At 40.5% G+C, this 72,089-nt stretch overlaps 1 protein-coding gene across 1 annotated transcript; it reads right to left on the minus strand.

The window, feature by feature from the left end:
* Positions 1-27,423: 27,423 nt before the first annotated feature.
* ngfra (nerve growth factor receptor a (TNFR superfamily, member 16)) lies at positions 27,424-55,304 on the minus strand. The gene is made up of 6 exons (XM_044181926.1): positions 54,881-55,304; positions 51,649-51,808; positions 44,411-44,773; positions 35,967-36,207; positions 35,072-35,298; positions 27,424-28,739 (listed from the first exon to the last, which is right to left on the minus strand). The coding sequence occupies exons 1-6, from the start codon at positions 54,914-54,916 to the stop codon at positions 28,687-28,689; spliced, it is 1,080 nt and encodes a 359-aa protein (XP_044037861.1). The 5' UTR covers positions 54,917-55,304; the 3' UTR covers positions 27,424-28,686.
* Positions 55,305-72,089: the final 16,785 nt, after the last annotated feature.

The raw sequence follows: 72,089 nt of genomic DNA on the forward strand, positions 1-72,089 counted from the left end.
CAGTGCAGCATCTAATGAGACGTCAGTCTGACTCATGGAGGTCACCAGCTCGCTATGATGTGATCCAGGAATTAAATGTCAATGAGTATTTAATCTATCGGATTCTGCACTGAGGTGTTGCTGGATAAGGTCACACGGAGTATAATGAAGTGTTGTTGTGTTCAGTGTAATGTGTTTTTTAGTAGGCTGTTCTTGCACAGGCAACTTGGCAGTAATGTTTAAACTAAATTTATTATTCAACGTGCACTGGAAAAATTATTTTTAACTTTATTAAGAACTTGTGCAATAACGTATTCAAAGTAATTTGTTAGCTGTCGTTCTTGGCAGCATGCAAGAGATTGAGATATAATCACTTCACTTTGTCCATCAGCCAGACTAAACACTCCACTATTTTTTATGAGGTTAATCAAGAAAATGTGGTATGGGGACACTCGAATCCACTGTCAAATAAATACTTTATATTGATGAGATAACTTCATATCTAAGTGGGGGATTTTTATAGGAATTTATACACTTCAACTAGAGATCCTTCACCTGAAGCTTTCATTTGTAGACTTTGTTTTAATGAGAAAGGTGAGGTTGGTGGTCCATTTGAAAATCGTAAAAGAAACGCCTGACAGCTGCCTCTATTCTCCACACACACACACACACACACACACACACACACACGCGCACACACACACACACACACACAGAGTCCACTCACTGACCCTGTTCACCAACATCTCCATTAACCAGAGCACAGTATGATTTCATTACATCAGGCTTAATTGTGTTCGCTGCATCTCAGCGTGCTCTGGTAGAAACAGTGGCGTGAGGGCGGCTGAAGGAAACAGAAGATGGGAACGGCGGCGGGGGCGCAGGGCAGAGGGGTTGTCGAAGCTTTTATTCACTGGCTTTTAAAAAGAGCTCTATTCCACACCACTGCATTCCCCCCTCTGCAGGGCTGAGAGCATGTCTGCACTGAGAAAATAACCTCCAGCCTCTGCGCCGCCTCGCAAAAAAACCACAACGTCATCATGTGTACTGGTCTCTGCACTACAGGCCCAATGAGATACAATATATTTTCCAATTTAGTGAGGCAGGAGAGGGAGGTGATGGTTGTGGATGTTCATCAACTCCTACTGGTATGTGCTTTTTATTCTAGTGAAGTGAAATAAAAGACAACAATGCTCTAAAAAATGGGTGAAAGCTTACCAGGAATAGAGGGAAATGGGTTGAGAAAACAAAATAAGTGAAAAGCAGGGACTGAAAAAGATAAGAAGAGCAAAGGTTCTCCAAACTCTTCACATTTAAAAACGGATTCACTACCAAACCAAACCAAACTGATTTAAACTACCTTTAAAAAGCCTTATTTCTCCTGACAGCTGGTGCCTATTTACAACTATTGTGTAATCAATTTGGACAGCCGCAAAAAAATAGCAGTGGGAGCAGGACCCAGTAGAAACCTCACAGGTTGGTATAAGAGGAATTGGCCCCATCGGGAATAAAAGTCGAAGTAATTCTAGGCCTGTCTGCCCGACACCGGACATGGTTTGGTTTCTTTCTGCTCTGACTGGAGCTGAAACACCTGCTGAGACTTGTGGAGTTTCATTCACATGTCAGTCCATCCAGACACCCACTGCTGTTTCAACTGTCACAACACAGCGAGACTGAGGTCCTGTCTGCTAATTTGATGTCAAATAAGTTTCACAAGGGCATGACCTTTTGTCTGTGTGTGTTCAGACACATCTGTATGCTGATATGTTTACCTAATGTGGTAGTTTGGTGCATGTGTGCACCGGTGTAACTTTAGAGTGAAAAGAGATTGGACTCTTGGACTCTTGGAGATTGGAAGTGAAAACCATCCATTTTGGTAGTGTTGACAAAAAGTGGCAACATTTTTATAAGACAGTGTAGTCCCTCATTCGTCCAGGAGTGTTCTATTGTAGAAAAGGTTTCAGTCGTAGTCATCTGGACACTGTTTTCAGAATCAAGACGTTTCGGCTCCCATCCGGAAGTCATTCTCAACTGTGAAAAAATGGAACGGGAACTCAGAAATTTAAGCTACTCTGTGTTACATAAGCCCTGCCCTCAGGAAGGAGTCTACCTGAATATCTGTTGATTAGCTAGTTTCACCTGAAACTGACCTAATTGTTTCATTTTTATAGTAAAGTGTCTCAACAAATATTGGATGGATTGTCATGAAATTTGGTACACGCATTAATGTCCCCCTCAGGATGAAGCTGTACGTTGTGTTTAGCGCTAATTAGCAACAGTTAGCATGCTGACACGCTAAACTAAGATGGTGAACCTGGTAAACATTATACATGCTAAACAGCCGCATGCTGACATTACCATTTAGCTCAAAGCACCACTGTGCCCAAGTACAGCCTCACACAGCACATGGCAGGGCGAAGTCTAGTTTAAATTCTGGTCTCAATATTTAAGACCTCCAAACTTTGTCAAGACATTCAAAATAGTAGAACTGGTCCAGATACTTTTTAAACCCCTTTTTTTTGCTGAGCTAAGTGGCACCTGGAGGCCACTTTGAGATAATATGGAACCTCCTCACAAGTTGGAATTGCCTCACTCCCGCAGCAGAGAGAAAATACGGAGAGGCAATAAAGGAGGAGGAACAGGTGTGGCTGAGACAAAGGCAAGAGAACAAAGAAAGAAAAGAGTGGCGTGGAGTAAGGAAGAGAGAAAGACAAATAAACTGAGACTTCCTCACAAAAATTTAAGGATTCACCATGTAGATCTGACAAAATAAAGATAATATCTACAGATTCTGTCAGCAACTTCAACATCTCTATTCTTTCAATTAGGCCCTTACAGTAAATACTTCTCTCCGCAGCTGTTTGTGGGATCACAAACTGTTCCCTGATCTGCAGTAAAAGAAGACTCTACCTCCAAACCAGTTGAAAGGCCTGTGGTTAGCTGATAGCTTTGATTGCACCTAATGCTAATATAACGCTGCAAATGTTTTCAACCAGATTTCAAGTTTACGATTCGGAAACTATTTCATTGAAATTGCATCCAGGCAGCTTGAGAGTGCTCTACCTTTGAAGAGAAAAGTCAGGAGATTTTATTGTGCTTAATATGGTGTTAAACTAAGCCAATAATGAAACCACTATTGATGACAAAAAGCCTATTTTCACATTTCGTTTTAAACACATCATTGCTTGTAACCATGGTTGGATTAAATATCTCTATAGGTGTGTATCAGAAAAGGTCTTGACCTTTAACAACACAATTCATTGCAGGTTATGTATGTTTTGTGTTTCTCTATTACATTAAACTAGTTTTTTTTCCAGCACAACCTATAAAACCTCCATGTACGTTTCACTGACATAAACAGCAACATACTGACCATGATCCTGTGAAATATAACCTTTTTAGACAATTGCTCTTTGTATGGATTCAAGAGACACAATAAACCAATAAAAGCTCTATTTCTTCTTAAAAGTTGGCTAGTGAAAATGTACATAAAGTGGCTATTTATGTGGCCAGATTGCCATTTGTGCCTGACCAGGATGTGCCTGTTCCCACTGTCATCCTTGGCTCATCAATGCACACCCAGGATACAACAATGACTGATCCAGTACAACTCATGTACAACTATGAGAGTTTCAAGAAATAACTGTTAAAGTTAAGTGGTTTGAATGATCCAAAACCAAGAAATCACCTAATGCTCATCTGATGCTGCAAATGTTTGGAACCCAGATTTTTATTTACAAATCTGATATGATTTCTTTAGAATTGCATCCAGCAGTTTCTTTCTTACAGCCTGCTTAACTTTTCTAAGAACACTCTTGGAGAATGAAGTTTTCTCTGGATGGAAATTACCTTTGGATTTCTAGGCCCAGTTAGTTTACACATGCAAGACATTTGACTTGGAAGATCGCTCTCATAAACTCTTGAAATGGTGTAAAAGCGTAATTGTAGATTTAAGAGAGTGGAGAAAGTTTCCCCCTAGTTTTATACCCTACACCTGAATTTCCACTGAACTGGATCCAACATATCTCAGTTAGGAGGACTGGGTTACACCTCTTTTACAGTCCTATTCCTGGTTGAGCCTAACAATAAATTTTATTTTTGCTTATTTTTGCCTAATGCAGCTTTAAGTATTCATGCATTTGTACAGTGATCTATCACATTATGACCACTCTTATTCTAACCAGGCTGTTCTACATTTGAAACAATGCAGTTCCAGACCTGGATAATGTTTGGTTCACAGGTTGACGCGAGTCAATGGACAGTGTCAGTGGATGGAGGTGAAGGTGAAGATGAGCTTGCCCCATACCAAATGCACCATGCAGAGGGGAGCATCTGCTGTCTGTAAGCTGCAGAATACATCAGCCATGATGACAGCAGTGGATGCATAAACTATTGAACCACAGAATATGGTGTACACCTGCAACACATGCTACATGTTGGAGGCTGGGCAGAGTCTGTGACAATAGAGACCCAGAATACATTTTGGAGGAAGACTTTGTGCATGTACATCAGCGTTCTGTCTTTGTCTTTAAACAGTTCAAGTTTATTCCTCTAAATCCTCCATGACCTTTTCCTTTTTCAAATCAAATGTCTGCACCATCCTAATTACAGACCCATAGTAATACAAACAGCTGAGTGACGCCAAACAGAAAGTGTAGTTTACATAACTAACATTCTTAACTTTGCCATCTTTGAGTTCATTATTGACAGAAATAGAAAGCTCTACACTGTACAGATGCTTTCATCCAAACCCATTAATGCATTTTCATCCAAGCTCACTATAGAGATGGTGACCTATCTAAAGTCATGATGTGTTCGAGTGATATCTTGAGGGTGGCATTTATGAAGAACATGTCCACTCTCCTGGACGGCCCTGCAGGCAAGAACTCAGGTCTTTGTTTTTGATCTTCCCCCGGCTGTCTGATGCATTAACTCACTTCTTTCAGTAGATGCACTCATAAATGAGTCACTTCATTTTTCATGGTGAGGAGCAGCTCTATGAGGCACATTGTCAAATCTGGCCTTACAGCCCTCTCGGCACAATGTGACTCTTAAGTACATTAAACCACCCATCTCCAAGCAGACACATTTAAAGCCAGACAGTAACATTTTACTGTTATCATGATGTTGTGCATTAGTGGTGCATTATGTTGCTCTTAGCACGTAATGTTATTGTAGTTTGCACTGAATACAAATTAAGTTTAAATGGTTTGCTGTATGCGGTGGACAGCTTTTTTTTTTAGGCTGTTGTAAAAAAATCACTTCCTCCTTCATGTTTAAAGGTCCCAACACACTAACAGCTCCCATACAGGTTCATTGCATGTCACACTGTGTGCGAAAAGTCAAATAAAATGCTTGTTTGCATTCTATGTCAGACTGTTATCAGTTTTGAGGTATGTCAGATTGTGATGAGTTTGCAGCATTCTCATGTTGTGAAAATGCAGCAAAACAAAAAACTAAAAAACTTTTTTTATTATCAAAATGGCGCTTACAATGTTGTGCTGGCAAGTACATTCAGTGTCGTTTAAGGCTGTATTCTGATGGTTTGGTTTGTAGTCACTGGTCATAGCAACAGTCACATTGTGATAATTTGGTCCTAAATTTCTGATGCTTCAAAATTTTCATGCAGGCTGTCTTTGGGCTCCAAAGCTCTAAATCAGACCAGTCTCAGTGCAATCTAGGGCCAATATTTTGGATCAGTGACCAAAGATTTTACCACATTTCTCTCACGATTGTCGACTTTAATGTGGGCCCTAAATCTCTGATGCTAACCCTGATAAAGGCCCCAAGCCCAAAAAAGCTGGTCACACAATAAAATTGTTTTTTTTATACTACAAGTGTTGCTTGAGTTTTGTCCCTTGAACACCTTGGAAGTAGGCCCAGATGGGCCAGAAATCCCTACTCTTGTACTTGTGCAGCCCAAAATCACAGAGTGTAGAGGGGCTTTGAGTCAAATGAAGCACTGGAGTTGATGTTGATGGTTTGGGGGGTTTTGTCCTGTTATTTTCTGGGTTTTTTTGTAATATTCTCCCTCCCTCTTGTGTCTGGTAGTTTTGCTTCCTGTCTTTGATTGCTTTCATTGTTTTCACCTGTGTCAATTGGTTTCACAAGTCTGTGTGTTTCATTTGTTGGGATTTACAATGGTTAAAGGGGGGCACCCACTTGTGTATGTGTGATCAATTAATTATAGCTATCAGAATTGTCAAACATAATCATAAATAACTTTAATGAATAAAGTTCTTGTGGGCACCACTCTTCGTAAAAAAGAGAAATGATAGCCAATTAATTGATTTAGTCTCATAGAATACACTAAATTATCAATTTGGAACTCAGATTAATAATTAAATTAATAACTAACCAAAATCACCATTGATAGCTAGTAGGTTGAAGGATTTGGAGTTCAACATAGAAGAGTGCTTGTGAAAGATTAAAGAAGCCAGCATAATTATACACAAGCATTTATTTAAAAGATAAACAAAGCAAAAACACAACGTGAAGACTAACTCTAAATACACTAAACTACAGAACAGAGGGTGTGTGTGTTTGTGTGTGTGTGTGTGTGTGTGTGTGCGTGCACAGGTCTGTGTGCGCGCCAAAAGGAATGTTTGTGTGTTTCTTTGTTCTGCCTCTGTATGTCTCGCCTGCACGAGCATGAACCCACGTGGTCAGAAACAAAGGAACATGTGAAGCGGGAGCTTTAAAGTTACTTTCAGCCGTGTGTGTGGTTGTGTTCAAGTCAAATTAGAGGTGTATGTGTGTGTGATCTGTTTAGGATAACGGTGCCAAGTTAAAAGGAGTTAGTTAGCATGAAAAGACTGTCTGTGTGGAGCATAACATAACTAACATCAACTTAGTGTGTGGCTACCAAATTAACCTAACAGATAAACAACAAAACCTCAGAAAAACACATCAGTACATGTACATCATTAACTATACAGTCCTGTGCTTAGCCAAGTACACTGTTACTCTATGCTATACCCAGTTGTTACGTTACCCGTCCATGGGAGGGAAAGAGAGGTGGCTTTGGTGCTGCTGTTAGCTGGCGGTCAGTCTGTTGTAGACAAGGCAAGTTGGGAGGAATTGTGGTTCCGCTGTGGAAGCGTCTTTTGCTGTGCAGTGTCCGTTTGTAGAGATTGGAGGAAGCCGGTCGCTCCGCCTGGAGTTGTCCTTACAGAGTTAACAGCTTGATGTTAACTTGCTTTGTGCTCCTGTTAGCATGTGAAGTTAGCTGACAGGCTTTATTTGTGGCAGGCGTTTGCCCTAAACTTTGTTGCAGTGATCTAGCAGGCTCTCGTAGCGCTGCGGTAGATCAGGAGACTTCGGTTCTGCTGCATGTTTCTGCTCCGAGCAGATTACACGGCGAAGCCAGAAGGTAAGAGTTTAGGTGGGTGTCTGCTGGTGAGCAAGCCACACTGAGAGGGAGACAGCCACGGCTGTCCGCCACAGTGAAGGATTCCAGGAGAAAGAGACAGAAAAAAAGATTGCTTACCTTTTTATTTAACATCGTGACAGCCGAAGAACAGGTCAGACTGGCCAATGCTGCCTTCAATGGCTCTCAGGATTGTGGGAGAATGCAGTCTCCTAACAAAAGTTCAGTTAACTTGTTTGCCTCTTTTGGACTGCTTCCCTGGTTGTGACCACTGCCTGCCTGTAACCCGAATAAGCCTTGTATATTCATTCAAAACTGTTGAACTTAACCTGCTCTGCCTGCTGTCTGCGTTTGGGTCCTCTCCCTGTTTCCCGGCTTGACACTTAAACGTGACAGTTGAAGGGGGAAAAATTCCTACACATCTTAATGTCTTTACTTGACTTTGTCCAAGACACTTGTACTGTCATTATTTCAAACTTATTCTTACCTCCAGAGCTTTAAAATTCTTAACTCATTAATCCAAATTTGAATACTGTAATTCCTTTGGTGAAGTTGATTTTGCATGATTTCACTCAGAGTTGGTTCAACATGACCTCGATGACCTTGTCTGAAATAAATTTCTGTGGCCCATGAAGCCTATGTTGTTTTTGGTTTCAGACTCTATGCCAATACCACCAGTGCCATAAAGCTAACAAGTGCTCATTTAGTTACTCTCCTCACAGCACTTAGTGCAATAATGCAGTTTTAATGACTCTCTGTAAGCGCAGCTTAACTGTATATATCAGAATCAGAATCAGAAATACTTTATTGATCCCCGAGGGGAAACTCTTTTGTTACAGCAGCTCACCTTTACGTCAGTGCACACAGGAATAGAAGTACTAGCAAAAAATATAATACACTATAATACAGGCAGAAAATAAATTAAGTACCAAGTGGGTATAAGTATAAAATAAAATAAGTGTGAAGTACAAAGTGGGTTTACTGGTTGATGATAATAATACTGTATAAGGTAATAGTGCATGAACTGTCAAGTTAAGTGTAGCTTATTAAGATTATAATGAGACGGAGGATATTGCATATATATGTTGTGCTGTGAATGGGACCTCTGAGTATTTTAGCATATTTACTGTTACAAAGGAGAACTTCCATATACAACTCCTCACACCCATTAATTAGATACAGACACAAGGTTTGTCCAGTATCCCTGCTCCCGTGCTATCATCAAAGACATGAAGTTTCTAAGAGTGTGTCCTGAAATGCTAGCCAAACAAACAGCTTCTCTGCTCTGGCTGTTCAGTATCAGCCGAGTGCTGCTTGCAGAGACGGAGTGTGAGACCAGAGAAGAAGGGAGGTAGGAACACTGGAGTCTAATATAATACAATTTTTAGTATGAGCACTTCCATAAAGATGGTGAGTGGATCCACGTGGGCTGACTAACAACAAGCACAGCTGCATCTGCAAATTTGCCCAATCCCTCAGCTCAGTAGAAAATGATTGTCTGGCCGTCAATTACTGCTCCTTAGGTTCGGATTTGCTGGATGTACCACATTCTGTCGTGAGATATTTTTGTGATACCAGATTACAGCATTATGAATGTGTTATGAAATAAAACTTCATTGATAAGTTCACCAATGCTTAACAGTTTACCACTGCAGTTATAAATAAATGTGATGATGTCATGCCACTTGGAAACCATTAGCTTTCCATCTGTAAAGGAGAGTTTATGTTTAAGAGAGCCCACAATGAGTGGCAAACTTTAACAAGGAATTGTGACTTAACAGATGTGTCCATTTATAGATCAACCTGTCCATGCAAAGCCAGTATGCTACATTGAAATCCATTGCACCGTGTCTTCTTCATTAGTTCCCATGCTGTAACAACACACGATTTTTTTTTTTTATCAGACCGGGGGGTTCAGGGAGTCTCTGCAGGTTAATGTGAAGCGGTGGTCAATTGGGGGTCTTTAGTTTCACACCCTGGTTTTTTTTTACTGCGGTAGGCCAGAAGGGAAACAGAACTAGCAGACCTGCTCAGGGATCCAGTGACGCTTTAGGAAAACATGGTGTAAAAATGGATGGGAACACTAACTTCTCCAGACAGATGTGTTGATAAGCTCTCAAAAGCAAAGGCTTCAGTGATGCTGTGAGAGGCAAGAGGCAGCAGTGGAGGAAAGAGAAAATGGGACAGATGGGGCTAAAAAAAAAGAACAAATACAAGAAAAGGAAGATTTAAAAAATAGTCTCTTTTGCCTTCTGCTCAGTTTTACTTACTCAATTATATTGTCTTTCAGACTATCCCTTCATCCCTCTACCTAAATTAGCAGCTGTCAAACCCCTTCACACTGTGGCGCTGATTGATGACCTCATCTGGGAGTTAACATGACACACTTTGTCTCAACTTTTCAGACTGCTCCACTCACGCTCTATATTGTCCTCTTTACTCAATACCTTGAACCATTCATTACCTTGTCGTCTAACACTGCTTAGTGTTACGTGATCTTTCAAAACCTCGACCCTCTGCCACGCAACGCAGCATGTGGTGAACAGACAAAGGCACTTGATTCTTTTGGCCAGGTAACAGGTTATAAATACTGTCAAATGCAAGAAGTTCTATGTTTGACTCAATAGGTTTCGGTGAGGGAGAGGCTGGTGTTGTACAGTCCCGTGGCTTCTCAACACACCCACATCCTCACTGTGTTGATGAAGTTACAGAGCTCTGATTGATGACTTTACGCTTGCTTTGGGGTTCATCTACAGAATGTGGGTGTCCTCTGAGTGAAACCTCATTTCCTGCAAAGCCACAAGGGTGACGAGTATGGAGGAGTTTTCTTTTTAGTAAAAAATGTCCACTAAGTCTTGAAACAGTTTTTATTTCATCTTGTCTACTTTCTCCCAGTAATGAATCCTGCAGCCTCTCTTTGTTTTAATCACCACTTTCCCTTATTTAGAAGAGTCAGCAATAAAGGATTGGTCAATAGAGGATTCTAGTGGGAAAATAAAGCTTTTTTTATAGCAATATGTTGATGTGCCAAGTGTGTTGTGAAATCCAGCATTGTTTCTGCGTGGCTTTTCGGAACAATAAAAGGAACTGCGGTTGGTGTGTGGTTTTCCACAGGAGAAGTAATTATCCATTAGATCTGTCAGATAAATTAGACATTCTCTAAATGGTCAGCTAAAATGCATGTCTGGGATTTTTGTTTTTCCTGAAAGTCAGCACGTAATGATAGTTAATGAGCTCTAATACATGACCTAAGTGATGGTAAGAAGTAACAACGTCTCCAAATCAATTAACCCAGCTTTCTAAGTGGTTTCATATTAATCAATATACTGTACATGCAATAGAATGTGTGACCAAAACTATTGTATTCTATGTTTTACAAGCTATTGTGATTTGTGTTTTAGAGCAGTAAACTTTGCTCTTACTCTGATATATTGGTTCTGCAATTGTTTAATTCTTGTTTTTTCCTGTATTACATCTTTTGTCATGCGTTCTTGGTTAAATGAATGGCAGCAGGAGGGGCTAGTCTTTACCAGCTAATCAACAAAGCCGCAAATATTGGTAACATGCACAATTCAGTTCTGGATTTTATATTCGCAGATCAACAATCCACATGTGAACTGTCCACATGTCATTCATAGGCTACAGAAATGTGCAAATTTTACAGAAACAAAATGAATGCATTACAGAAATCCATGAGACCAAAGAAACATACTTCCAAAGTCAAATTCTTCAAACTACTTGTAATTCAAAAGTTTTATGGCAGATGCTTAAAACTGTTACTGAAAAGCGTGGGAAGGAAAAGAACAGCAGTGATCAATTACTTTAAAGGGCACTCTTGTTATGACAGCTGAGAAAACTGCAAGCATTTGTATTGACTTTCATTTCTTCTAAAAAACTGTCTGTTAAGTGGACAGTATACAGACAGTGCCGCTGCTAGCCATTTTGGTGCCCTAAGCATAATTCCTTTATGATGCCCCCTCTCGCAGTTTCTTCTTCTTTCGTTTCTCAGCACCCGACTCCTGCTGTCTTTTCGGAGCCATGCTCAAATCTGTCAAACTGCGTCAGGCAGGCGCCCGCGCGAACGACCAGAACGGACCATCCGGCACGGGGGGGGGAGGGGGGGGACTAGACTAGAGCAATTATTAAATATCTTTCTTGTTCCCCCTTTTTTGTTACATATACATGGCTAAAATGTTCCTAATATTTCTATAAGCTAATAATAATTCCATTAGGCTATTTTTGGTGCCCCCTCAGCACTTGGTGCCCTACGCACAGTGCGTGATGCGCGTGGTGGGAGCGGCGCCGCTGTATACAGATGTTAGATTTCTAAGAGCTAACTGTTACGGACTGGATAACTAACATTGCATATAGTCTGTTCTCAAGTAATTTATCATTATTTTCTAGTATATAATCTGTGACACCGAGTTATTCAGATACTACTTGTATTGATTAACAGTTAGTTCCGGATTTGTGAGAAATCATTTCCTCAGTGAGTTTCAGTATGGTTTCCACTCAAATCAGTCAACATATACTTCCCATAAAGTCTTGTTACTAAAGCCATATGTATTTTATTTAAATTCTTTTCACAATGACAGATTGTCATTTAACAATGTCAGATTCTCACAATTGAGAATGACTTCCGGATGGGAGCCGAAACGTCTTGATTCTGAAAACAGTGTCCAGATGACTACGACTGAAACCTTTTCTACGTTAGAACACTCCTGGACGAATGAGGGACTACACCGTCCAATCAGATTCTTGTTAAACTCTGTGCATAACTCCTTTCTTATTCTTGTCTAAAAATTTGATTAAAGCTGAGATAAAGAGATAAAATACTATAAAATGTCTGACTTCCTCAAATGTGATCTAAAATAATAAAATAACACAATCTGAAATGTCCATAAAATGAACCTGAACAGTCTAGGAATGGGGAGTGGGGAGAGAAGAGTCACTTCTGGGGCTCCACCCTGGGTGCACCATTACTTTGGCTTGACGTATTCTCCACTGTCCCTCTGAATGGTCTATTCAGGGCGCTGTGGAGGAAGCACAAAAAAGCACAATAAGTTCCCAGAGTAGTCCCTGTGCTGTGGCGCAATGCACATACACATATACAGGTCTACAGCCAGCCAACTGTCCTTTATTTATCTCATTCAGGCGTTGGACTCAGGTCATGGCTGTTTGGCGTCTTAAGTGCATGCTGAGCGTGTTCTGCGCCTTGTTCTGTCCGTCTGTTCCTCCCTGTTTCGGAGTTCACTCCTTCATCACGTGCGTGGTGCCATTCTTCCTCTGTGCATCCCATTCTACCGCTTACTATGTTTTAAACACAGGTAACTCAGGTACCAACCTATCCTGTTGGTGGGGGTGGAATAAGCAGAGCTGCAAAACCACATCACTGATCCTCACATGCACAGGCGAAAAAGGGAAAATACGCCACAACTCAAACCAGAAAAACCAATAAATACACACATGCAATAACATCAATAAAAAAGCAAACATCAGTAGATGAATAATCACACCTTAAATATAATCCATCAAACTGACTCAAAAGTACATGAAAAATATCATCAACAACAAGTTAAAATGTGCTTTGTGGTAAGTCTCTTGTGCCTCTATGTATTTATCTGAGTGGCAACAATGCTTTGGCAGTAAGAGTAAGGTTTTAAATAAAAGTTTAAAACATTCATATCAAACCATTATCTTGACACGCATTACAGGCTAACGCCATTGCAAATCATTTGGCCTTCAAGATCAGATTAAAGCTTTGTGATCTATTACCAAGACACAACCCACCAGAATGAGACTGTTACCAGACCTCTCACAAGCCCTAAACCTCAATACCAGTGGGTATGTGCAGTGATCCCCCATAATTTGAGAGGTCTAATGTTTCACCACATCTTCACTCTAGTGTTTGTTTTGTATTGTGTTCCTTACCTCAGTATTCATTAGCTCTGGTGCTGTTAAGTAAATTCTTTGTATGAGTTGTTTATGAATTGTCTTGATGTGTTTTTACCTTAACTGTAGCTTTCGCAGATTAAATATTGGAGACAGAAGCAGTTTTATACCCTGCCATAGACAGAAAAGAGAAAACATGACCAGAAAATGGAGTGAGAGATATAATTTAATAAGATGTGGTACTATTTCATTTAAGCTGTCAGCTGTTCAGTCACTCTTACCTGTTACATTGACTGTTTTGGTGTTCTTTCCACCACAGTGTTTATTCATCAATAGGTACATGTGATATGTCTCTATAGACTGCTTTCTCAACTCTCCTCCATGTCAGTGATATATGCCTGCTGGGTCCTGTTCTGTTACTGCCAGTCCACACAGCAGAACAGGTTTCAGTCAGATAGCTGTGTTAATAGGTGAAGTAACAGATAGAAAATGGGATTTCTGTTAACACTGTAAAGGTCAGTGAGCTTCCTACTGTTTTGTTATGTTCTCTCTATGTCTGCATGGGTTTCTTTGTTTCTTCCCACAGGCCAAAGACCTGCAGGTTGAATGAACTGGGAACTCTAAATTGCCTGTGGGTCAATGCATGCTGGGACAGGCTCTATAGTCCCCCACGTCTCTGAACAGGAGGTAACAAGAAGTAATAAGACAAAGAGTCTATAGCCATGCTAGCGGCTCTGTGAGGCTGTACAGTGGTGTTTTGAGCTAAATTTCACTGAATTCTTACATTCTTTGTTTGGCGTGCTAATATATGCTAATTAGAATTATTGGGATTCAGGTAGGGCAGGTTTGGTTATTAGCAAAAAATATATAAGATATTCATGAATATTAATAAAATTATTAATGCCAACAACCACTATCATCTAATCTAAACACAATAAGCGTGTTAATTTTGGCACAATAAGCCAAAATGGAGGACACGCTCTATTTGTCTTCAGGATAGCGTGTAGCTTAGCTGATTATGCTACCACGCTATCTGGGTTGTTTGAGCTGTGTGTGTGTAAGTGGATATGTACGTGTAAAGGTATGTGGGTTAGTGGAGAGGAAGGAGAAAGAAAGCACACAGAGTAAGGCACAAGAAATCTCAAATGCCATGGTAAAGCAAACTTTCATTCAACAGCCATGTTACTGGACTTTGGTCTGATAAAGCACAGTTATTAGCTTCCACAGTGGCCAAAATAACACAGTTAAATGGTCCAACAGCGTGGTACTGATACACAGTGGAGCAAAGCAGCAAAGCAGGATACAGCAGTCCGTTAATTCCCACAATAAGCAAAGCACAATTTACAACAATGAAGCTTAGATGAAATAACACACAGTTATAAAATCTATCTCTGCCCAGACACAAGCCTCTTACTTGAGATCGCTCATGGCTAGCAATTTAATGCGTTGGTCTGTTTGGTTGCCTGGTGAAATCCTCTCAGGCTTGGATACTGATGGAGCCGGCTCTGCGCTGTTGGCGGATTCAGCAGCAAAACTGTTCCTTCGAGTGGCAGTGAGGGAGCAGCAGTTGACTTTCAGTGGGGAGAGAGAGAGGCTCAGCGGCGGTCTTTCTCTCTGCGAAGAAGCAATAAAACCTGAATCTTCCTTCTGCAGGTACAGGATCGTTTATGGGGAATAACGATCAGGATCCAAAAGTGTGTTCAGCAAACACAAAGCAGTCTGTTGCTCGTCCAGCGAGTTGATTCCCTCGGGAGTCAAAGTTCACATGAGCGTCTCCTGAAGTAACCAAGGCTACAATGGAAAGACGTCGTGCAGAGTTGTGTGCTCTGCTTAATGGAGGTGACGACGTCATAGCTGTCCGCTGGGATTTCATGCGCTGTATTGCACGTCTCGTCCAATAGGAATCCAGGCAGCGTTTCATTAGTGGTTCTACTTCCCCTCATTCACTTCCCCTCAGCCCTTGGTATTACGTAACAGCATACAGCACACGGTGGCCACTTGTAGAGAAGAGGGAAATTGAGCGTGGGATTTAAATGGAACGCACCTGCCCTTGTACACTTGAGCCAAAACTATCATGGATCTACTGCCAGTTGTAGGCCTAGGGTTGTACTGCTTTTTACAAATCATCACAATTACCTCAAAGACACAAAGACATCTTATGTGGATAATTGCGATATGTAGACACTTTGTAATTAGCTGCTTCAGTTTCTGATTTAGAAATTTCTGTCTGTGATCTGATTATTACTGATCATGATTATGACAATTTTCAGTAAAATAATAAGCTATCAGTGAGATTTTCTTAACAAAACTATTTGCTAACTAGGCAACAGGAGTTTTATATAGGCCCTACATTACTGCTACCTAAGCATGGATGTATTTTCTTGCACCAAATGGATAACTGCAGTGTATTGTGGGTGATATACACCTCTAGTGACCATTGTTGTTGACTCGCTCCCTCAGCCCTCCGGGATCTTGCATCAATCTTACACCTAAGGGTGAATTAACGGCTGGTGGAGACCTGGCGCCGTTTTACGACTTGGCCCTTGCTCTCCATTCAAGCCTTTTAGTGAAGGCTTTACCTTCCCCAAGTAGGCCTGTGTCTTCCCACACGTGGTGAGACGAGGCCCAACAGCACTAAACAAAAGTACAGCTGAGGCTGGTGGGAATGTCATTAGTATTTAATTAGAAATTAAAGTATTGAAAAAATTCAAATTTTGACCTCATGGTGGCGCTAGACGAAAAGTTAAGAGCTCACCAAAGTTTCATCCTGAGGAGAACATGAATGTGTGTACCAAATGTCATGGGAATACATCCAATAGTTGGTCACACATTTTACTCAAAACCACATGCCAATCTAATGGTGGCACTGAGGGAAAGTCAGGGGTCAAGGGTTTATCCTTTGGAACCATCGATATCTGTATCAAATTTCATGGCAGTCCATCTCATATTTGTCAAGACATTTCAATAAATCCAAAAAATGTTAACCTGTTGGTGACTAGAGGAAAAGTCAGATGATATCCAAAGTCAATAGGATCCATCATCTGGAGACCATGAATGTCTGTACGCAATTCCATGGCAATCCATTCAGTAGTTGTTGTTTCAGAATTTCCAAAATTTCTGTTTGGACCAAAGTGGTGGACCAACTGACAGACAAACCTAGAGCCATGTCGCTAGCATGGCTAAAAACTAGCTACATGACAGAAAATAAACTATTTCACTAACATAGACGACACCACTTCTGAATATATTTAGCAATTCAGAGAAACAAAGTGTTGGATAATTGGGTGAATGAGGGTTGAGGATGGAGGGATGAGAAAAGGTACAAGGGATAAATCTGGAATCAAATGCATTAAGATTAGACAAAAGCCGGAGGTTCATGTCTCGTTGATGAAGCATCTCAAGGTTTCATCTTCCCCTCTGTGGTTCTTTTACTGAGAAGCAGAAGAAAGCCAAAGGAAACAGGAAAGGGTTAGCCTTGGAGGGATGTTAGAACTGAAACAAATAGAATAGGCATGCTCTTTTTTTCCTGATCCACAATTACATTAGGCTTATTAATTCCTTTTATTATCCAACAATGCTGTTTTTTATAGAGAGTTGGCCTTTTAAAATCATGGATTTTTCATTGTTTGTTTTTGTAATTTAAAAAAGCAAAGCCACTGTATTTTCCTTATGTTTGGCTTTTTAGGTATTAAAAATTGGATGAGGGACGTGAGTCACTGTAAGCCATGTAGGCCATGTAGGCATGCCTTTTATAAATGATGACTTCCCCCAAATAGAGTTTATTCAGAGAAGAGCAGAGAGAAATGGAAATAATTCCTTCCACTGTGAGAAAGCCTTACTTTATTGTCTTAGTGTAATAGTCTCAACCCTAACATATGCAGGAGATAATGCTTTATCATAAAACGGATTTCCAGGTCCATTTGCTGGACTGAGGTGTGCTTTGGAGCAGATCGAGCTGTCTGCTTACTGTCACTCTCACAGTGCAGATGCAGCAAGACGTGCTGTGGGTACCCAGCATCTCCAGCCCCGAAGAGGAGGCTCCATAGCAACCCAACTCCTCGCTCCATCTATCTTTTCTATCTCCTAAAATATCCCTTCCTCCCTCTCTTTCTTATCATGCACTGCTGCATATTTACAACTCCTAATTCATCAGAAACACTTCAGGTGCTGACTTGCCCACACATCTTCTTTACACACCCACTGAGTAAACACACAGGGGATCCAACCTATCTTTTTTTATGCATGCATTGGATATTCAGTATTCATGTGGCATACAACTAAAAGCATCTGGGAACTAGTAGAGGGTCAATGCAGGAAAAACACAACATCTCTGAATGTATTGTTGTTGACAGAAAGAGTCCATTACAAGGTGAGAATAGCAAAGTAATTAGGAAAACCTGATTGTTAAATTTGCTTCGCTTGAAAGTCAGATTCTATCCATCACCCAGTCAGTGCTTGTTTAAGAGGAGTTTTGAAAGCAGGAGTTAGACTGCTTTCACTGTTTCAGTTCATGTAATTGATATCAACAATGTTCTATAAAGCTCAGATCAATGTAACGATGTAAGATTACTTTACCATGCCCTGTTTTTCTATATATCATCAAGAATGTCAAAAAACTGGTGTGATGCCTCTGATCGGCCTCAGTACGCCAAGGTAGTTTACTCATCATCGTTCATCAGCCACGCTGCCAAGTGTCTGCAGGGGAAAGGCTTAATTTGTCTGTGCAAATGCTTAAATATATGTTTGTATGTGCATGTGTGTGAGCTGTTTATCTGTTTGTCATATACAAAGTCCCACCAGGATGAAAAGCCAAGATGATTAGAGAGGAGAAATCATGCCGTGTCTTGTAATCAAACAGAGGAGAAGGTGTGTCTCCCAACAATAAACAGTCTGTATGTTCTGTCTGGTCCTTTCCGTCTTTTTATCAAAAATAAGTTCTGAGCACATAAAACTAGGTGCTTCAACGTGGCACAAACTAGTATCAGAGAAGCTAGAGGGAAAAAACAAACAAATTATGCACACATTTTATTGTTGGATCTTTATAGTCGTAGTAATTTCATGTTCCATTTTGCCTCCTGTGGGTGTCATAGATAAACATATGGTGTAGTGCTGTTATTGTGGTTTGGTTGAATGCTACTCCATAATAAAAGAGTTATAGTGTAGTTGCATCATCTGTCGGGTATATAGGCTACAGTGAGTCAACTCAAGTGTATTGCTCAATATTATATACAATGCCTCAGTGAGCTTTGTAGGCTCACAACAGCAATGGTTCCCAACTCAGCACAAACTGTCTGAAAGGAAAAAGAAAACAATGAAAACAATGTTAATATAATTACAAAATGCAAAAATGTAATTGCAATCCAACAATATAATTAATATCATAAGCCCATTACTAATATAGTAAAACCATTATTAAGAAATCCAGTAAAACAAGTCAAAGGAACGGGTCCACTGAAATTAGTCAAATAAAAAAAGTTGAAGTTGCTCGCGCAGAGTTCTGCCTGTCCGTGCCATTTTGTCACATATATCTTGAGGCACAGGTTGGGTACGGGTTTGGTTAATATTTCTGTAATTTAATAAGAAGTTTCCCTCTTTTGCTCTTTGACTGTTTCAGCTGTCAGTGTCCATGTGTATCATGTGTTGCAAGTAGATACACACTGTGGGAAGAGAGAAAGAGACAGAATGTAGCCATTGTTTTGCAATAGCCTGCAAGCTAAGAGTCAGTAATGGGTCTGGTTCACATCTCAAATTTGTCAGTATGAGTTGGGTTTGGGGCGGCGTTTTAGGTCCTTACAGAAGTATTTGCTGGTTTTGTATATTCATGTGCATAAAGGTAAATGGACTGCACCTACCTTAGTGAAGAAAGGCTTTAATTTTTCACAATTCATAAATGTACACACGCCATGCAAGGTGTCAGGAGAAATTTGTGGTTCAGTGTCTCGCTCAAGGACTTTGAGACGTGAATAAGAGGAGCCGGGGATTGAACCACCAACCCTGTGTTTAATGGACACCCTGGTCTACCTCCTGAGCCACAGCCACACTGTCCACTTTATGTCCATTGCAATTTTTTTTTTTATTATAGTAGAATAGATTGTTACACAGAAAGCAAAGCAGAAAGTAACACAGAAAGTGTGTTATAGCACTATTCTCCTGTTGTTAACATTCTTGGCACTCATTGTGGAAATGGGCAAAAACACCATTATATTATTAAAGACTGTTATAATGAAAAGTATTCTTTGAAATGTACATTTGTAAAAATGTGCCATCATTCAAAAAAGCGGCTGTCTATAATAGTAAGCTTTGCTGCAAAGTATGCTTTCTGTTATTTCTTGTTTGTTTTTTTCTTCATTCAGTTATTTCTGTTTATTTTCCCATTGAAATGACACACTTTCCGTGTCCCTTTCTGCCTTGTTTACTGTGTAACAATGTATTCTGCCGCATTAAATAAAATTAATTCTACTGAGCGTAGAGGAGGATGCATATATTAGAGTGATGGTCCCACTCTCATTTTGAGCTGAGAAAAGAAAAATGAAATCTTGATACGAGGTGGCAGTCAGGTTATGGATGTGGTCAAACGTTTCATTAGTCAACTATGTTGTCCACACTAATTTATAACAGAGCAGGAAATAAGCAAACCAGATCCATGCATGAAAATCCATCAAGTTGCTGCATCAGTGCTGAACAGAGGCATGATTGAGGTTTTTTAGTGAATCTAAAAATAGAGGGTTAAACAAATAGGAATCATTTAACTATGGCAAAAAATGTTCATTTAAGAAGTAATTTGTCTGGTTTATTACCTTTCATTAAAAGAGCAACAGTGAAGCTGACTATACGTCTACCTTTTCTATTGCAAAGGTGTAAATAGTAGTAGGGGTACATATGGATTTGATTTATGGATTTGTACAGAGCATAAGATATATGTGGTACTGTGAGATATCCAGAGGGTCATACTTCTACAAAACACTCTTCTGTCTTCTTTTTAACTTTGTTTCCAGCTGACGTGCCTTAGAAGTCCCACAGCAGCAAGTGCAAAATGATAAATTAAAATAAGTCTGACTGATGAGGGTTTGTGGTGGGGTGTGTTTGACTTGGCGGGCCAGATATCCACCAGAGTGAGGTGTTACAGGATGGGGTTCTCACAGCTGGCCACCATCACGCTCAGGTCTATTGCTTCACATTTTCCATTTTTTTGACTCTTATATACATAAAACTAAGTGAGTTGGGACAGGGTGGTCCCCTTCTTGCTACGTGGGATGCAGGCAGATGGGAGAGGCCAGGGTGGATTGGTTGATTTGCTTATGTGTTAACTGCTGCTGTGCCGGATGGTTTCCTCATGTGCCCCACACATGATCCGGAGCTGGTATCCAGGCCTGCAGTCAGCTCTCCCACACGGATTTCTTACCCTGCAGAGACACTGATAAAACAGAAGTACAAATACTAAAGCATGATAGAGATCTTGGCAGAAATGGCCCCATGTTTCCAGTTTGTTCTGCAGCTGTTTGTGTGTGCATGCAATGTTTCGTTCCTCTGTGTCTTGTATATTTATTTGTCAGGTGTTTCAACATCACATCGAGGAGTTCAACCATTTGGAGCACATTGAAAAACTTTCACAGATTCACTCCTTCCTCAAAGGTGTGGAAAAATGCCATTTTCCAAAAATATCATGTTGTCAGGACATCAGCTCATAATGTGCGCAGATGATGTAGCCGCAGCCCAAGATGTGTCAGTACAGATGTGTGTCAGTGTTTCAGCATTTTGATTTCACTCCAACCTGCTCTGGTTGTACTGGGGAACTCTGGGTTAGAGGTGCGACATGCAGTGTTTTATGTTTTAAAAATGAGAGCCACATTTCCCATAAATCCTGGTGCTTCCTGTCTCAGGGGACGTAGCTATGTCTCCCTCCTCCCTGTTGTCACTTCAGTTATTTTAAAGAGAAAAAGGAAGGACGAGAATTAATAACAGCCCATATGCATTCAGATACTATAGGGCTAGATATCATGAAGTTGATAATATACAGCTGTAATAGAACTGGAATAAGGTTGGGTGTTGAAGGAATACTTCACTAAAACTACGTCTTTTGAGTAGCAGATATGGCATGTGGGCAAATGAAAAACTTGTAGCTTGCTCCAGAGAATGGCAGCTCTAGTGGTCTAATGGATTCCTATGTCAGCCAAAAGTAAAAAAGAAAAAGGTATCAATCTATGAAAATGTCCATACATACTTCTCAAACCACTCTCGCAGCATAATCCACAACATAGCTTGCTAAAAAAACTACTTCCATGTCTCACTACCGAGTCAATGCCCCACCAGCATTGGAGTTATTTATTTTTATGCACATTTTTGATAAATTTGGGGAAATGTGGCTTTCATTGTTTTTTGCAACTAAATATGACCATTACAAAAATTGGCATGACTGCCACCACTGTGGTTAATGTTTGGTTAGGTTTAGGCACACAAAATACTTGGTTAAGGTTAGGAAAAGACCATAGTCATAGTTAAAACAAACCAACACTGATTTTTGTGAAATTTAATAGATTATATTTGTTCTCAAAGAACAGCATGTTTTTAAAGACAATTAGAAATTTAGTTGAGGAATGGCTGTGTTAAGGTCAACCACACATTGTCTTTGAAATGAATTAGGGTTATTCATGAGATGGAAAAGATCTGAATGTACAGTGTTCTGAAAAATAAGTGTCAAAATGAGATTGAAAGAATACAGAATCTGTTGTTTTGACCTTTTTTGGTAGTTAAGATGAAAGATTGTATTTGCCAGAGAATATTTTGACAAGATGGTTTTAATATAATATGTTTTGTATTTATGGTCATTTATTTCTATTGTACATTTTTGTATCCACTAAGGGTAAAAGTATGGTATTTTGTAAATTGTATTTCTTCTAAAGGTCACATGACTGATCAACAGACTATATATAAGGAAACCATGTGCAAGTTTTTTTATTTGAGGAGCTGGGATGTGAACAGCACCCTCCCATGTCAAAGTCAAACACTTTGTTACTCCGTCCATCCACCCCTAAGAGGTTTTGTCATAACAATATCTTGCTGCTTCCATCTTTGCACAACCAGAAAATTAGCTTTTAACTAGCTTTGTTAGGTGAACGTAGACATATGGATTTCAGGCTTTTGAACAATGACCAATGATGTTGTTTTTCTGGAGAGGAAAGTCTCTTTGCTCTGATGTGAGCTGAATAAAGCTGCCGTTCTCTATGAAGCCAAAAACTTTTCAGAGCAACCATTTATACCTACTTGGAGTGAGTAAGCTGTTTGACACTCAAAAGATACATTTTCGGGGGAGTATTCCTTTAAAAATGGCTTCCTGTTTTTTTGTCTTAGGGCTATAAAAACAATCAGGCACGATGTTGCACTGTGTAAATTTCAGTGCAGCAGGTGCTGATGGAGGCTGTCAACCCTCTTGGCAATATTTTAGTTAGTTCATGTAACTCTGCTAATGTCTTGAATGACTGAATTCAGCAGTTATTTATTGATTTGAAATCACTATATATAATAAAAGCATCTATTAACAACAGCAGCGCAGACATTCATCTTATAGCTGAAGGTGATGTTTCTTTGTGAGTTGAGTCAGTGATGTAGTGTTTAAGTTTTATCGCCCCAAGCATATTTTAATATGCCTTTGCTTTTCCTACAATGAGCATGTCTCTTTCCTTTTATCTATGTAAAACATCTTTTTTCTGCAATTTCAGCTGACTCGCAGTCTTGATTAATCTTGACAGAGGGAAAAAAGTAGTTTGATTAGTGTCTCCATATAAGTGCTCCCTGCTGATCAAATTAAAATTCTGCAGTCTATCTATCACCCCCATCTCAGTCTGGTTTGCTGCATTCAGGCTCTCATATAAAAACCAGTCAAGGAGGGAAAAAGCTGTAATGAAACATTTCACACTGCTTATTTTGTGTTGCTTTTCCAGATGCACTTGTCAACAAAATCGGTCAAGTAAATATGTAAGTACAGTTGTTAAAACTGTAGTGTTTTTCAGAAACTACAGACATTTGTACTGTATTTGGTGGCTTTCCTCCTCTTATGTCCTTTCTGTCTCTGTGGAGGATTTATCACTGAGGATTCATCTCTGCCACGCAGCAGGAAGAAAACCCTGTTGGACCCCAGAATGTTTAAGTGGTGATAAGACTGCAGGGAACCACACTCCGGCTCCATTGGACACATACATATGGTCCTGCTTTTGACTGTGGTTTGGCTGCTGGTCTGCCACTCCATACTTTCTGGTTTTAGCATTTTATTTTCATTTGCTTGAGGTCATTTTCACAAATGCTGTTGGGTGTTTTGTAAAGGGGGAAAAAATACTGAAAGCGCATTTCTTAAGCCTAACATCAAATCTGTGTAACTTAGTGTGGACATTTCCTTGGGAGATTTTGAGGTCTGTACAGTCAACTTTGGGAATAATTTGAATAATTTAAAATGTTTCTCTATCAGAGTACAAGCTCACTGAGGTTTATCTAACCCTCTTATGATGTCTGCTTGTGTCAATCCTAAACCCAGTATTGGATTATAGGAATAGTCTGACATTTTGGCAAATATAATTATTCGTTTTCTTGCAGAGAGTTAAATGAGAAGATTGACACCACTCTGTTTGTATAATAAATATGAAGCTACCTCCAGCAGCCATTTAGCTTAGCGTAGCATAAAGACTGGAAACAGGACAAAAAGGCTAGCTTGGCTCTGTCCAAAGGTAACAAAATCAGCCTCAAAAATCGTTGTTCATCGTTTGTTTAATCCGTATAAAACCCTAAGTGTGAAAAAAACACGTGGTTTTACGGAGGGTTATGTGCTGGGTTATTTCTTGTCTTGTCGTCACTTTTATGTTGCAATAAGCGGAGACTCCAGGAAGTCACCTGCCCTGGCCAAGAAATAGTCTGGCATAACACCCGTAAAATGGCAAATAGTTGTTTTTGCTCTTCGGTTTTTGTAGGGATTAAACAAATGAGATATAATGTGTTAATTAGTGAACGTTATAGGTGCTGGTAGGCCCAGCCCGTTCTCATTCCCAGGGCGTTTTGTCACGCCCCTCTGCGTTGTAGACAGACGTACAAGGTACTCTTTAGTGTTTGTATGGGACGCACATGGCTGCCAGAAAGCCTTAAGGAAGTCAGGTGACTTAGTATAACGAGCGACATAAAGAGCGAAAAAGTCCGCCTGTGGAGTTAGGGGGGTGGGTGGATGGATTGTTTGAAGAAACACAAGACTTTCACCCAGGAGACTGGGGTTTGTGTACCGTGTGAAACCAAAAGTTAACGTTAAGTTATTTAAAGTTTTAAGTTATGTAATGTCACTTCTATGTCACATGTCTTACGTCACTTATGTCACATGACTTCCTACTACCTAACCAAGTAGTTTCTGAAGGCGTCTCCTATAAAAGCAAAAAGGTACTATGTGCGTCTATATACAACACGTATAGATCTTCTCATCTAACTCTCAGCAAGAAAGCGAATAAGCATATTTCCAAAAATGTGAAACTATTCCTTTAATACGTTTAGCATCAGATTTCTCTGTAAACATATAAACATAGCCAATCTTAGTTACAAAGACAAACTGGACACAATGCAATGACATCTCTGTTTATTGTATTATAGATGTTCATTACATTTGCACACATTTTTGTTTTTTTTACATTTTATAGTGGATTTTTGTATCTTGTGTCAACTCTAAGAAATTCACATTTACACAATGCATTTTACATTAGTTGGTAAGTACAGGTGACATTCAGCTTTTTCGGGAGCAGGTCCTGATCTATCTGTATCAAGTTTGGAATATTATCACAGAGAATCATATTACATGTCTTGTTGCCTCTGAAATGGAGGTACATGATGAAACTTACTGAACATGCAAAACCTCTGCACTAATAGCAGAGGTGAGTTTTAGACTAGTCTTAGGTGACATGTATATGTTTTTCTAATGCTACATGACCCTATTAGTTGCCAGTATTTATAGCATGTTAACATACAGTATGTGTTCATTGGCAACCTATTTGTACTGTATGACTCTCTATATTGGTGCCAGGTTTATACAGTTTGCTTGAGTCTCCAAGGTTCATCTATAGCTCTGACTTTTGTTTACTAAAAACCTTCATTAGTTCTCAAAATATCAAACAAATGCACATAAAATCAAAAAATAAGTGGAAAAACTGCTAAAAAATATAGTCAAACTTCTGAACTTAAAGACACCTGACACTGTACACAGGCACTTGAACTGTGGTACACTCTTTGAGTGCATTCATATTACATCTAATAAGTGCTAAAAAATAACATATCAGTTAGAAAAAATACTGATTCCAAAAGTGTAATACTATTCATAATATAAACCAACAGGAAAATATAAAGACAAAAACAATTTACGACAAAAGAATGAGGGGAAACTTAAAAACTTATCCTTGAATGTGTCTTGCATATTTCTGTTTATATTCGGATTGTACATTCTTACATTGTGTGTCTCACTTCACAAGCTGCTAGAGAAAGAGAATAAGTCGTTTCAGGGTAGATGAGTGAGCTGCTAGAGAACTGATTAGGCCTTTTGGGGGCAGAGTCGAGGAGTACGTTTTTTTTTTCTTTAAATCAACACTCTGGTCACTCATACTGTAGCAGTGTCTGCTTTAATGTCACTGCCACAGCTAGGATCAGGATGAATCATGCAGGCGCTCTCAATAGAGGGGTGAATCATACGCTGTGTGTGTGTGTGTGTGTGTGTGTGTGCGTGTGCGTGGTCACATGTTCACACCCCATGCCCACGTCAACTGAGGATCTGTGGGCAAAAATACAGCAGCATTTTATTTGTTTTTATTCATAATGCTGCGGTGAGACAGGATGAATCACAAATGAAGAGACCAGAAAGTTGAATTGTCTTGAGATGTTGGTGGCCATGTGACCGATCCATGCAGCATCACACAGGATATACTGACTCACTTTCTCTGTCTGCCTGACATTTCTTATCTATCTATTGGTCACTAAACTCTACAAGCTCTGCTGACAAGTAAACAAATCTCTTTTTTTCCTTTAAAGTATTAAGTCGTACACTTATTCGCTCCCTATGCAAAAGTTACATAAGAAGATTGATACCATTGTCGTAAGTTTTTGCATTAAACAAATGAGATGTAATATGTTAATAAGTTGATAACAGACAAGAGATGTTATATGTTAATAATTTGTATTAGTGAGCTTTCAAGGTGCAAGGTAGGCAAATTTTGTTACGTTTAGACAGAGCCAGGCTAGCTGTTTCCCCCTGTTTCCAGTCTTTATGCTAAGCTAAGCTAAGCTAACCAGCTGCTGGCAGTAGCTTTATATTTACTGTACAGACATGAGAGTGGCATCGATCTTCTCATCCAAGTCTCGGCAAGAAAGTGAATAAGCCAAACTGTTTCTTTAAATTCATCAGTGTCTGAATCATGTTGGAATTAGCTAATATGCATATCAACCTGTATCTTTTTACATTTTTCTTTTTTCAACATAACAGCTGCTTTATATCTGTACCTGTCTACCTACCTACTCTATCATACATTTACAGATTGTTTACAGAAATCCTCTACTGATCTCTTGATAATTTTTAGTCATACCACAACAAGAGGGACCCTGAGAAAGTACGTGCCCCTGTAGGAATGAATGCTCCAGTATACTTCTTTTACAAGATATCTATGTCAACTGCTTTTACAGTTACTGCAAGCAGCAGGGGGGCAACATAAAACTGGTCCTGTGTGATAAAAGGTGCCACCCCAGCCTTGCCACTAAGTGCTTTTATATCACCATGGCGATATAGTAAATGTCAGTGGCCTCGGACTTGAACAGGGGATCTGTAATGTCATGTTGAGGCTTCAAAGAGAGCCGTGTCACCCCTCTGTCCGCAGCATTAATCCCGATGAGAAGTGGCTGAGTCGAGCGGAGCAAAGGGTAAATGAAGCTGAAACCCTGAGGTAATTACTACCTGCCTGTCAGGACGTCTCTCTAATGGGCCTCTGTGTTGACGTGAGTGCCGCCGCCGATGCATTAGTGCCTCAACACTGTTTATCAGGCTCTATCATGCAGACAGAGCTGTATGCAAGACTGTAAGAGTGAGTATGTAGATTGGTGGTGTCAGTGAGCTGAGGATAGTGAAAGCCTCTGAGGGGTGTCCCAATTTTCCACTCAGTAAGTGTAAAGAATGACAGATGGGATTCCTTTTTGCACATTTTTTCAGTACCGAATGCATTTAAGCATCTGTTTAATGAGCAGCTCTGTATACTGGGTCACTGATGACATCACAGCTCCTTTTTTGCTCATCAGACGGCTTTGCTTCCTCTCAGACATGTCAACTCATCGCAGTGAGTCAGCAGAGCTCCACAGTCCAGGGATGTTTCTTTTATGTTGCACATCCAGGCTCCATAGCGGACCGTGGAGGCACCCTGCTGAATCAGCCATGTAACCCAAGCCACAAAATGAAAGTGATGCACCACAAACAGGAGACAAATATTTGGTTGTGTTACATTATAAGCATGAAATTACTGAAACACAATCCCTGGAGGCGCTGTGAAGGGGTCTATGTCAGAGATGCGGGGTGCAGGAAGAAGCATCTCGCTGAGGAAAAATAGTTGATTACTGATCCAGCTACACAGCAATTGACCTTTCTTCCAAAATATGAGTCACTTGCATCAGTCGGTGCAGCCAATCTCAAACAATGATGCAAACATTTTACAAGACAACATGCCATGAAATGTGTCTGTTCTAAATGATAAAAGAACAAGAAACTTCAGAAGAAGTTGGAAATGACTCACGGCTCCCCCGTTGTTTTTTGTATCACAGATAACGGCGGGGGTCTAATAGAGTGAATCCTATGGAGAGAGACAGAGGATTATATGAGAGTGGGATGCCACAGAGGAAGATGTGAGAGGAAAAAGGCTGGTCTCTCAGGAAAAAGGTCTCTTTGATCCGCAAGGAAAAGACAGAGGAGATAATGGAGAACCTTTCTGCCTATTTACCTTTCAGGCACATATGTTTCATGGCTAGTGATTGTGGAATTAGAGGGAAAATGGAAAGCTTAGAAAGGGGCAGAGAAGACTAAGTTGGTAGTTAGTGAGAATTATGTCATTATTAGATACTGGAATAGTCAGTTAATAGGGGATGCATTGGCATATTTCTATGGTTATGTATCCGCAGTGACATTGGTACAGATAGTGGTTGATATTGCCGTAGAGGTCGTGACCAGGCACACTGATAGTTAAAGTTGGACTCTATATGCAGGGATGAAGAGTCAAACTGTGGCCCAAAAGTGCTGGGCGGTCCATACAAGTCAAGTCTTTGCTCTGTGGCCACTTCACATATGAATCAGAGATCAGTTCAGTTTTACATTCCCGTGTGGGCCCCCTGCTTTCTTTTTGGTCCACGGTTCAAGTCCCCACTCTCCTCTCCCTGTCTTCAGCTCTGACGCTGCCTCTTCTTCCTCAGACTTCAGGGGGAGGCGTGTCAGGCTGGGGGCCGCCATCCACCCTCACCACTGCAGACAGACAGTAAGAAGAAATATGTCAGGCTGTGGAAGAAGACACAGATGATTTGTGGTGATATTTAAATCAGCTGTGGTTAATTTTTTAACATGAACCTTTTTCTTATTCACACAATTATGCATATTCTCACATGTACCAACACAGTCTTCTTGTGTTTCCCACTGAGCAGCTCCTCTTTAGTAAGTGGGAAGTCCTTTGATTAAGTGTACCTTGATTAGTTTCTGATTCATGGGCCAATATTTTTCATTAAATTCCCTGCCCACAAAGATTATAAGTCCTCCTGCATGGAAAAACTCTAAAACCCCTGATAATCACACTTTTCCCTGCAGGGGGCCCTATGGTGTCACTCACTCTTCCAAACCTGTTAAACTGGAGTCATTAGCTGGATGAGGATGGGAGACAAATGCTCTCTTTTCCCACAAACCTCTTAACCTGCTGTCAATTGAGAGAAGCCATGGAAACGCTTCGGGAATGCAGAGGCGTTTCTGAGAAGACCCCCAAGTCTGGTGGGTGTTTTCTGAAAACACATGCATCCTTGTGCTAGGAAAGTGTATTACAAGAGCGTTTGTTTTAAAGCTTTAGAAGAGGGGAATTCTTTTGTCGACTTATAACGTCATACCCTCCCTCTGTTTTCATTCCTTTTCCCTTCCTAAAAACCCATCTTTTTCCACATATTTTACTGTTAAATACACTTGGATTGCTAAACCCTGCCTCTCTACTCACTGTTTCTATCCACATTGATTCTGTCCAGTGACGGCCACAGTCAATAGCGCTCCTCTCTCTCCCTTCCTGTTTAAACAGACACTCTACTAGTCATCGGTGACAAAGAGCAGAGAGACACTGATGCTGGCCAGCGCAAAGCCGTCTGTAACGCACACAAGTTCGGACACAGGAGTTTGGACCTACGCTTCCACCTCAATGCAGCTGTTTCTGAACTGGCATTGCACTTTATTTTGGTAGAGTTGATAATAATGGCCACATGGCTGTCCGATGTTTTATAGAGTCATCAATCAATACAAGCGGTCTTTCAGTGAATCAGATCAATCTGTTCTGAAATGTGAACTCCCAATCGCAGCAAAGCTTTGTTTCCGACTTCTTCTTTCTTCTTCTTTCTTTTTTAATCAGTACCATTTGTGCAATCCTGATTGAACCCTAAGCTATAAAGCCTTTAAATTTCTTGATTGTGATTGAATTTGAGATGGCTTCATGGTAATCACAAGAACTCCTGGGGAAAAGTTAAGAGACACTGGGATTGTTTTACTAATTTAAAAAATATATTACTTGTTACTCATTTTGCCACTTTACTTATCTCTGCCTGATGGCTTATTTTATTACTTTTCCATTTAAACCCCAAATTACATGGACAGATTGAATGGGCCCCTGGAAACAGACATGTAGAGGCCCCTTCACTCGCAGTCATTTTGCATCTTTTTCTTAGGTATTGTGTAAGCTTTATAACTCTGTTATAGAAAAACACTCAAGATTTGATGCAAAGTTTTCAGGGTCTGGTGTTATGATCCTAAAATTCAGTAGTTTGTTCATGCATTCTGCTAGCCAAGCTAGCCATTTTACTAGCTGTCTGAGGCTAATGTGTTGCTAATACAACATTGTAAGAGTTAGTTTACTGTAGGGCTAACTGTACTCTTGTGGACTTGTATGTTTACTAGATTAATTGCTTTCTTTCTATGGAAACTTTATGTTGGCATGACGGACAATGTATCTGACAGCTAGTCTATACTGTGTTCAGTCCAGTTTCCTTTTTACTGTACTAATTCTTTTTTACAACACCTTTGGTCTAACTGTCCATTATGACATCAATTTCTTGTGATTTGTAATCACTATCATTAAATCTCTTTTCACAATTTCACATTTGCTTTCACAGAAGATTTAAAAGGCCAACTCTTTGTCTCCAACTTTTATTGGAAGAGCTTTCAGCTCACTCCATAGCTGTGTACCTACATGCATAGTGAGAGCAGAAGAGTACTTTACAAAATATTATTCAAAGTGATCAAAGGAAACCTTTGATGCAGGTTATATTTTCTTATAATCATTTTTTTTCTTCTTCTGCTGTCAAATATAATACACTGCTGTCCTCATTTGTTGAAAGTTTACTGTTATACCTAAAGTATGCACTGTGTAGCTGTATCATGTAGGGAATACATTTACAAAAATAATATAATAAAATATAATAATAAAATAAATATTTGATATAATATATTTGACAGTCTCTGCAGATTCTAAAGGATCAGGAACATGATTGGAACATCTCTACTTAGACTTGTGACCTTCCAACAAGAAATGCTACGAAAACATTAATAAAAACCTAATTTTATTAAATTGTTTCACTTTGGGTTTTTTTGCCTACCTATTCACCTCATTACATCCACTCAACCATCACAACTATCTGTAAATACAAAACAACACTGATCAACAACATTTTGTTGTTGATTGACAATTGTTGTTGTCTCAAACGCCGCAATAATTTTTGTTATCGCACTATTTTGCCTAAATTAAACTGCAGCCCCTCGATAGCGGTTGATTGTAGTGCTGTAATAAATACATATTTAACCTCCTCCCTCAGGGTTTTCAGTAAAGCTTATTTTTATCATTATTTCCCTGTGGCTTTCAGATAAAGACCTACTGATTTTACTCTTTATTCTGATGAATAACAATCTGTGTTACTTATATTCAGGACTGTATGCCTGCTGCTGCATGATTTTCAGTTGTTTTTTTGACCGACATTTGCCTTGACTCCATTTTGTGTAGACTGTGAGGTCAACCACAGGACAGGGATGTACGGTTGGGCGATGTGAGTGAGGGCTTAGAGTTTTGTTTAAATTTTAAACACATTCAATATGCACGATTCAGAGGGGGGAGCAGGCAGCTGAAGAGGTTGTGGGGGGCAGGGAAGAGTGCTGCACAGATAGACGGTTCTTTTTAATGGAGATGAGTAGACAGAAATGAGGCTGAGCACCCTTCATGTAGGAGCTCTTACCGCTCACCAGGACTGATGCAGGGAAAACCCTCTCTGAATGTTGTCAGTCAAAACACAGGACATTTTCATTGCTCTATTTCTCTTTTTACAGGCTTATTTGACTTGTTTTGACTGGTGGTGTTCCCATTTTTTTGGCCGCCAGTAAAATATGGTTCGCTGGAAACAGGAAACCCCCTGTGATTATCGTGGATTTATTGTGCATATTCTCACCCTCTCGCATATTATAACAGACCCAGTTGGTTGTGGAAAAACCAACGACCCCAGCACGAGAGCATATGCTGCATTTTTAATGGCTTCCGCACCTGCAGACGGTGCTAATGCCAATTAGCACGTGCTAAACGCTGATTTTGGAAGGCAGTGAGACCAGGCCTGGATCCCATCTCGTAACACCTGCTAATGAGCCAATCAGCTAAAGAGGCAACAGGGTTAACGGGGCAGTCATCTTCTCAATGAACCAATCCTGAGCTGTTCCTCCAAAAGAAATTCCTTCTTTTCTTCAACATGCAGCAGGCTTTGCATTTGTCGAGTGGAAGAATGGAAAGGGGGACTCAAACAAAACACAAAAACAAAATAAGCTCTTCCCAAGCCTCATTAGAATGTAATGGGTATCCCAGAACAGACACAGTGGTGGGGAGGGAGGATTTATCAGCTGTTTGGCTTGTTAGCACATTATTATCACTGTATAACCATTGTTTAGGCTTTACTATAATTCAGAATAAGACTAGGAAGGAAACATATGAGGTCCTCAAAAGAGAAAGTCGGGAAGGGAAGCATGAATGACTGAATGAATAACAAGATCATGACTGAACTTGAGACTTTTTTTTCAGGTAAAAAGCCTCTTTTAAAGTTTATGTGTATAGATCGAGTCAGAAATGTCTCTATTAAATCTCTTTAATGTAAGTGCCATTGGAGTATTGAAGGAAGGCAGACTGCTCTACAGAGGTCACATCTTGTTCCTGCAGCACTTGCTTTTATTCTCCAAGCTGTTTAAAGGTTATCCTCTTTTTGCAGCCACTCTGTGCTGATTGCCCACTACACACCTAGCCTCATTTTTTTGTGTTGGTACCCACTGTTGGGCAGTGAGTGAAATCCCCTGATCACAGACATTGATTACTAAAAGATTGAAAGAAAGTGTAATTGGGTGGAGAGAGCTGGCGGGTCTTTAAGTACATCAACGGCACATTTTGATAGATGCTAATAGGTCTGAAATATAGTTAATAAACAAATCACTTATTTTTCAGTTGTTAAAGTTGCTACAGTTTAAAGGATGATGCTGGTGATATTCTTTCTGTACTTTACTGTCAACAAATCCCATGAAAAGACCAAAACCAGATCCAACTAGCAAGTAGCTGTAGCTAATTCATCTGTGGTATAGAGCTCCATTGTTGTCCAAAAACTATTAAAATCAATCTGAGTCAATCCCACATAAACTGTCCTACCACCATAAATACTCAATAGAGCACCAAATGAGTATTAATGCATGGCTGAAAATAGTCCCCAACAAATGCACTATTTCCTCCTGTTTGAGTAATGTTTGCTAAAAACTCCATTGCCTTTTTTTTTTTTAAATGAAACTACATATTTGTGACCTAATTTGAAAGATTCACATCTTCAGTAGGAACCAGTGGGCTTGGGGCAGAGAGATTAATGTATTGTTGGCTTTGGTCTTTTCATGGGATTTGTTGACAATAAGAAAATATTTTTTTAAAGCCTGACTTTAAATATAAATATATGATTAATTACAAGAAATTAGGAAAATTGTACAAACTACATATTTTTTAGGTTTCTTAAGTCCACTTCAGCAATTACAGATAAGTGTAAAAAACAATAAAACTAAACACTGTTTCTCTCTCTCTATGCACTGCAATGAAATAAGTAAATTAAGTGCATGGTAAATTGCATTATAATAGATCAGTAAAGTGCATAATGTTGGTTTTATTCCTCTAAGCCAGACAGGATCTACTGAGTTTATCTCACATAACCTTTTAGATTCTGTCTGGCTTGCAAGACTATGTGGCAAAGTCTGTCCTACAGACATACAACCAAATACTTCATGAGTCAAAGAGAGTCAAATATAGAGAGAAGTAGTAAGAGTAGTAAAGCCAAATATAGATCAAACATGCAGTTACGTACTTTCCTTATGCATTACAATTCTTACATACACTACGTACACAAGATAGAAACTGTCAAACGTCTGTCAACACTGAATATGTTAGCCTCATATTGATGGTATACCTCAAAATATGTGATTAGGAGGCATACAGCCAAACTAATACATAAAGAATTCAAGCAAAATTTGTGTAATGTTCAGTACGTGCCTCACATTCATGTTACTGCAGGCCCTCACTATCATAATCTCTACATTCCTGGAGTCTAATACATCATGAGTGCATATAAGATTTGGCATCACCTATCTGCTCTTGGCAGCTAGGTGTTAGTTCTGCTCCTTGGTGATACATTGTTTTTGATCTCAATCCCCAGAAATGTGTCTTTGCTCTAAGGGAAAGGGTTACACAATGCTGGAAAACCAGCACACATGTTCACAAAATCTCAAAAGAGTATCTTGATGTAATCAATAATGACTTTCTTTGGCAGCTAGAATACCACAGTGTAAGGAGGAATGTATTCAGACTTAGATGAGTGCCTTATGTTAAGTTAGAGCTTCTGTGATGAATATAAAGTTGTGGGGCCACTTATGACATATCAAATGTATTTATATTTAACAGATATTAGATGCAAATATGTAGACACACCTTAGGGTTTTGTTAATTGATGCTAGGACTGGGCAATATGACTGAAATTCATATCATAATATTGATTGCAATATTTTTCCTATATCAGTATACACTCATTGGCCACTTTATTAGGTACACCTGTACAATCTAATGTAATCCAATACAACAGCCCTGCCATAACATTTATCTTTACAAAGCTGATAATGTTCAGTTTTTGTCAGAAATGTGTAAATTGAATTATACTGAAGGTAGGTGAGCCTAATAAAGTGGACACAATATGGCAAATGTATGCAAGAATTCCACATGAAATGTAAAAAAATAAGCATTACATCAGACAAAACTCTTCAAACATCTAAATTAAAAATCTCAGAAAAATATATTGCTTTCTGATTTGCTTGAAATCATTAATTTGGACAACAGAATTTTGGGGGGAAAAAAGATATGATCGTACAACCACGATACAATTCCACTAAAACCTGATACACTACAACTATATTTGATTGTCGCCCAGCCCTAATCAATGCCCTGGTTCCATCATGAAAATATTCACATACTTCTGTTTATCACAAAACTAAAGAGTGAGTTTTCGGCTTACCTATCTGTTCCTGTGTGTGTGCGTGTGAGGGCTGAGCCTGGACTTCAGCCTGGGCCTGCTGCTGCTGCTGCTGCTGCTGCTGCTGCTGCTGCTGCTCCTGCAGACTCTGACTGTCCACTGAGATGCCGCTGTCGCTGTGCAGCTTCTCTCCCTCCGGCGTCACCATCTGGTTGTTTGTAGCCGCACGGTTATTAGCTGCCTGCTTGTTCTGCTTGCAGCTATTCCACCTGTGGAGAAGTAGCATGTCAGAGGAAGACGCCGATCCGCTCAATATAATACAGTTAATGTGTGATCCTAGCTGAGTTTTAGTTAGTCCTAGTAGTACATTCAGTTAACAATTCTAAGTGTTTACTTATAAAATTTTGGGTGCTAAAGAAATTCACATAATTTGCAGTCTGTTTATGCATGATGATAAGTACTGAGGAGTACTAGCCAGATGTGTGCGTGACTCTGCTGATAAATCTGGCACTTGAATTTCCCCTGGTCGGGACTTTTGTGTGTTTTAGGTGTGTGTTTTAGCCCGGGCTTGTATCTGTCTGTATTGAGTGCTTGCATGTGTGGTTGCGTGTCTTCACATATGTGTCTGTGACCTCCGTAATGCATAAAGTGGGTTGGTTTTTTTTTAAATTCATTGTGGTACATTTGAGTGATTCTCTAGAACGGGGTGTAAACCTCTTTGACCAATGCAGGCCTGAACATTTCACCAGACACCTTACTGCCATTTTTTAGCCCAGGGCAATATCTGTCACTTTATCCAACACCACCAGGCCACCATCTCCATCACTGTTTACCCTCTTTGTTGTAGATTATATTGTGGCTGTGGTGCAAAACCCACTTGTGCTAATGTCTTTAAATACAAAGCATCTTTTCATCTCGTTCTTTTCTACCAGCTGACCTCTTAAAAACAATGTAGGCCACGAGGCCCACCACCACGGCAGCCAGGATGGAGCAGTAGATGGGGATGAGATTTTCGTTGAGCCTGTGGCCAAGGAAGCGAGGAGAGCCGGCGCTGGACGTGGTCGTCTCACCTCCTGGCAATGGGCTGTCAGAGCCATCAGGGAGGAAGTAATTGGTGAAGGAGGGTGGAGACAGACCCATATCGGAGGTGGGAGCGAAATATGTTGGGAGGAGAAAATCTGTATGGGAGATAAAAGGAGAGAAAGGAGCATTTGTGAGAAAAGAAACACACCTAGATACGACTTAAAAATAAACAAAAGAGTCTACAGCTCTGTGAGGATGTTCTTAAGTACAGTGGTGCTTTGAGCTAAATGTTAACGTCAGTATGCTAACATACTGCTGTTTACAGTGGTGGAAGAGGTACTCAGTTTTACTCTAGTAAGTAAAGTCATGCATTCAAAACCAATAGTTGTTGACATTTCACTCAAAACCACAAATTTCAACCTCATGCTCGTGCAACCGGAAAAGTAAGGGGATCACCAAAGATCTTAGGAGTCATCCTCTGGGCACCTTGAATGTCTGTTCAAAATATTATTTTACTGGATAAGGGAAAACCTGCTGATGGCACTAGAGGAAAAGTCATTAACCCCAACCCCCATCCTCTGGTCCCCATGAATATATGTACCCAATTTCAATCCATCCAGTAGTTGTTGAGATATTTCAGTCTGGACCATAGTGGTGGACCAACAGACTAACATTGCCATCCACAGAGCCATTCCACTAGCATGGCAACAAAGATATCCTATCATGACGAGACACATTCATATGTTATCTCTAAGAGCTTGTTTGCTGGGGTGTAGTCACCAAGTCCCCAACCAGATGTCTGATACATTGCACACATGCGGCAGCTGTTTCTCATAGACAGATGGGTTCTGGCTGAGTTGCTTTGTGCAGAAAGAAAATCAATGTTCCTCTATGAGGTCGGCAAATATCTGTCACCCACCAGCCCACCCTGCACCAGGCCTAGGCCCTGCACGCCAGGTCTCTTCTCACTACGTCCTCATCTATGTGATCTCTGCACATTGTATGACATTATGGCCATATGGATCCATGCAGAACAAAGTCTGGGACTTTAGGGAGGTCATCACTCTGAGCGTAGCCTTTGCTGAGGCCAGAGGGGCAGGAAGGCTCTGTGCTACTGGATGGATCTGGTTTCTATCATAGCTACGCCTGGAAAGAAGAGTCATTTTCATAAATTGTCCTATTTCCTCTTTCTTTGTGAACTTCATTAATGATTCAGTGTAATTGCCCATGTTGCAGCAGCACCATGGGTATGACTTGTCCTGAACACAGTTTATCCATCAAATCTCTTCTACAACCTTGTCATATTATGGTTCTGTTTTGAAAGCTGTAAGTAACACTGCAGTGATTCTGTCAGATGGTAGAAAAGCTCAGAGAGTAGTCTACAGATTATTCCCTCCCTCAGGGTACAGTACAGCAGGCTGAGTAGAGGGCCTGTCCAGCCAAAACCAAAACTCCTCTGAGCTCAGCAGCCTGGTGGGTATGGAGAATGTGCAGCCTGGTTCAGATCTGAGCCTGTAATTCCCAGCAGAACCTCAGGCTGCTCCTCATTAGCTTCGTACTGGCGCTCACACGATTAACCCCGTGGAGACCCCTGGGGGTTCCTTCAAGGCCAAAGACTGGGACGCCCTATCCCAAATACTTTAGGGGTCGTCCTACTTTACAATTGTTCTGTTTTTTAGGGGTATAACTCTATGATGGATAAACCCAATACAGTGATTACAGTGAGTGAATCACATTACTAACTGGTTGCCACATATTGTAACTAGATCTAGCTTTCACTCTTCATTGCTGATACATTACATTTACTCATTCAGTATACCTTTAATACTCACTGAGAATTCACACATGTACTACATATATTAATATTAGGTCATCTACAGCCTATATATTTTAAATCATGGCTGAAATTCTAAAAACTTGATAGGTTAGAAATGGTTCAAAGGGTCGGTTCTTTCAACTAACAAATTCAACTGGCATCTAGGCTAGCAATGCAGATACTTTTCACTTTATTTGTCCAGGGTTTTTATATCCACCTCTGAAATGTTTTGCCTCCACCCCAGTTCACTGGAGGTGAATGAAATTTCATTTGTGCTGCTCACATCATTGAAAAATGACATTTTAATAATTCAACAGCAGTGGGTCTTTCTAAAGAAACTATGTCGTGGTTACTCTGGATAATCCACAGACCTCACTGTCTGTCACAGTTTTCATTGGAACTACATCAAACCGAAGACATAGTCTGTATACAAACTGTTGACTGTGTGTTCTGTGGATTATACGGCGTAATGGGGGACATTGTTTTTGCAAGGACATGTTGCTGTTGAATGAATGTCATTTTCATTGCTTTTAGCACCACAAACAGCATAAATCTCTGAGGCAGATATCTAAAAGACCTGGATAAATAAACTCTAAACCACCACCAAAAAAGTTATTATCATTACATTTAAAAGCTGTCGCCTCATTTTGAGAAGATGGTATTCACCTACTAGGACACACACAGAATTAGTGTCCCATCATCATTTAACTGTTTAGTTGACCAATTGGAATTCTCCCAAAAATTAAATGAAGAATTGGTAGAAGAAAATGATTAACTGATTGGTGTGACCAGTGATGTGGTCAGAAGGTCTAGAAGGAAAAACAGAAATTCAGTGGACCATCACGGCCAAAGGCTGTCTACACATTTATTCTCTTTTCACTGACATGGCAGATAGTCAAGTTTCTCCACATTGATTTGTTGCATAATTTAGACACAGTTACTCGCTCTAATAGTCCGATGGGACCTTGATGGGCAACTTATGTGGACATATTAGAAAAATTTCTGTTGGTAGTTGAGAGTCTGTCTGCTTGTGTGGTGATGACGGGGCATTCCTGCCTCCCGTGGGGGGGATTGGCTTACTGAAATGGTAGAAAATATCTTTCACGGACAGAAAAATCCAGCACATGTGCGTGCCATACTTAGAAACACAGAAATACTGCAGCAGCCTATTTAAAGCGGTGCTATTGATTCTGATCTGTCTAAAACGAGGGAGCACTCAGAGGAGTGGAACACAGGTGTCTGTATTACATGCATTTGTTGACCTTTCCTGGGATGTAGTCAGGTTTCCTCAGCTCCGCCATACATCATCTAGTTAATGCAGGGCTGGCTAATGGTATTAGCAATGCAACACGAGCTTGCAAATAGAATAAATTGTGAATGGAAGGTGTTAAAGTGAGTGAAAGTGTGCAGATGGTCTGGCCTTATATATAGTTTGTCAAAGAAGCTACAATCCTTACAGCCTTTCCTTTACCACACTGGGCTATCAGTCATCCTGCACCACTGTAAGAGCCTCTCTTTGGTGCAATGAATGTTCTCTCCATGCAGACGTATACATGCATCAGTCGCACCTCAGGACTTGCTGTAAATTGTCTTTCTCATTGAGCCAAGATGACAGCTCTCCTGGGAGTCTGCTGCACATAACAGCTTAAATACAGTATACTACATCTTTATCGTAACTCCCCCTCTTTCTCTCTCTTTCTTTGGGTTGATGTAGAAAACATGGCTGGCTGTAGACCAAAGAATAAACCAGGGGTTCCAGAGGCTGCATACCTCAGCTGGAACCGAATGGGAGCATAAAGGCAGCGGTGGAGCTTTAACAATTTAATTTTGGCTTTGGTGGGTTTAAAACACTCATGAAACAAAATAAAACTAGCCCAGGATTTTATGAGCGTGGGGCTGTGTGTGCAGGGAGATGTGTTTATTATCGGGGTGTGGACGAGAGGGGGAGAAAAAAAGATTTAATTTTTATGAGCCATTGAGGTCTTTATGGTGAAGTTAACCCCAGGGTCTTGTGTGGAAGTTGATGTCTTGGCTGCTGCCAGTTCAGGGTGGAGATGAGCAACTATCAGGCACAGCACATGTACAATGACCTCTTTATCAGCCACCAAACACTCTCCCTCTGTCTCAGCTCAGCCTCTATCTCAATCTTCCCCTGTGTTTGTCGCCTGACGCGCACACATCCATCAAACACACACATACTACAAATTATTCAAGTGAGCGCTCTGTCTTCTGTTAGGGAGGGTTAATAGGGAGAGCAGAAGGGAGGGCAGACAGAGAGGCAGAGTGTTAGGGGAGAGTGAGGAGGGGGTGCAGATGAACAGAGAAGCTGCTGTAAAGTGTTCTGATTAGCAGGAGTAATTATACTGCAGCGGTGAAGGCACTGAATGCACACTGGCCACCTTCCACCACTCCGCTAGCCCAGCCACTTGAGGGCCACTGTGGGAAGAGATAGAGAGAGCAAATGAAGAGAGGAGGGGGGAGGGGAGAGAGTGATGAGCGGGGTAATAAAGAGAGAAGAAGTCTGCCTTTATCTGTTTTTTTAATCTTTTCCTCTCTTGCTTCTCGAGGACAAACACTCGAACAGACGCTCGACACTTCACGTTAAATGCATATCTTCTCAACTGGAGATTGAACAGCACCTTTTGGAAAAGCTCTACTGAGGCCAAACGGACAGAGACATTCAATAAAAGATGCAGGAGGTGTTTTCAATTTTAGATCAAAGAGATCAATTTTAGATCAAAGAGGTTCACACGTGCGGTGTCCAGAGTTTAATGAAAAATGTAGAAGTTAAAGCGCACTTGGCAAGGGGAGCGTGCATGTGCCGTGTTAGCCTGCTTTCAGCTGTATTGATTTTGGATAAAGAGTTTTTGCGTGTTTGAAGCGGGAGAGGACTAAGCTTGGTGGAGTGTGTGTGTGTGTGTGTGTGTCTTCAGTCGAGTGTGGGTGCTCATAGAGGTCATTCAGCGAAACCTGAGCATGAGCTGAAGAAATCCCAGGACTCATATCGACCCCTCAGCATAGAATACCAGCACAGCACATATGCTGCAGTTCTCTCTGTCTGCTTACATCTCTATTTCTTTCTCTCTCTCTTTTTGCCTCTGTCATTGTATCATGTAATTGACACTTGGTGACAGCTGGATATGAACTGGGGATTTAGGGATTTGAAAATACCCCAATCATATCTTTTCTACCATGTGCAGAAAAGAGAGAAAGACAGCTGGATAAGAATTAAAAAATATTTTCCTCATGTAAAAAATACACATAGCATGAGAATTCCAGCGAGGCAGCTTCCTGTTTGCTGCAGAAAACCTATCTGTATGCACAGTCATTATAGACCACCATGGAGGGCCTGGAAACATCATCACCACCACATGTGACTACAGCCATTACCCACAGGCCCACTGGTGCTATATGACAGGGCTCTCCTTTCAAACGGATGTCCCACAAGGTCACTTATCGTGCCATCTCCAGTCGCTACCGTCACTGCTGCTACATAACTATTGCTCAGGACAAGGCGGGTCAAAGGTGAGACCAGCTACATGGGTGGGCGCTAAATGGGCAGCAAAAGGCTGTATTGTGGCCTACTGTATATCAGATATGTCTAGAATACAGTAGATATTCTGGGTGTTTTAGGGGGCATAGGGTGCAGTTTGTTTTGATGGCTGTCAGTCCTGTCACGTTACAACCTAATGGGTCTTTCAGAGTGGACATGGATTCTTCCATCCTTCCAAAGTGTAAGCCTTGGCTTGACACATTACTTTACAGTGTAAGTCTTGGTTTGATATATGTGGAATCTGGGGTCTGATGAAAATAATCAGGCAGACTTTGTCGGGAAATAGTCATTCCATGTGAAATTTGGCATGCACGCTCGCTTACAATTTTCAACAGAGATTCCAGCTTCAGACTTGTTGCATGCTTCAGGACATTTGAATACTGCAGGGATGATTTTTCTTGCATGTATTCTATATGATAAACAAAAATCAACAAGGCTGAACGCTGATCTTAGCTGTGCTGGCACAGATGTGGACATCACCTGGTGCAATGAACCATTCCCACTACCGTTCATGTGGAAGAAAGTTAATAACTATAACATCAGCAAGCTAATACCCTCACAGTAACAATGCTAACATGCTGATGTGTAGCAGGTATAATGGTTACCATGTTCTCCATTTTTGAGTATGTTAGCATGCTAACATTGGCTAAAACCCTGAAATTACAGCTGAGGCTGATGGAAATGTTATTAGTTTGGTCATAGTTTGGACAAATTCAAATTTTGGCCTGATGATAGCGCTAGATGAAAAGTTTGGATCACCAAAGTTATTACAGTCCATACTGAGGGTGACATGAATGTCTGAACCAAATTTCATAGCAATCCATTCCAACAGTTGTCGACAGTTGACATTTCATTCCAAACCACAAATGTCATGGTGGTGTTGCAGAGCAGAGCCAACCAGAGGCCACTGTTTGAATGGTCTTGTTTGTGTTCAGAATTACTATGGTGATGATTTATTGATGATAAAAATCGAAATGTTGCGCCTAAGATGGTGTTTGGTACTTGCAGAAGAAAAGGTGGTAAGTCATCTATGTTATTAGCCCTTTTTCACCTCATCTACCTTTCCTGCTCTTATCCAACTCCAGTCCATTTCTCCATTGCCTGTCAGTGCTATTACAGTCTATTAAAAGAGGAATTTACACCTTCCATGCAGTGCTACCACATCCACTGTACTACAATAGGGTGTTTTTGAGGTTCATTAACTTGGTTGATCCAAATACCTGCCAGCGTCTGAGGCCATGAAATCCCAACCAAGTCAGCCTTCTGAAGAGAAATATTGCAGCTCAAGTCTAAATCCCAACATTCATATCAAAAGCTGTCATTGAAATGTTCATTTAAAACTGATAATGCGCACAGGAGATCGATAAAAGGCCCTGCATTAGCAAGTGCTCCTGCAATGAAGTGCTTTCTTAGAAGCATTTAATCACTCCACAACATAAGTGCCTCTTGTGCATAAAAAACCCTCATGGAAGCAAAGGAGCATTTCCCAAGAACAGACAATGACCACAAACTTCTTCTGAAATCAGTTCGTTGTTGGAAAAGCTTGTTTTTGTTGAGAGTACTGAAGATGTCGAGCCTTACTTTACAGTCCTCACTTATCTGATATTGCTTTAAAGATAGCAGATTTTTCTCAAGGAAACTGAGAGCAACACCACCTAAGACATTTTACCTTCCAGATTTGAGTCTTGTAGCCTCCTGATGAGGTCAATTCCATGCCTTGTCTGGCCTGAGAGAATTTACAGCTTCCTTGGTTACAAGCTGCCTATTGGATACAAGGAGCTCGACTCTGCTCCTTGCATGTTGCCTTCTGCTTTGTGGGAGAGCAGATTATTCATTGTCTATGTGTTGACACTGCAGTAGTCTTTGACCTTTTAATGCTAATGCTTTCAACTTCCTTCCATTCGAAAACCTTTGAAATTCCTGGCAACCAGTGTGCAGAATGTAGTCTGTTCTTGTTCTCTTTTAAGGGTGCTTTCATACCTAACCTGTTTGGTGCAGTTCGAACAAACTCTTGTGCATTTGCCTTTTTGGTTCACTTAATTTTGGCTGGTGTGAACACTGTCACTTGAACTCTGATATGGACCAAACAACACACCAAGACACCTTGAAAAGGAGGGTCTTCGCTTCCAAGAACGTTTTCAAACCTATAGTTTATTTGCTCTGGTCCAAATCAGTGGATGAGTTGGTAAACTTGTTCCGTTCATTTTCTTTTCACACACAAAAAAATTCAAGTGAACCAAAATGGATAAATAAAAGCCACGTGAGAATGTTCTCTCCGCTCATTGGTTAGATGTGTCTGGGGTGGGAGCAAGAACGTAAACACAGGAAGAAGGTTCTGTCTGCCCAAACATCAAGAAGAAAAATTACTTCTTCAATAGTCCAGGTCAAACCTTAATTCCAGTGTTGGGCCGTAGCATCGCACTTAAAGTAGCGGTGTTACTAGTTTACCTACATTTCTCAGTAGCGCTGTTTTCTGAATCAAATAGCTTTTCAGTAGCTTAGCTCTTTCATTGATCAAGTAGTGCAGTAGCATCCACACAAGCTAAGCAACAAACTGTACTAAGGGGGAAAATTAACCAGAGTCAACCGGACCAAACAACGTAGGTTTGAAAATGACCAAAGTAAACTCTGATGGTTTGTTTGTGGTGCAAACCTAGAGCAAACCAACCACAGGACTGGGTGATTGTAGATTTGCGATTTTAGCATGAATTCAAAAGCTTAACTACTTTTATATTTACTTGATCCATCTGCTGAAACTAATCATTTCAGCTCTAGTTTAAATTTCTCCTGTGAGTCTACGTGATGCTGGTGATGCACGATGACAGTCACCAAAACTTATGTCATATGAGTTCGTGTTTGCACCTCTTGGTTTGTTTGTGAAAAGTCTGTCTGAACATGAAATGGACCAAAACAATATATATCTTTCTTTTATTTGGTCTGGACTGAGTTACCTGAACTGAAAGTGTGAAAGTGTGTGTGGCAGACTTACTGTGACAGACAGAGTCACTGATTGGTGTGCACACAGCCAGTTGTTTCTCAGTTTCCTCGTCACAGATGGTGCAGGGCAGGCAGGGGTCGAGGGAGCTTTCCCGGTCAGAGAAGGTATCGTCCACACACTCCTCACACACCGTGTCGTGATCGTGTTCGCAGTGCGCGAACACACCCTGGCCTGCCGGGCACACCGTACACCTCTTGCAGTGTCCTGATAATGAGTCAAAGAAATAGTTGTAGTTGCAGATGCAGATGGCGTCGTTGGAGTCGGTGCAGGGCGTCTCCATTCGCATCAGGCCGGTACACTCAGTGCAGGGCCTGCACTGCTCTGTGAGACTGTAGTTCTCTGAGAAGGTCTCACCTGCAGATGAGAGGACAGGTCGAAGTAGACGAGACAGAAAAGCGAGAGGGAGGAAATGAGAGAAGGGAGCAAAGTTAAGGAGGTTAGAAAATGGAGAGAGCAGGAAATACGAGGAGATAAACAGGGGGATAAACAGTGAGTCTAATGACATTAATCATGTTTACTGCACATTCATTAGAAGGGAGGACACATTGATCCACTGGGCTCTTAGTGATTTGTGCTCCGGGACGAGAAAGGTGCTCTTGTTGGGGAGTCAAAAGCCTGCTGTTCTCATTACGATATCGATCCCAATGTGTTTGTGCTACGCTGAGTAAACTGCTTTAATCTCAGTCATACACAAAGAGTGAAGTGCAGGGGCATCAACATGCTTACACTGACGCACAGTTTATAAAGACCTGTATTTAAAAGTGATCATGCACTTCATCACTCGGGTATATTTAAAGGCTTTAACGAGAGTTTTAACGAGTCATTTTGCCAAAATGGGGCATTTCTGGGATGCTTGAATAAAATTTGTGTGCATTTTTCATTCACGTTGCTTGATCTAAACTCATCACAACCTAAAACTATTCTTTCTTATGATTGGTTAATACTTACTGTCTGTGCTTGTTTGTCAGTTTAGATGAAGCCAAAGAGCCTGGAGAGCACACTAGTCTATGACTTTACTTAATGTCTGTTTGTTTATCGTGTTACCATGTTTAATTTTTCTAGCTTTGGAGAATAAACTGTCTCAGTAAACAGTTGAAGCAAAGAACGAGCACTACAGCATTTTAAAGAAGCACTCATCAACTATATATGCTTGTCTTCTATAACTTAAAGGAAGAGTTTGACATTCTGGAAAATGCGCTTATTTGCTTCCTTGCCAAGCGTTAGATGAGAAGATCGATAACACTCTATAACACTCTCATGTCTGCATACTAAATATGAAGCTTCAACGAGCACCATGTTAGCTTAGCTTAGCATAAAGACTAGGAACAGGGAGAAACAACCAGCTCGCCTCTGTCCAACGGTAAAAAAAGCCAGCACCGCCAATCCAGAAGTTTTTGAGATATTTCAGTCTGGACCAAAGTGGGGATTGACTGACATTACCTAGAGCGCCACAGTGCCAGCTAAAGTATGTGTTAGTTCTGGTTTGTGTCAAACATTTGCTAAAGCTTCACAGAGTTTGGATTGCTGAGCTGGACGAATTTTGTTCTGCAAATTAATTTAATAATCAATGCATTTTAAAGAACAACTACACTGCATTATACTGATTTTTGTATACTGAAGGGTTGTGAGCAAAAGAGATAACAGACCACAGTTGAGTTGTGGAGAACAGTGTTGAACAGAATGAGGTAAAAGCCGTGCTAACTAATTGCCTGCTGCTTTTCAATTACTTAAAACACTTCAGATTTGCTCTCCAGGAACGTTTGCATCAGGAAGATTTGGGAGAGTTCATCACTGAGGAAGTGATGACCTCAGATTATCTTATTCTTACACTGAGAGTTCCTAGGGGCACAAAGTAATCTATTAATATTGCATGTTCATATAGAATTATTTTCAGATAGAATTGGATGACTGCTGAATTATGCATACAGTGAGAGAGAGAGGGGGGTCTGTGAGTGTATGTCGTATGAGTGTGTTTTAGTGGTTGAATGAGATGGGAGTGGAGTAAAGGGGCTGAGAGGGAAAAACTACGAGGCAGCTTCACTGCTCTCCAAATCCCATTTTACTTTTTTGTGGTCACCTTGCAAGACCAGCAGTTCAGACATAAACAACACAATGTGTGACGTTTTACTCCCAGCTGCGTACAGAAAACATTATAAAGTGCGGCAAAGTGCAGCAGGAAGTTTAGCATCCATCCATCCAGCACAAACGTTTCACAATATGAGATTATGAGACAAGAATGCATGTCAAAACAGCTTTGTAAACTCTTAAATTAATACCAGAGAATGCCTGTTTCACTCTTCATTACACAAAATTAAGCATGCAGCAAGTCAACACTTTAAAATCTCCACAGTGGTTAAATGCTCTTTGTCTTACAGTGAAATCAGTCATTGAGTCTGGGTGTAACAGTAAATAAAACCACATGGCTGTGTTGATGTGTGGGACTTTTGCGCAACTCTTATCTGTATATGCATGTCTGAGTGTGTGTGCTTTTCATGAGAAGTGCTTAGTGGGTGTCGTGTTGAACAACAGCATATTGTCGGTGTGAAAAGCCTTGCAGCAACGTCCCAGCACTTTGCGTTGTAAGCGGCTCTGGCAAGTAAACACTGGCGCAGACTGAGGATCTAAACACCTTGTAAACAGCAGCACAGCCGTAGATGAAGGTTGTCACGTTATACAGGCAGACTGAGTGGAGCAGACGGAGGTAATGATTTAGAGACAGGTAGGGAGTAGGCAGAAAGACAGATCAACAAGCAGGAGTGGCCGCGCGAATTGCTCGTATGACTCTGACTGCTTGAAACAGAGATCAGTGTTGAGGAAGTGCTGATGTACAACTGAAAGTGGAAGGGTCAGGGGAAATAGGTTAGTGAGTTCAGTTTCAGACACATACAACATCAGATTCTGTGTTTTTTCTTTTCTCTATCTGTCATCTGTCATAGAAGAGAGGGACACTGACTGAACGACCCAGACCCGGACAAATAGCAGACCTCAGGTTACGATTATGATTATTTGAATTTGTGAGCTTGAAGCCTTTGTTTTTCTTTGCAGTCAGGCTCAACCGGTAAAGCTCTCCTCATTCATTTCAATTATCCCACAGCGCGCCAGCTTCCTTGCTAATTTTAACCTGCATGCATGAGCCCTTCTCCAGTCCTTGTGTGTAAACACATCTAAATGTGACCATATGCACCGAGTGTTCAACAGGCACAGGAGTGGAGTGTGTGTGTGGTTTTGTGCATGTGTGTGTCTAATTTGTGTCAGTGCTTTCATCTGGGGGCTAAAAAAGAAAGTAAAAGGCTATCAAGAATCAGGTGGAGAGTGTCTTCTTTAGTAAAATATGATCCTTTTTCTAATTGTCCCCAACTGAGTGATTATCAGCGCATCTCAGTAATCAGAGTTTTCATGTTCGGCAGTAAAAACGGCGATTGGTAAAGGGAGATGTGGCTGTGTACCGGGGTATGATGCACTTAAAATGTGCCACTTCAGCACGTGAGGACCCCCCTCCAAACACTGATGTGTTTTGGCCCCATTAGTGTCATCAATAATGTAGCTCTGGACGGCCTTGAAACTGCCTGGTGATTTCCACAATCAGCACTTTAGGTGTAAGATTTTAGCGAGGACGGCCATTTCTCCCACTACACAGCATGTCAGGGTCCACGTTTCAGCGGAGACACCATTTTTTTCCTGACCTTTTGCTGACTGGGGATAAATTCCCAACATTTAGAAAGCTGCGTGACAGCTTTATTTGTCTTTTTGAACATGCAACATTTTTTTGTGTAATTATCGCCCTGCTTCATTGGTCCACTTAGCTTCCCTCCAGATTTGAAACAGGTGCTTTAGGATATTACCAAAGCTATTATTAAGGAGGAACGTTGTGATTTAACAATCAGCAGTTACTCTTGTATCCTGTGCTGAGCTTTTGATTTTGGTCTTGTCAGGGTGCCATGTAGGGAAGAAGCTTTCTGTGCCACTGCCACAGAGGACCTGCAAGAGGAAAATCTCCATTTCCCCTTTCTTCATCCCTCATGATCCAACGTTAAAAGCGATTCTTGCTCTGATCCAGACCAGGCTGTGATTCTACTTTCCTTCCTCCTTTAAATCCCCAGTGAGCCCCGGTCCATTCAGCCAGCGGCGCTCTTCGTATACGCTGCATTGACTCATGAGGCTCTCTCTCTCAGATCTTCAGTCAGTTTGTTGGGCAAGTTTTTCTGAATGGTTCACTAAGTGAGGCAGGTCCGGTTGTCTTGTCTCCCATGACAGCAGAGAAAAGTGGAGGAGACTGATAAATATTTCAGCGCTGCTGACGCTGGCACTCGTCCCAAGCCGGGATCGGGAGGCCATGGGGAGGGGGGTTACACTGTCAGGAAGTGGTGAATTAAGGGGGGGTCATGGTAATTAAAGATTCACCCATATTTACCATAAAACAGGAAATGGATGTGTTGAATTTTACTCTTCAATTATTCATTTTCTGGACTAGAAAATGTATTTATAGCTTTAGTTTTTCAGGTAAGGTCAGTGTTTCTGCCTCTAACTCCCATATAAATCCCACACATCCTTATTTTAGTGTATGTGCTCCTGTGGGTACATTAAGATTTTATCTGCTGAAACAAAAACAATATTGAAACCAATGAAAATGCATTCGCACCGGAAATTGAGTGCAACCTCCTGGGTATTTGAGCTTAATTGTTGAGTGTTTATCAGCAGTGAGTACTGTTCCTGTACTGCAGAGCAAGATAATTGTTCACTGTTAGAGGCACAATAGGCTTTTCAATATGGTTTAATTAGCTGGATCAAATGAGTAAAGATGCACTGATGTAACAGTATGCATGATGAATGAGCAGATCGTGCCCTTTGGTGCCTAGCTCTCTAATACCATTTTTTACAGACATTTTACATTTTATACAGACGATGAGTCATAGCAACAGGGAGGAGGAGATGGGGGGATGCTGGCAGAGAAAAGGAGAAAAGAAGAGACACGACAAGAGTTGGTGGGATTCGCTGGTGTGGAGGGGTGGGGGATGAGGGAGTGAACAAAAACAAAAAAACTCATCAGAACTACAGTTCTGAGGGCCAGCCCAGCTTATAGGAAAAGAGAGCTGCGGTTTAGCTTCTACGCATCGTCTGCCACTGTTTACGGCAGGAATATGAAAAAGAATATGACGTGCAAGACAAATTCCTCATGACGTCAAACCAAAGATAAAGTCCAGACGCTTGTGAAGCTGCGACATGTTACTCTACAGACTCCTGGCACCTCCACTCAACCAATTTCCTGCTCTAGTCTATCATATGCAACGTTTGATGATGGCTATTAATTACCCTGCTCACTCACTCTCCATCTACTGGTGTGACTGGATTTTTAACAACACTGATGCAAAAGCAAGTCCGCTTTATTTCTCTTTTCTATTTGCACACAGACCCATTTTTGTCAATTTCACGCTGATACCTTTTCTAACATTGACTTTGTTTGACAGAGTTGGTTTATGTGAAATTGACTCCATTGCTTTGTGCATTTATTTTTTTATTTTTTATTTACCCTGTTGCACTGTCGTGCTCTAGATGCAGAGAACTGGCTCCCTGGCCCTGTACCCATTGCTCCAGCTCTTGAGTTCCTCGAGGTGAAGAATAAATACTTCAAACGAGTGAAACCAGCCAGACTTGAGATTCACAACACAGAGATTAGCATCTGTTGTGCAAAGAAGTTCACAAGTTCAAGGATAATCAAGAGTATCAATTTTCTTTGGACAAAAAGCATTCCTGTCTGTCTGCAAACATTCCTCCAGAATTTAATAATGTCCCTCAAAATGACGATGATTTATATCATTGTGTTCTGTTTTGCACAAGAAAATGTTTTGGTTTTAAAGACTCAGCAGTTCTTGTTTACATGCACCATTTGCCAGTGTTTACATGTGTTGTCTGAATTGATTAATGCAATTAATCAATGTTCAGTGCACTCTAAACATCTAAACAAGGATAATTTTGGATTTGTGCTCTGTGTCAGCCACCACAAAGTCTCAAACTGCCACAATTAGCATGTTCATGTGTTTTTAAAAGGCAAGAAAAAGTACCACTGCAGAGTGTGATACGTTTGTCTCGTCCCAATTCTTCAGCATCTCCTGAACTATGCGGTGATGCTCGTGACCTGTACTTTGACGTTTACTTAGCGCTGTGACATACACCAACATCTTAAAAGGCAAGAGGAGCTGCAGGAATGTGACGCACAAAGACCCCTGAATTGAGAAAAACACATTTGTTTGCAGCATTTGCTCTTCTTCTTCTTCTCCGTGATGTTGCGGTGTTGGCACCTCTCCCGGCTCTAGTCTGTAGAGCGAGTGCTAATGGTTCACAGCCTGAGCCAAGCTGTAAGCGAACACATTTGGACCCACTTACACGCATCAAACATATGAATTCCTGCGTTATTTCTCGGGCAAAGGCAAAGCAGACACTTCATACAAATGAGCAAATTGGACAATAGGAGTTTGTTTTGGTTAACATTCTTTTTGTTTGGAGATCCGGTGCTATTGAGGGCACAGAAAATGAATGTGGACGTATAAATTAAGATGATGTAAGTGCAGAAACTTTGCATGAATCAGGTGGGAGTGTGTGTAATGCTGGGGATGACGTGCAGTGCATCAGTTTGCACGTGTATATACTGTATTTGATATTGACTGTTTCCAGACACATTTCAGGAAGTGGAGTTTCTGCAATGTCAAGTTTTAGCATTTTGGTCTTAAAGGTTACATCTCCGATCTATTAAAAGGTCAGTTCAGCCAAATCAATGAAAATAAACATATTTTGTAGTAACATATTTTGACCTGATTGTGAGCAAATTTCATCATAAATTATAATAAGTCATTAATAAAGGGTTTGTACAATATATATCAAGTCCTAAATTTTAATCAATTGTTAACACATGGACTGTGGTCCAGACTCTCTACAGGCCGTTTTTAGAGGGCAAGTCAAAGGCATTTTTCACAGCCTGGCAACCCAGAAGTTGACTGATAACTGATCTATGAAGCATTATTTAATGATTTATCAACCATTAATTTAGCCTTTTGTTATAACTTATGAACCATGTATAAAGGGTGCCTTATTAGAAAGTGGTACCAATGTTTTTTCCTTAATTTGATCAGAATGTACAGTAGTTGACTGTCTTTATTTTTACTCTTGAACTTAATCAACTGAGCTTGATCAGTGCATGTACAAATTAGATGCAAACCATGAACATCTCTACTCACTGTCCAAACACTGGGCGCAGACCGTCTGCGTAGCGCCGCATTTCCTCACCACTCCCTCTCCAGGTGGACACTCCTGGCAGCATTCTCCATTGCTGGTGTACTGGCCGGTCTCACAGGGGAGCCGCATCGGCCGCTCCGTCGACGCCGACACTAACGCCACCTGGCACACCGGGACAGCGGTACAGTTCATCAGAGCAGCACATGCATACACTCGCAGAGGGCGCAGACTTTCACACAGACACAGACACACACAGCACTGTCACCTAAACACACACAGCAAAACAAATTGATGAAAATTACTGCCAGGTGTCCGACCTGTTGCTTAAATCCAGCCGCTATCAGGATTCATCATAAATCATGTTGTCTCCACCTGTATTAGACACACTATGAACAAGGCAGTCGTCAAAACTGCCTTAATAGCTCCCCTGAAGGCACATCAGCTCTAATAGTAAACTTATGACACGCTCCGGCCGAGGCAGGAACCGTAAAATCATGTGTGCACGACATTATACACATGCCCGTCCTAATTAGTGTCTAAAGCTGAGAGTGGCTGTGAACGTCAGCCCTGCTTCCGATCAGCGTTATCACACTCTCGTTTGTTCTTCTATACTCGTGAGGACTTTTTTTTCTGGGCTTAATGCATCCCCTACCACCTCTTTAACCGTCACAACTGCATTAACTCTACCTGTCTAGCTGTAACCCTAAATGCTAACAGAAAAACGTCATCCTCTAACAGCACCATAAAGACGTGAGGACGGCCAGAATGTCCTCACTTTCCAAAAAATGTCCTCAAAGACAGAGGCCCAAGTTTTTGTCACTTCAGAGGACATTGCATTGACTTACCCTAACTTTAACCAAACACCAACTCTTAATAGTGCAAATTATTGTTTTTTTTTCTTTGTGGGGACTTGTTTGTTTGTTTGTTTTTTACCCAAATGAGAGATGAGTCCCCATAGTGTGATTGTGTGAACAGATTTTTGTTCACATACATGCTTTTTTCCGCAAAGCAAACATTCACTCTCACTGGATTCACAGCTGAGGTGATAACGTCTTAAGAAAATAAGACTCTTTAAGCTTTTCAATAGCTGTGTCCTAATTTGCATATCAACAGATACACATTTATACAATACCTGCAGCATGCAGCCATTGTACTGTAAATACACATGCATCTCTGTTTTTCTGAGAATTATGTTTCTCTTTCCTCCTGACACATACTGTAAGTATTTACATATGGTTTGTTTTAAATTTCTTTCATTCACAATTTACTTCCCCCTTATCTGTCTAATCTACTCCAGTTATCAGCTTCTTTCTCTCCCTCCTTCTCTTGTTGCATTTCCTCAGACCTCTCTGATATGAATGCCATGCAGCTCTACTGGCAAAAGAACTGAGGCTTGTTTCGCTGGTGTGTATACAACAGTGTTAAATAAAAGTAATTCATATCCAGACGTTTTGTAGAACAAAAAAAAACATTACACTGAAACACTTTCATGTCCTGTGGCTCTTTTTATGTAACGAGCAAAAGCTCATTTCCCCTTAATTCACATTTGCTGAGACATCAATTAAATCTTTTCTGTCTTTCTCATGCGTCCCTCCCCTCCATCCTCTCTGTGCTGTCCCTGCTTTCATTCAGAAACAGATGTACTGAGCAGCCAGCAGCTCTATCTCATTCTTGCTCCTCTTGCTCTTTATTTCCCCCTTTCTGTCATTCCACTTTTTGCTTTCTAGGTGCATTTTATTTCTCCTGACTTTACAACCTGTTTATCTTAACATTTCTGCACAAATCTCAGTTTGAATTTGAGTATATTATCGGGGTTAAAGTCACGTTTGGGTCTGCAAAAATGAACTTTGGATGCAGCCCAAAACCTAAAGAGAGTTCTCTCTTGTATCTGCAGGGAAAGGATTCATGTCCCTGACTGCTGCGCCATCTTCCTTTCCTGTGACATATCCCTGGAATATCACTCAGCTCAAACACAGATTAATGGCAAACTCAGCAGGAAATTTGTTCACCAGCAGCAAGAACATGCATCCACACACACACACACACACACACACACACACACACTCACAAAAAAGCGTACAGTGACCCAGCTGTGATATGCGTGGTTTGTACTCTCTCCAATTTCATGGTCAATTTGAGAGTTTATTTCTAAATTTAATTCTACCAAAGTGCACCCGACCGTCGCCACCCTTTAAACCAGCTGTCATAACAGAGTGTCCCCTCACATCCACGGCTGTTCACATGATGACTGAGCTGCACAGCCCAATTAGACCAGCTGCTGTGGACATACCAGAGCGCCAGGAGGATGTGCCCTCTGCTCTGCGCTTTATCACCACCGTCCTTCATAATCAACTTTTTCACATTATCAGAAGAGCCTCATGTTTTATGTCAAAGTCAGCAAAACAATTTGCAGCTCATGTTGGATAAGAATTTAATGAATCAATTTACTTCACATGAGCTGCACCATCTTTATCTCTTCTTATTTCAAAACCCAAATATCCCCAAAAATTAAACTACAAATTAGAAACAGATTACTTCTACTCATTAATGCTATTAAAGTCTGGGCCAAGTCGCCTGTCAGAAGTCTGCTCCTGTATGTCTGGATGCAGCCCAATGTGAAGCAGAAATCTCAGTTTTCCAAAAAGTACTCCCAGCAGGGCTGCCTAACTTTTCCTCCCTTGATGAAGGTGTGTGTGTGTGTGTGTGTGTGTGTGTGTGTGTGTATTCATGTAGAGGCATGTGTATGTGTGGAGCTGGAGGGGATATAATATAACCTGGGCATAATATCACATGCAAATCAGTTGTTGGTGTTTTGCAGCATCTGGTGTTTAGCAGGAAAAACGCACATTGGTCCTTTAATGTGCCTTTTTTTTTTAGAGGGAAACACCACAACACTTATACAGTACACATTTAACCCTGTTCAAAATATCACAGAAATAACACAGGTACCACAAAATGGATAATAAATGCAATGAAGAAGTCTTACAAAAGTCCCAGCAGGATTATTAAAGGAATATTATAGCAACATCATAGGGTAAGCTCTCTATAACATTTTCACACAAACTAAGCTCCAATGGGGATATTATAGGCTCCATATAGAAACATCAGTGTGAGTAAATCTTAAAAAATAATATCACAAAGTGCAAAAGGTCACTAAAAACCCATCAGTCTCTACAGAGTAATAAAGCAGTTTTCTGAGAATATTACAGCAAACACACATTAGTTACTACTTACCAGAGCGCACAAAATCACCAGCGATAAGGTAGTCATCCTGCGTCGCCTGCTGGAGTCTCATAAAACAGATCTTGTGCAGAGAAGGCAGCGCTATGTGGAGGAGGAGAGTCGCTCAGCAGGAGTGCTCATTTTAATTCCAGCGGCACGGATTTTATCAGTGAGTCCGCACCATCACGCGTCAGTCCGGGACCTCTGGACTGGAGTCAGATGCGACTGTCGATGCACCCCTCAGCACCACTACCACACACTACCTCACCAACACACACAAAGAAGAAGAAGAAGAGGATGAGGAGGAGGTAGAGGAGGAGGAGAAGACCGTCCTGTCCGGAGTGCTGCTCAGCTGCAAGTGCACTGCGGAGGCGAGAGGAGACAAGAGTGGGGCACGTCCACACTCCAGTTTATTACCCCTGATACTCCTGCAGTAAGACTATACAACCTGCTCCTCTCTCTCTCTCTCTCTCTCTCTCTCTCACTCACATACACACACACACACACACTCCTGCTTTAACCTCACGTGAGGTCTGATTTAATGCAAAAGTATGACATAAAAATGATTTACATTTATTGTAAAGGACCAACATTAATGTTCAGCAGCATTACACCCCCTCCACTTCTCTCTCTCTCTTAGTTATATACAATGTGGCCAAAAGTATGTAGACACACTTGTCCAAGCCTACTTTTGTGTACTTTTGTTTGGGTTTTTTTTATGTATTGGTCTTGTCCCATTAGTTCCAAATCTTAATGCAACAGCATACTTTACAATAATATTTTGTGGCATTTTGTGGTTTGGAGACAAAGTCAGGTCCATCATTTTCAGTTTGGTGTGGAAGACCTTGACTGGACTGCACAGAGCCTTGACCTCAACCCCATCCAACACCTTTGGGATGAACTAGAACATGACTGCGAGCCAGGCCTCATCACCCAATATCAGTGGTTGACCTCACTAATGCACTTGTGGCTGAATGGGAGCAACACCCTGCAGCCATGTTCCGAAATCTGGTGGAGAGCCTGAAACCAGAACAGTGGAGGCTGTTAAAGCTGCAGATTAATGGAATCACATGTTTAACAATCACATACGGGTGTAATATTCAAGTGTCCACATACTTTTGGCCATATGGTGTATATCTCTATCTAATCTAATTTTTAATTGTTGATGACACTGTGCCAAAGCCTGTGCTACAGCTGTAGTGTGCGCCATTGTTGTGCTGAAATGCATTATCTTGACGTGTGTTTCTAATATTTTTTTCTTCTACATATGTAAATGAGGCAAGCAAAATATTAGAAACACCTTTCCTTATAATGCACTCCAAAACAAAAAGCCCACAAAGCACAGCCTCAAAACTTGTCCTGAGAACTGGGTCACCACACAAACAACTAAAGAAACCTCAAGCACTGCAGGGATAACAGGTGTTTCTATTTTTCTATTTATATTCTTTTTTACTCTCCATATGTGTTGTACAAAATCTCCCTTTTAAATGAACTTTGCTGACTTTATATTTGTGCAAAACAAATGCTTGTTCATCCAAACAAATTCCCATCAGTCCATGTACAAGGTGCTACATAGTGCATTATCATCATGCACCACAAGAGGGCGACTCAGCTGAGCTCAGATCAGCTGACACTCACATTTTGTGTGATGATCTTGAGCTCAACAATGAGGATGAGGTTGTTCTTCTCCAAAGGGAAGTCACTTCACTGAGGGATGTGCAATGAGAAAGCGCTTCCTTTTCACTAATTTCAGGTTTCACATGTCACTGTATCATACTACTGCACAATTAAAACATGGCCATTTAGATTGAATGTATGTGTCCAAGGACTGAACTGTAAATGTGTGTTGTGCTCAAAAAAGAGTTTATAGAAATATTATCCTACATTTTTTATAACAACAACATTTTTTTTCATGTTATGGTGATGATAGAATAGTATTCTTCTATGTTTCATGATATGCTGTACCATACAGTATTTAGCATTTCTGTTGAAGCAATGGATAGTGCAGGTTTTTTTAAACCTGCTGAGCACGTTGAGGTTTGAATCACATGGATCCATTAAGCCCTGCCTGCTTCACAGATATTTGGGGTTTTTTTGTCAAGATGATACTAAATTTGGTGAGACCACTCCAAAACCACTAATGCACGTCTAAGCATTGTAATTGTGTTTGATGCTCAGTGAGGTACTTAGCTTTTACACTTAAGGAAAACCAGTGTTGATGGATATTGATCCAAGACAATGTGACGATGAAGCAGCTGCAGTCACCAAAAAAATGGACAGCTTTATCTGCGTCCAACCTTTGCCCCGATCACCTCCGTGTACAATCCTCCTGACCCCGCCTTCTCCACACTGATCATCAGCTCAGGGGACGCAGAGGCCGCTGCCCCTGAAGAAGCAGCAGCAGCAGCAGCCACAGGGTGATTTAGTTACACTGTTGAGATCCGAATGCTCTCCAGTATTGATCTTGGGACACATCAATTTTCCCACTTCCTACATCCTCCTTTGAGATCACCTCTGCAGCACCTCTGACTAACCCCGATTCTAATGACCCTGACAGTACTCTTCTCCATCAATACAGTCTTCTTTGATATTGTCTTCACATGTCGAGTCCTTTGAATCCAGTATTTATTGTCCATAATGACCACAGTCTGAGTAAAGCCACCGTATCACTGTGTGTGTGCAGGTAGTCAACGGTGGGCTGTAGCTCCAACTCATCTGTCAAATAAATACTAATAATTAACACTTTCCAGTGTTGTTGATATTGTCTGATTCCAGTGTAACAGAGATGTACTACAACTCTAGGCTGAAATGTATCCATCCAACAGCCAGGAACAGAAAAATGTCCTCTGAACGTGAGTTCCATGAGTAGTGTTATGGAAATATGGATATGTTCTGACAGGGCATTTCATAGGATACATGTATTTTACTCTGTACGTATCACCCAGCCATATGATTGGTCAGCGAAAGGAAATGTCATGTCAGTCTTTAGGGTCACTAATAAAATATAATTTTGATGAAGACGACTTGCCTCCCGGCAGAAGTCATTAAGGTGAGCAATTCAAGGGCATCGACACGTGGTATTCCCTGGAACACAGTTGTATTTATTCTAATAAGATATATTTTATTGCTGCTGTTATTTGTTAACTTGGCTGTGTGTGATGATCATCTAATGATCTTACATTTATAAAACATTTCACTACCATATTTTGGTTGCTGAAAATGTTTATTTTGAAAAGTAAAATTGTAAAAGGTCAAATCAACATCAAGACAGTGGAATGTTGATTTAAAGGGACAGTTCACCCCAAAATCAAAAATAATTTTCTATAATTTCCTCTTACCTGCAGCACTATTTATCCATCTAGATTGTTTTGGTGTGATTGTTTTGGTGTGAGGCACTGGCACAAGTCATTTTTCAAGAAATTCTCAACCTTACTAAAAAGGATGTCATTAAAATATCTTTTATCTAGTACAGTATGTCTTTCTTCTATGTGTAGTGTGTGTGTTTTTAAAGAATAATTTCCATCTCTTTGTGATGGACGATAATGCCTGCGGATATGTCTACAGTACAAGTATTTGGACAGAGACACATTGTTTGGGCTGTGTACTGCAGCACATTGGATTTGAAATGAAATAAAGACTGAGGTTAAAGTAATGACATTCAGCTTTAAAGGTCTTTGACAGTGTTTACATCCATGTTTGATGAACAGTGTAGGCCTTTATATACATATTCAGTCTAATTTTTGACTACAATTCATACTAATTTCATTGCAAACAGCCTCAAATTAAAGTTGAAATTGAAGTATTTAACCATAGTCGTTGTTTCATTTTGGTTCCAATTTGTTCTGGAAAACAGACCCAAAACTACAGAAATGATGATATTTATTCTGACTGTCTTTCTCCGGTCTGGTCGAACTCGAATGTTTTGGAAGGATATTTGGCCATGCATGTAAAGAGCAGAAATGATCCACATAATCAGTCACTCCTTGGCTGTCGTTCACATCCTGATTGCAGGAGTAAGGCAAAAACCATCCACTATAACACCACTTTATCAAAAACGTGGCTCGAGATCTAAAGGAAACCGGTTGAGTTTTCAACCTGTAGGAATGTATTTCTTCTCTTTAATGTACATCTTGGTGGATATAAAATACAGATGTTGTGCTGTTTAGACACAGATAATTCCAGTCAAGACAAGAGGCTTCTCCTGCTGCAGTTTAAAGACAGTGTGACCCTGGTATGATATTACAACACTGAAGTGATTTCGTATCTTTGTGCTGTCATGGTGACAGATTCGGGCTGATATAAGAGTTGCATGGCCACTGCATAAAGTTATGGCCCAGCATGCATTGAGGGAACTGCTGTTGAGTCGAGAGGATGGACACCATATGTTTTGAACAGTCTGCCAAGTAGGGGATAGGACATCACCTGTGACTGGTTACACATCTAAAAACAAGACTTACAGCTCCCATTCAAAACAGAGGAGGAGATGCATTCACCCTTCACAAATCATTTGCAAATATATAAACCACAAAAAGTATATGCTGAAAGCTGGAGCTGAGCCAGAGCTGCAGGGGAACATGCACTTTTCTCCAGGCAGCCTGTTTTTACGCTGTCATATTCATGGTTGGGGCGGTTTTTCTCCTTGGTTAACTTTAACTCTGAAAGACTGCCCACGTCCAGAATGTTAAACTCAAATATCAGAGGTTCAAAGAGAAAAATAAAAATGGATTTTTAAGCAGATGATCCCATCAGAGTCATTTAACTGGCCTTTTATTACAGCATCATTACAGGAACCAGAGAGCTTTTCTTACAAAAAATGTCCCCATATATCACATGTATTTATGTAAAACAGATACAGTAAATACCAACTGAGCATTCTGAACTTTTTTATCTCAAAATTCCTGGTTTATTTTTTTACTCTAGACTGGCTCAAGCTGTAATCATTGGTTTTGAATATTTGGCCAATGGTAGTGGTTTCTCCTTCCTGTGGCTTCCCTACAATGAACAACATTTCCTGCTGATATACTTAGAAGAAGTCTGCCAGCACTTGCATACATTTTCAGGCTGTTACATGTTCTAAGACACACAGCTGAGCTTTTTTTACCAGCTCTTTTCCCTCTGAGCAGTGCTAAGTGTTGATTAGTTAAGCATAAATTAACTCCCCTGCTAGTTACAGTAGGTGAGTGATATAAAGACTGCATTTGGATCTGCTGAACAGGCTGAACCCTAATTACTCCTTATGTTATTTTCATAAGCAGGATATGTTTCTGTGTTTGTGAAAGAAACTGTCCCCCTGGGTAATGTGCTTCAATGACTCATGTTTACTATGCGTCTTTACAAAGCCAGTTCAAGAGCAATTTATTGGAAACACTGCTCTGCACAAAATCAAAGCAGGGAGCTAAAATTCAAGACTTTTCATCATGTAGTTTCCCTCTCATCTGTTGTTCTTGGATGTTCAAAGCATTGTTTTCAACCATATATGTCCAATGTACATTCCATAGAGGAGGAGCAGGAGAGCTGACCTGCAGCCAACAGCTCACATGGGATGCCAAGTTGGAGGTAGACATCAGAAAGCTCAAGTAGAATTACAAGCATAACGGTTTACATAAATTACACAAATTCCTGTGAAGATACCAAGAAACAAACAAGAAATAAATCAGGAACTAAATGCTAATTAACAAAAAGCACAAAGTAGCTGATTAAGTCTGAATTTAAGACTATATATAGTCTACAAAATGCTATGTAATGATTAGTTCTGGATCAGCATATCAACATATTAAAGGACCAGTGTGTGAGATTTAGAAGGGATATTGGCAGAAATGGAATATAATGTTTACAATCGTTGTTTTCGTTACCTTAGAATAAGCCCTTTATAGCTACAGTTTCCACAGTAGCCCAGAACAGACAAAGCAAAAGCTGGCTCTAGAGAGGGCCTTTTGCATTTTTTCAACTCACCGCAGGTTCTCCTACACACTTGGAACGGTAGGGTGAGGGGAAGGGTTTTCACCACTAGATGTCACTAAATCATACACACTGCTCCTTTAATAGAAACGTGCTCTATTTATGATGATGACTTTTTTAGCCATGTTAGCAGCATGGCTTTAGGAATGGCTCTGTCTATTCGTTCCACCACTTTAGTCCAAAGTGAAATTTCTTAGCAACTATTTGATGGATTGCCATGAAATTTAGTACATATGCACAGGTTCCCCAGAGGATGAATACCACTGACTTTGGTGATTGCCTGACTCTTCCTGTAGTACCACCCTGAGGGTAAAATTTGTGGTTTTCAATTAAATGTTTTGACAAATATTGGATGGATTGCCATGAAATTTGGTACAGACATTCATGTCCCCCTTGGGATGAATAATAATCACTTTAGTGATCCCTTCACTTTTCATCCAACGTCCTCATCATCATCATAATAATCATCATAAACATTATACCTACTAAACATCAGCATGTTACTTTATCAGCATTGTCATTGTGAGCATGTTAGCATACTGACATTAGCATTTACCTAAAAGTAATGATGTGCTTAAGTACACACAGAGCTGCTAGCCTGGCTGTTGACTAATCTTGATGCCTTGTGTCATACATTCCCAGTAACAAGCATAAAACCCATCCTGGCCCATCTGTGGCCATTATTGAAACCATGGCTTATTTTCCAGCTTGACACAGTAAAATTGGTGTTTTGGGGCTGTGCAAGCTCATTAAAAATCTGGTTTTGATGATACACAATATACTATATGTGTTTTCTGATGAATGTTTTATTAGAAGTTATTTTTCCCATCAGAACAATAATTTAGACTAGAGTAAAAAGTTCATTCACTCCAGCACAACTGCACACCAGATCTCCAGAGGTCAATTTTTTATTATGATGAGATAAGACACATTTTGCATCCAACTTGTGTGTGAAATGTGTTTATTGCTCCAAAAAACTCTCTAATCTCATGCAGGAAAAAAAAAAAACTGTTCTAACTGAGTTCTGGTCGAGGTGAGATTACAATTTATAAAACCATAATTTAGAATATAATCAATCCTAAATAATTGCCAGTCACTGATTAAGAGCAAATGAGCCATAATAACTGTAATAATTAATTTTGTGTATAGGCTATTCATTTATTATCAGTTTTCTCCATACTTTTTGATTTCTTTTGTGCACCCAAAGTATTAAACTATTACCAGTTAGTATTTAAATTACAGGTCCTGCATAAGCACCTCCATCAGAGTGGTGCTCATGACCCTGATCCACATGTGCAGGACGACCATATCTTGTCAGAAAGCCTATATTTCCTGACAGAGTGGGTGGATTCTCTGCAGACCCCAGAGGCTCGTGTTCTGCACTCCCTCAGCCACAGGATGAAACAGAGGTGCAGTCAAGCATCTGAGTCCAGCCTCAGTGTCATATTGCTGACCCAACACGCAAAGACACTAAACACCAATTCCTTCATACCTGACAAAACCAGACAGAGGCATACAGGGGATGGTACCACTGAGCAGGTGCACTGTCCCATTCCTGGACAGCCGTAAAAAAGACGTCAGTCCTCTTAATGTTTCTGTCTCTACATGGCTTGTGGTCGGAGCGTGCTCACCTCCAGACTCACCCTCAGATCCCCTGCTGTCACGGTGTGGGGAGGCAGCAGCACCACAGCTCCAGCTTGTAAAACATGTGACCCCTCAGAATAGATGACCCTGATGTACCTGGGAACCAGAAGCTGAAAGGTGCAGAAGAAGAACAACAAAGACAGGTTGTATTTACACAGGTGAGGCTCAGGGATCTTGTATACAGGCCGTTTTACTGACACACTGCAAAAAATGTCTATCTTAACAATTCATTTAATCTCGTGTTTAGTTTTAACATTTTCTTGGTACAGAAAATCTCTCTCAGGAGATTATTCAGATGTTTCCACTGCAGCGTCAGGAATTTAGAAACAAGTGTCTTTGTTTTAGACTAGAAAGAAATAAGCAGATCATTCGTGTTTTAATCAATTGCATTTGATTCAGGTGAATAACTGACACTGAATCGATTTGCATTTGGAAGTAAAATGATCTCACTCTCAGGAAAATAAGACTTAATGGATGGATGAGTTCAAAAAACACATTTATCACTTACCCCTAAAAGTGTCAAGCCATGCGGATAGTTTGGGTCATTTGAGGTTAGTTACTAGTTACTTTTTTCTTTTCTTTTTTTTTTTTTGCAAGAGCAGTTTTGGATTATCCAAGGTAACCAAGAAAAACAGTAATCTGTCTTTCCAGAAACAATGCACTGTACCAGTACTGTTGAACAGTTGACAGAACTACTTTCTACCGAAGAAATAGTCCCTATAAAAACTGTTGGCAGAGATGTTTGTGGATTATCCACAGTTGTTCTCGAAAAACAAGATACTGTTGAGTTTTTCAAATTTCATTTTTCAATGCTTTGAGCACAACAAACAAAAAATTCCATTTACTTTTTTCACACTGCATTGGGCACCAGCAGAAAGATACATCTCTCAAAACCTAGGAAGATAAAACAGAAACTTCTTGTATGGATAGATAAAGGCTTTAGGTATTCCTATCTGTAGCAGACCTAATCATAATAGTCCTCATAGCCATAATAGTCAGGAGGGTACATGGAAAAATATGTTTTTTGTAATATAGGTGAACTGCCCATTTAGCACTCAATAGTTACAATAGCTACTTATTCATTTTTTATTTCAGTGTTGAGGACTACATAGACATTGCTCAGCTGCACTGCAGCTGGACTGAGAATAGTTTCAAACATAATGCCGATTCCCATTTACAGTAAGCCGAAAGGATCATATACACAGATCATCTGCTGTCCTCCACCAATAATTTAATTTAATGAGAAAATCATTTAAAAGGTTTTGAGAGGAACGTTGTGTGGAATTTCCCAGTGGCTAGAAGAGATGACTTTTTATCTTGCTTTAGATAAGATAACCTATTTAACAAACAACAAGCTTGATTTGTTTTGCAAAAGTTGTTAGACTTTTACAAGTTTCTGGAGCGCTGTGATGGTAAATCACTTATCTGAAACTGTTCAGGGGACCAGATGATGTTTTGATTGCTGGGCTGCCTTTTTTACTTTTTCTTTGTTTTTATTATCCCACAGGGGTACTTTAAATATAATTGTCATATTTTATTGTCTAATTATCTGAGTTATTGCCTTGATCATTTTGTTGAAAATGACAATAAAGATACGTTATAAAGTGGTTTTGAGAGCATCCTTTTGCCGGTAAGTAATAAAACCTCACCCTCTCCTCTGCCTGGAGTGAAGCGAAGCACTGCCTCAGATAAGACTATTTATGATCCACTGTAATCGAGAGAAGTAGTTCTTATCTGCTTTCTTATCTGCTTTTCTCCTTTTCATGGAGACGCTTCAGCTAACCACTATAATCAGCCAAATGGATGAGCTGCCTCACTCAAGGTGATGGTGATGGAATATTGATGGTGTTGTGTGATTTTAATCCTTGATGTCTATCGAGACTTTAGTCCCTGTTCTTTGAGTGCATCAGGAACCTCAGTAGATAAATGTTCTGTTTCCTCTGCATCAATCAGAAAAAGCTATTGTAATGATGCAGAAATAGTGATTCAAATATATTCATATTTGAGAATGCAATTATATTCTTGCTGTTTGCTCAAACAGAAGAAATACAACATCTGCATAATAGCCCTTCAGGTGGAGACATTTACATTTTACTTGCCTTGCACACATTTTGTCTCATGCTGGCACAACGTCCTGGAATCAAAGGAATTTAATGTCTGTGAATGAGGCAGGACATTGTTGTTTCAGGCTTCCTTTGATCTGTATGAGCATCCTGGAATCATAAAGGCTGTTTGACTTATTAAGCAACTGGAAGACAGCAAACATCATCAGAATCAGAATCAGAAATACTTTATTGATCCCCAATGGGAAACTCTTTCGTTACAGCTGCTCACTATCATGTCAATGCACACAGGAATAGAAGTACTAATCAGAATAGAATAGAAACAGAAATAATAATAAAATAAGTCCGCAACGAGACAATTATTTCTAGTAAGAAATAAGAGATGTGCAAATTAAAATATAATACACTATAATACAGCTAAGATAAATTAAGCATAAAAGTGGATATAAAGTATAAAAGCTAAAATAAGTGTAAAGTACAAAAGTGGATTTACAGGTTGATAAGTATGTACGATATAATACAATGTAATAATATAAGTAGTAAGTAATAGTGCGATAAAGAGTACTGTCAAGTTAAGTGTAGCAGATTAACCAGATTATTAGACGGTGGATACTGCACAGCAGTAATATACGTAATAATAAATATCAATAAACATGAAATATTAAACTGAAAACAGAGTATATTGTACAGGAGTATTAAACAGAGAATATTGCTCAATATTTCAAGTATTGCAGTGATGTTAATGCATCATGTGGAAGGAGACAAGAGAGGGATGCACAGGAGGCCAAGAGAGAAGTCGAAACAAATGAAAAGAGGTCTTAAGAGCAAAGTAGAGGAGAAAAAGGTAGTAAAAAAGTGAGCTGCTGACTGAGAGCAACCCGAGGATGAGTATTGACAGCAGGGTACAGAAAAGGGAGTAATACGATTAGCTGGTTGGATGGTATTGAATAGCAATCATAGAAAACCTGATCCTCTTTCTCTACCTTCCTTCAAGCATCCTTCACTCCCAGAATGTGATCTTCCCGAGCGCTGGACTTCCACAAACAGCTCAATACTATTAAATAATATTGAGTAATGAAGGCATTAATTCAGGTGCTTAATCGCTTTTTGTACGTGAATCTGTGCATTTTGGTATTTTCTCCTCTTGACTGGATTTTATTACTGCATACAACATGTACAGTTAATGGGTGCATTTGTTGTTAGGGGTGTAGTTGTGTTGTGTTTCCATCCCATCATGCGATCAAAGGCTGTAACTTTGTGGGGGCCGCTCATGTTCACTCAACCAGCGTACGAGACTGGCTACTAATGTCCTGGAAATCCTCAACACAGACACAAAATAAACCTTCGCAGTGTGTGGGTGTGTGTGTGTGTGTGTGTGTCTGTGTGTGTGTGTGTGTGTACTTATAAATGAGTCTATGTATTGAATGTGTCCCATCTACTATAATTCTCAGCTCTTAACATAAAATCTGAATTCATTCGCCTGGTTTTTCTTTGCTGTTCTTGCTCGTTTTCCAGTAAGTGCCATCACATATCTCTCTTTACACAACATGCATCCCAATAACCTCTTTACATCCCTTTATGTTGTTGTCATTCAAGCCACAGAGCTCAGGCTTCTCCACTCAGCCGTACATTTTCTTCCTTTGGAAAAAGACCAACGGCTGCAGTATCATTTAGCTACAGATGATTAAAGTCAGTCATCCAAATATAATGTTAAAGATGGTATCAATGCCAGACTAAATTCATGGATCCTGCCATGTATAAAATAACCTCTATTAGCATGTTAATGTGACACAGCAAATAAACACATGCACATTCTAGCCTATAAATCAGTGGTTCCTAAACTTTTTGGCTTGTGACCATTAAAAAGAAGCAATGTCTACTTATGACTCCTTGTCGCACTATGAGATGTGCAGTTCTTGGTTAAGTTATTTTTGAATGCAATTCAACCATAAAGTGATTTCTATCCTGAGATTGTTACATTTGATTCATTTGGGGGCATAAAGAGGTAAAACTGTCCAGTATTTCACAAGAAAAGAGCAAAGATTAGAGAATAATCTTCTCTAAGTGAATCTATCGACCCCCTAACCAGAGCATCTGGGTTGGGAAACACTTCTCGAAACATGCTGAAAGTTAAAACAAGACCAGGAGTCTACAGCCATGCTAGCAGCTCAAACAGACACAGTGGTGCGGTAAATGCTAACGTCAGCATGGCAGCATACTAATAATGACAATGCCAACATGCTGATGTTTAGCAGGTATAATGTTTACCATGTTCACCATCTAAGTTTAGTGTGTTAGCATGCTAATATTTGATAATTAGCACTAAACACACAGATCAGCTGAGGCAGATGGGAGTGTCATTAGTTTTGCAGGTATTTGGTCTTAAAGCAAAGTATTGGACAAATTAAAAATTTTACCTGATGATGACCATCCCTTCAACAGTTGTCAGACATTTTACTAAAATCATGAACGTCAACCTCACGGTGCCGCTGGAGGAACAGTGGAAGGTCGCCAAATTTATTGGGAAATACTATCTGAGAACCATGAATGTCTAAAACTAAAAGAATTTGTTCCAATCCATTCAACAGACATTGAGATATTTCACTGGATAAGTACAAACTTTGACTTGCTGTTGGCTTTAGATGAAACGTCAAAAATCGGTAGGATTCGTCCCCTGAGGGCCATGAATGTCTGTACAAAATTGCACGGCAATCTATCCAATACTTGCTAAAATATTTCAGTCTGGACCAAAGTGGCGGACCGACCTCCAGACCGACTTTGCCATTCCAGGGCTACGGTGCTAGCATTGCTAAAAATCTGACATAAATCGATCTTGTGACCCCTTTAGCGAGGTCCCCAGGTTGTAAAACACTCCTCTAACAAACTGAAAAATCAAAAATCATTAAATAAAAATGTTTTCATATGTGTTTAGCACATATGAAAACATTCATGCTTACACTGCAGCTCTGCACACTGATAGTGGTGATGTTGTATAGAGCACAGATGTTTAGATTCTGTATGATATATATCTTATTTAAGTGCCACTGACATATCGCAGTGATAAAATGCTGTGAAAGCATTCTGCCTTACTGGCCGTCATTGGGAGCTAAATGCCTGAAGGTGAAATCGACTTAAGGGTCAATCCACAAACCCAGTAAGCCTGCACTGATTTACAGGGGGCTCTCCTCTCATCCCGCTCTGTAATAGCTCTTGTAATAGCCACTTGCAAAGCAGATGGCGTCTAAATTTTTAACATACAACTGTGTTGCTTTTCCTCTTTTGTGGTCTCCAGTCGCAGGGTTAATGATTTAACGAGTGAGACCTTCTGAGAAACAGACACATACTCAAAATGGAACTGGAATTCGGTCCACTGGTGTGCAGTTATTTCCCTTAATTGTTTCCTGAACTTTGCCCTTGAGGTTTTCCCTGACCCGGTATATCCTGATGGGGCTCATTGACAGACGTGGATTTGAGAAGATGGAAGAGGGTGAGTCCTGTGTGTGCGTGTGTTGGGGGGGATGGGGGTTGGGGTGGGGGGGTGTCTGGTCCAGTCCAGGTGGCAGCAAAGCCAAATGTAGCTCATTTACTTCTGACACACACTTCTCCATCACCTCCATACTTGAAGCCTGGACTTATTCAGACTGGTCCTGAACCATTCCAGTGAAATTGTTCCCATAGGCTGAATGTGACGTTGTAATGAGGTCAGAGGCCAGAAGCTCCCACATTTATGTCTCATGTTTCCTTGATTGATTATAGTTTGGAATCAGAGCTGAAGACTTGAACTTCAGTCAGACGTCAGTCGCTAAAAAATGGACTTGACATGGACTTGGCTGCTGTGAGACTGACTCATGAAGATTTGACTTGATTTGCATCCATCCTTTTGACCATCTATTCTCCGTCCCAAGGTAGCCCAGAAGTCTTTCCCCCTAGCTCCATCCTCTAGCTTTCTCAGTCCCTAAAGACTTGACATGAAACTTTAAATCAGAAACGTTTCTCAAGTCAAAATAAGTCACAGCCCTTGTCAATCAGATTTATTTGTCTTTCTAATATTGTGACAACAGGTGGTCTTTGTGTAGCTACACATCTTGCATTGTTGATGTTTTGACCAAAAGTTTGGCTAAATTAAAGGAGCAGTGTGTAAGATTTAGTGGCATCTAGCGGTGAAATTGCAGTTTGCAAACATTTGAATACCCCTTGCCTCACCCTCTCCTTCCAAGCGTGTAGGAGAATCTACGGTGGCTGAGAAAAACACGAGAGGCTCTATCTAAAACCTAAATTTTGTTTGTCCGTTCTGGGCTACTGTAGAAAAGTGGCGGTGCAACATGGCGACCTCCGTGGAAGGAGACCCTTTGTAGATAAAAAGGGCTCAATCTAAGGTAATGAAAATCTTATTATTCTTATTTTCAGGTGATTATACACTAATGAAAACATACTATGTACTATATTCCATTTCTGCCAATAGCTCCTCCTAAATGTTACACGCTGGACCTTTAAATGAACAGAATGAAAAACAAAGAGCTTAATAGTTCATTTATTTTATGTTCAGCATGTTTCAAGGATTTACTGCAATGACATCGCGTATTATACCACACACATTATTTACATACAGTATACGTAGTTCCTAGTTGTTGGGGATTAAAGAGAAGATCTGTAGATTTGAGATTTGCACTTGAGTCAAACTTAAATCACAAAAATGAGGACTGCTGTAAAGGCTTCAGTATGCATCCGAACATGAAAATATTTATACCTGTTCTGAGCACACTTTTGGAAAGTCTTTTCTTGAAGGCATTTATGGTGGTTGTACACACGAAAAGTAGTACGTAGTTAGAAGCATACTTACACGTCAGTATTTGACTTACTTGAGACTTCACTCAGAACAAAAACATACAAATGTCAAGTTTTAGACTTGGTAATATCCTGGAACAATAAAAAATAAAGAATGACACATTGGCACACCTCACATTGGCCACCTTTCTACTTTTCAATTCAATTCAATTCAATTTTATTTATATAGCGCCAATTCATAACAGAAGTTATCTCATTGCACTTTTCTTATAGAGCAGGTCTAGACCATACTCTTTATAATATTATTTACAGAGACCCAACAAATCCCACCATGAGCAAGCATTTGGCGACAGTAGCAAGAAAAAACTTCCTTTTAACAAGCAGAAACCTTGGACAGAACCAGACTCAATGGTGGGCGGCCATCCGCCGCTGCCATGTTAGGTTTTGAGAGAGAAAGAGAGAGAGAGAGAGGTTTTGGGGGGGGGGGCACAATGCAAATACCACCTAGAGAAGATGTCGAGTTAGTAACATGCAGTAATGGGATAAAAATGCATACAGATGGAGCGCAAAAGAAGGAGAGAGGAAAGAGGTGCATCATGGGAAGTCTCCCGACAGTCTAGGCCTATAGCAGCATAACTAAGGGATGGTTCAGGGCTCACCCAAGCCAGCCCTAACTATAAGCTTTATCAAAGAGGGACCAAACTGGGCTCTGATTCCACAGGACGGCGCTTGATAACTGAAGGCTCTGGCTCCCATTCTACTTTTGGAGACTCTAGGAACCACAAGTAACCCTGCATCCTGGGAGCACAGTGTTCTAGTCGGATAATAAGGTATTATGAGATCTTTAAGATATGATGGTGCCTGACCATTAAGAGCTTTGTTGGTGAGGAGAAGGATTTTAAATTCTATTCTGGATTTTACAGGGAGCCAGTGCAGAGAAGCTAATATTGGAGAAATAGGATCTCTTTTCCTAGTTCTTGACACTACACGTGCCGCAGCATTCTGGATCAACTGGAGAGTCTTAAGGAACTTATTCAGGCAGCCTGATAATAAGGAATTGCAATAGTCCAACCTAGAAGTAACAAATGCATGGACTAGTTTTTTGGCATCATTTTGAGACAGAATGTGCCTGATTTTTGCAATGTTGCGCAGGTGACAGAAGGCAGTCCTTGAAGTCAAAGTCAAAGATAACTCCGAGGTTCCTTACGGTGGTGCTGGAGGCCAGGGCAATGCCATCTAGAGTAACTATATCTTTAGATAATGTGTCTCGAAGGTGTTTGGGGCTAAGTACAATACAGGTCTTTATGTCCTTAAGGCATGCTTGAAGTTTAGCTAACTGGTTAGTTTCATCTGGCTTGATCAATAAATATAATTGTGTATTCTCTCTCTCTCTCTCTCTCTCTCTCTCTCTCTCTCTCTCTCTCTCTCTCTCTCTCTCTCTCTCTCTCTCTCTCTCTCTCTCTGTTTTAGGCTTAAAACTCTTGTGAAATCTGTATCACTGTGAGGTTGTGATGCAGACTTTCTTTATGGGCTCAAAAGGGTAGAAAAGTTCAGTCCTCTTGCTGAGGTGCACTGGTCTGCACTGTACCGTGTCCCAGACATCACCCCAGGGGGACATCATCGTATCAGAGCATGGAGGGAAGTGGAGGATGGATGATTCCTTTACACCGGGTCTAAATCATCCCTCTCATCCTCCTTCTCCATCCTTGTTCCCAGCCACTGCCCATCTCTCCGCTTGGCTTTCTTTTTCCACCTGGAAAAATAGCAGGCAGTGAAACGTGATACAAGGAGGCGGGTGGGGGGTCGTGCCGGTCGCTGCGCTGTCCCGCTAATGGAGATAGATGTGGGCTCAGAATTGTCTCCTGAACAGCCTCCACAACAGAGAAAGAGAGAGGAGATCCATTTCTCTTGTGCTTCCTCCCGGGCTGCACAACTCCTTTAATGAGGGGGCTGAGCATTCACGACTTGATTTGAGAGAAGGAGGGGCGACCGCGGGATAAAGAACTGCAGAGAGAAAAGACATGGGGGGAGATGGAAAAGAGAGAATGGGTTGAGAGAAAATGAGGAGAATAGAGTGGAGGGATGACATGTTGACAACAGAGGAAGATAGATGATAAGACAGCAGGGAGAGGGGATTGAAGGAGCAATGATATTCAAAGAGGTGTAATGCAAAGAGAGAAAGCCCTGAGATGAAGACTGACAGAGATAAATAGACCATGATTGCCTACAAATCACTCCTTTGCTATTATGCATCCTGTAAGTCCATCCTCGAAATGTCTCTGTCCCTTTCCTCTATCCCCACAGTGATTTCTCTTGTGTTTTATCACAGTTATCACAACATTTTTGGGAGCTTTTGGGTTAAAGAGTTATCTGTCAACAACACTGTGGATGATAAGAGGCAAGAAATGAAAACTTCTCTTATACAGCAAGAGGAGAAGTATGTTTAAAGCTGAGCTAAGGTTTTTATCTCAAAATACAGCTGTTCTAATGGTCACAAGTAATCCAATCCCAAGAACATAAAATCCCAAAATGTTTTTCTTGAGTCAAGTGCCATTTTTATATATATATATATATATATATATATATATATATATATATATATATACACTTTGTATGGAAGCTCAATCCCACCAGACAAAAATAACAATGCTCATTGTAAGTCAAAAAATTACATCTTTTTTTAATTTACAGTACTAAGTCAATAATTTGAGATAGTAAGTTAAAAATTTGACTTATTGGACATGAAAGGCAAAACGTTGACTACATATCCC

Source organism: Siniperca chuatsi, linkage group LG21, assembly GCF_020085105.1.
Source record: "Siniperca chuatsi isolate FFG_IHB_CAS linkage group LG21, ASM2008510v1, whole genome shotgun sequence".
NCBI lineage: Eukaryota > Metazoa > Chordata > Actinopteri > Centrarchiformes > Sinipercidae > Siniperca > Siniperca chuatsi.

What these genes read in the sequence shown, in the direction of transcription:
- ngfra (XM_044181926.1), bottom strand. Translation starts at nt 54,916, where the DNA reads ATGACTACCTTATCGCTGGTGATTTTGTGCGCTCTG. An exon ending in TGGTGATTTTGTGCGCTCTG is followed by an intron (nt 51,809 to 54,880) that starts GTAAGTAGTAAC and finishes CCGGTGTGCCAG; the next exon opens with GTGGCGTTAGTGTCGGCGTC. An exon ending in GCCTACATTGTTTTTAAGAG is followed by an intron (nt 35,299 to 35,966) that starts GTCAGCTGGTAG and finishes ACTTCTCCACAG; the next exon opens with GTGGAATAGCTGCAAGCAGA.